Genomic DNA, 72089 nt, shown 5'->3' with positions numbered 1-72089 from the left:
CAGAGTAATGGTTAAGAACACACACCACCTGGATATAATTTTCAATTCTCCTTTTCTTCCTATATGAACTTGAACAAGTTGCATAACACTCATTTGTCTTAGTTTCTTCATTTGTAAAAAGGATAGCATAAAATCTACTTCACTGGACTTCACTGGATTATTGTAAAGACTATATAAATTAATGTATATAAAAAATTGAGAACAGAGACAGGCATATCATAAATTTTCAGTATTAAAATATGACATATTTCCTTATTGCAGCAAATATAAATGTTTTCCTAAGAAGTGGTCACTAAACATTTAATTATACTGTCTTTTTCAAAGTTATTTGTTTTATTTCTTGCTTATTTATCTACATTTTAGGGTTTCTTTCTGTCTATTGTAATGAATTTTTTGAAATTATAGGCAGCATTATTTAATTGTGTAGTATATAGAAAAACTACTGTGCAATGTAATGATTTGGATATTTTTTTCAAAGAGGTTTCAAACACAAGTAAAGAATTTTTTTGAAAAAGTATAACCGGTTTACAATGTGAATAAATGAATAGTGCACTGAAAATTATTTGTCTAAAAGGAACAAGATGGAATAACATTGTCTTTATATTTGATATTTGAAATATCAAAAATGAGTAGAATAAAAATTAGAAACTACATCCTAAAACACAAAACTGCATATGAACATATAAGCATTCAAAAAGCACTGAATAACATTGTCTTTATATTTGATATTTGAAATATCAAAAATGAGTAGAATAAAAATTAGAAACTACATCCTAAAACACAAAGCTGCATATGAACATATAAGCATTCAAAAAGCACTGTAGAAGTAGAAGATTGACTCTGCTTTTGAGTCTACATTTGCATTGGGTATAGATCACTCAAATGCACAGGCATCTTACATGAAGTTCCTCTAGTGGGAAAACAGAACACTGTCATGAGTAACAAGAAATCATTCATTAAACTAATCTCATTGAAATGTTCCTCTTTCTATTTGAAAAAAACTAAGAGATTTTAAACATATTGTCATTCTACTCACTCACAGAAATAATCATCATTTCATTCCAGTAAGAATACTGACATACAGAAGGAATATAGAACATAGAGTTAAATTATTAATATAAATTCAAAGGAATCACAGGATAATTGGCTTAGATAATTGGCTCAGGGTTATGGTTTCGATTTATATATCCAAGTATAAAAGTTTCAAGGAATATTTGATCTAGGCATTGTTAATTTTAAGTAATAAGGTGGTAATAGTTATCAACTAACAAAAACAACTTATAATTAGGACATTTTGATAGTTTGTCAACTTTCTGTCCCCTTAGAATAAACATCAAGCCACCAAATATTCTCTTTTGTTTACATCCAGTGTTTTAAAGCTTTGGGTTATTTTTAGTTATTATTGATATACAAAATGCACATATTTATGAGGTACATGTGATATATTAACACATTCATAGAGTTTGTAACAATCAAGTGAGAGTGTTTAGGGTGTCCGTCACCTAGAGTATTTATCATTTATATGTGTTGGGAACATTTCAAGTCCTCTGTTTTAGTTATTTTGGAATATATAGTACATTATTGTTTCATGCACTACTCTGCTATTGAACGTCAGAACTTATTCCTTTATCTAACTGTATATTTGCACCCATTAGCTGACTTGTCTTCATTCACCGCCACCTACACATCCGTTTCAGACTCTGATGTCTATCATCGTCCTTTCTCCCTCCATGAGATCAACTTTTCACATTCTTATAAGTGAGAACATGTAAAATTTGTCTTTCTGTCCCTGGCTTTTTTCTTTTTTTTTTAGATGGAGTCTTGCTATCTCCCAGGCTGAAGTGCAGTGGCGCGATCTTGGCTCACTGCAAGCTCCGCCTCCCGGGTTCGCGCCATTCTCCTTCCTCAGCCTCCCGAGGAGTAGCTGGGATTACAGGCGCCGCCCCCACCCCCCGACCCCCCAGGCACTCCTGGCTAATTTCTTGTTCTGTTTTGTTTTGTTTTGTTTTTTAGTAGAGACGAGGTTTCACCGTGTTAGCCAGGATGGTCTTGATCTCCTGACCTCATGATCCACCCGCCTTGGCCTCCCAAAGTGCTGAGATTACAGGCCTGAGCCATCGTGCCTGGCCCTGGCTTTTTTCACTTAGCATAATGACCTCCTGTTCCATCCATGTTGCTGCACATGACATTATTTTATTATTTTTTAAAGACTGAATAATATTTCATTGTGTTATGTACCCATATTTTCTTTATTCATTCGTCCACTGATGGCTACTGAGGTGGATTCCATATCTTTGCTATTGTGACTACTGCTATAATAAACATGGAAGTTCAGGTATCCCTTCAATAGGCCAATTTATTTTCTTTGGTTAAGAACCAAGTGGAGACATTGCTGGATTGTATGGTAGTTCTATTTTTAGTTTTGTGAGAAACCCCCACACTACTTTTACATAATGGTTGATGAATTTACATTCCCACCAACAGTGTATAAAAGTTTCCTGTTCTCTGCATCCTCATCAGCATCTAGTATATTTTATTTTATTAGTGATGGCATTCTAACTGTGCTAAAATGATATCTCATTGTATTTTTAATTTACATTTCTGTAATGATTAGTAATGTTGAGCATTTCTTCATACATCTGGTGACCATTTTGTATAAGTAGTTATTTATCAAATGACTCTTGTCCTTTGCCCATTTTTTAATGGAAATATTGGTTTGTTTACTGTTGAATTCATTTTCTTGTGTATTCTGGATACTAATCTTCTGTCAAATGAATAGTTTGCAAATATTTTCTCTCATTTAACAGGTAGTCTCTTCACTTTGTTTATGGTTTTCTTTGCTATGTCGAAACATTTTAGTTTAATATAGTTTGATTTGTCTGTTTCTGTTTTTGTTGTCTGTACTTTTGATATCTTGGCCATAAAAGTTTTGTCTAGACCAATGTACTGAAGTGTTTTCCTTATGTTTTCTTCTAGTAGTTTTAGTTTCAGATCTCACAGCTAAGTCTTTAATTCGCATCCAGTTGATCTGTGAACATGGTGAGAGATATGGGTCCAGTTTCATTCTTCATTAGATGTCTCTCCAATTTTCCGAGCACTATTTATTAAATAGGGTGTCCTTTCCCCAGTGGATGTTCTTGATGTTTTTGTTGACAATATATTGGCTGTAAATACACGGATATATTTTCAGGTTTTCTATTCTGTTCCACTGGTTTATGTGTCTGTTTTTGTACCAATTTATTGCTGTTTTTGTTACCATAGCCTTGAAATATATTTTGAGGTTAGGTAATGTGATGCCTCCTGCTTTGTTCTTTTGGCTCAGAATTACTTTGGCTATTCATGGTCTTCTGTGGTACAATATGGATTTTATTATTTTTTTTTTCTATTTCTGTGAAGAATGTCATTGGTATTTTGATAGATATTTTATTGAATTTGTAGATTGCTTTGGGTAGTATGGTCATTATAGCCATATTAACTTTTCTAATTCATGAGCATGGGATGTTACTCCATTTTCTTGTGTCCCTTTCAATTTCTTTTATCAGAGTTTTGTAAGTTTCTTTTTTGAAAATCTTTTACCTCCTTTTTAAGAGGTCTTTACCTTTTTTTAAAGGTCTTTTACTTCCTTAAATGTATTTCTAGGTTTTTTTTGTTGTTGTTGTTGTTTTTTGTTTTTTTTTTTTTTAGCTATTGTAAATATGGTTCCCTTTTTGCTTTCTTTCCCAGGTAGTTCATTATTGATGTATAGAAATGCTACTGAATTGCTTGTACGTTGATGTCTTTTATCCTACAACTTTACTGAATTTATTAATTAAATCTTAGGATTTTGGGGACTAATCTTTAAGTTTTTCTAGGTATATAATAATGTCATTAGCATAGAGGGGCCATTTGAATTCCTCTTTTGCAACTTGAATGTCTTTTATTTCTTTCTCTTCCTTGATTCCTCCGGCTAGAACTTCTAGGAAAATGTTGCATTACAGGATTAGTTGGCTATACTACTACTAATGTGTTCTGTATATATTTCTTCTATGTCTAATTTGTTGAGAGCTTTCATCAGGAAGGGATGTTGAATTTTACTAAATGCTTTTCATGTGTCCGTTGAAATGATAATAAGGTTTTTGTCCTTTATGCTGTATATGAGATTTATCATGTTTACTAATATGTGTGTGTGTGTGTGTGTGTGTGAAACCATCCTTGTAACCCTAGGATAATTCTCATTTGATTGTGGTAAACTATTTCTTTAACGTGCTGTTGAATTTGCTTTGCTAGAACTTCGTTGAAGATTTTTGTGCATATGTTCATCAGGGATATCGTTTTGTGGTCTTTGTTATTTTTGTTTCCTTATCTGGTTTTGGTATCAGTGTAATGCTGGACTCGTAGAATGAAAATTTGGGAGAATTCCCTTCCCCTGGACTTTTTGGAATAGTTTGCGGAGAACTGGTGTTAGCTCTTTGTAAGTTTAGTAGAATTTGGCAATAAAGCCATCTGGTCCTGGGCTTTTCATTGTTGGGAGACTGTTTTATCATTGAATCAATCTCAGTACTCATTATTGGTCTACTCAGATTTTCTATTTCTTTCTGATTCATTTTTGGAGAGTTTTATGTGTCCAGGAACTTATTCATTTTATCTAGATTTTCCCATTTGTTAGCATATTGTTGTTCATAATAATTATCCAGATATTTATCCATTCTTTTCCTGGATTTTCCAGTGAGGGATATAGTTATTCAGAATAGTCTCTGATTATCTTTTCTATTTCTGTAGTATCAATTGTAATGTCTCCCTTTTCATTTTGGATTTTGCTTATTTGGATCTTCTTTATGTTATTCTTGGTTAGTGTAGCTTGTGGTATTGACATTAGCAGTGACGGGTTAGCATTCTGACTCCCAAGTAGTCTGCATTGATTTTAGCAGTGGCTTAAATGGGCTGGGGCTGGGCAGGCCAGTACTCAGGCTCACAAAAGACACATGTCAAGAAGTGTCAGCTGTGATGGTAGTCAAAGGTTGGGTGGGCCTATCATCAGGCTTCCAACAAGAGTGCTTAGGTGCCAATGGTGGTGGACAGGGCAGGGTCATCCCTGGGCCCCTGAACAGCATTCTTGGGCACTTGGTGGAGAACAGGCATTGCTGATCCAGGGGGGTCTATTGTCAGGCACTCTGGTGGTACATGTTGATGCTGGCTGTTTCAGGCAAAAGTTGGGTGATTCCCACGCCCCTAATAGAGTGCTCAGGTGTTGGTAGTAGTTGCTGCACTGCAGCCTTGCTGCTGATCAGGGAGTGGTTGCTTTAAGTGGCAGAAACCATAAGCAAGCAGCTGGAGAGTGCACACTTTGTCCCCAGATAGCAGCTGCAAATGGGGGAGCCTGTCTTCAGGGCAGTTATAAATACATGGTGACCCACTGCTGAGGGCAGAAGGGATGCTGCCAATGGCTTGTGTTTTGGACCCAGCAGCCACAGCCAGTAGCAGTGGTGGCTTCAGGTCAAGGAATCTACTCTCAGGGATTGTGCAAATGCATTACAGCCTCTTTTCTGGGGGCAGGAAGGTCACTGCCAGTGGCTCATACTTTGGTCCTGGTGGCAGCAGCCATTAATGACAGTGGCTATGGACGGGGATTGTCAGTGGGTCTTCAGGGATGTAGAGGCAAGACACAGCTACTGTTGAGCCCAAGAACAGAATGCAGTCTGGTGGGAGACAGGCTCTCAAAATGATGCCTTGCTGTAGCTCCTTAAAACTTGTGGGACCCATCATGAGCTTCCTCTCTGGAGCAATGCCTCCATGTGGTATTCAGGCAGCTCCCTGTGTTAGTTTCAAGGCCCACAAGGGTCACGTGGCTCTCCTGTGGCTAGGATTGCAGGGTTCTTTGGTGGAAATGTGAACCACCGGGAGCCACTTCCTTACCCTTTCCTCGCATTGGGGAGCTCCAGACTCCCAGTCAATCCCTTCTCTCTCTTGCCTTGACTTAAGTGTTTTCTGTCACTTTCCTGTTAAATTTCCATGTTCTTAGATGATCTATTCAGAAAGTGATTGTCTACTTATTAGTTTGAGTGTTTTTAATGGAGGAGGGGAGCTTCGGATGCCTAAATGTAGCCATCTTTTATTATTTACCCAAAATAAATCAACTTTTTCAAATTAAAATATGTTTCTTTCTTCCATATTATTAAATAAGTTATTTTCAATGAAAACAAAACTCCTCAAAATGAGAATAAGTAACAGCACATTGAAAATATGATTCTGTATATTGCTACCCTAAAATTATATTGAAAGTTAAAATTAATTGCAATGAGGAAAATATATCTATACAAAAAGCAGTTATATATAAATATATACATATATAATTTCTGAAAACTAAATACTATATAATTATCACTTTTCTTATCAAAATAACTGATAACTTTTGGCATAGTAAAAGTTATATAAAGTTTTTAAGTGAATGTCAAATATAGTTTAAGAGAAGAGAGAACTAAGTTTATTTACTATAATAATTCTCTTAACTAGAAGAAAAAAAGTGCAATTATATTAAATAATGCATTATAAATTGAAACTCATCGTCTATAGCTAAGTTATAATGCAATAATACATTCATAGGTTATACATTATATATTCATTGTTACATGAAATACATACTTTCTAAAAAAATAATTGTACAATATGTTACAATTAATTGGGACATAAGAAACTTATAAAGTTAGAATATAGATTTTAATTAGAATAGTCCAAAGTAAAAGCCAGAATATATATTGATCCCTATGAGAAAATAGGATGTTGAGTATTGCTTTTCCCATTTAAATAGAATTACAGTCAAGGAAATACCAAAATTAAGTCACATTTATAAAGAGCTAGTCAGGGGATTTTCTTAGGACTAAGAGGTGGTCATGATGCATTTCCCAAATTTCCAGTCTCTATAAAAATAGCAGGAAGGAACAAAGGATAAAGGAGAGTGTAGAGGAGAGGTAGATGCAGATGCACCATCAGTATGTCAAGTTGTGAGGAGGGCAATATTGAAGTTTTCATATTTTTTCCCCATTATCCCATTTTATGTATGTATGAGAGGATACTTATACATTAGAAAGAAAAGGTGAGGGGGCTAACATTTTATTTGTCATTGGTATCTCTGCTTAAACAAAAGTTTTGCTAACCTTCCCCTGTACATCTGTAAGCAACGGAGAAGAGAGTTGGAGAGAGATCTCAAAGCAGAGAGAAAAGTGATAAGGAAGTGGCAGAAATTCCCACTGTTACTACAACAGAAAGCGCAAGTTTTCCATAGGGTGCATGGACTCCCGAGAAATTAGTAGAGCTTGTGCTGCTTTACCATTATTTCTCCAAGAAGGTTGTCTGTCATATAATGAACACCAACAGCACGGACTTGTGGAACACACCAGGTAGTAAGAAGCAAGGGAAATTTGTTGAAAAAGACGAGGTAGAACTGAGTCTCCAGAGCCAGGAATACCCAGGACCACCTAAGGAACTCACACATGAAACCTTTGAAAGAGGTGAAAGAGGTAACCCTGGGAATTGCTCCACAGAGGGGACATTAATGGCAATATGTGTCAACCAGAAAGAGAGTCAAAAACAGCTAAGTAGAAGGAAGCTAGTGAAGAGACGTCTCTTCTTCCCCAATTTTTCCCTTTCTCCATAATACTTGGGAAGAACGTAGCCTTAAAGAGATAAAATGGAAACCATGACTCAAAACTAACCATAAACTTCCCTTTTTATTTCTACAATTTAGAGTTTGAGATGAAACATGAACTGGGGTCTGGACATGAAGAAAGGGGAAAGATTAAATTAGTTTATCCTTAACATGATTGACCTTTACAAACCTTAAAGTCTTCACAAAATTGTGATATCTGCTCAAGATATCATTAAGAGATAAAACATAAAAATTTGACAGAGCATGATACATTTCATAATGAAATGTTTCATTGGTACTCTCTTATTTGAGATTTCTCAATACACTAGCTTCAATACTGTATTAGTCAGGGTTCTCTAGACGGAGAGAACTAATAGGATATACATATATATGTAAAGAGGAGTTTATTAAGTATTAACTTACATGATCACAGGGTCCCACAATAGGCTGTCTGCAAGCTGAGCAGCTAGGAGAGCCAGTCTGAGGCCCCAGACTGAAGAACTTGGAGTCTGATGTTTGAGGATAGCAAGCATCCAGTACAGGAGAAAGATGGAAGCTGGGAGGCTATGTCAGTATCTCCGTTTCATGTTTTTCTGCCTGCTTTATATTTGCTGGCCACGGATTAGATTGTGCCCACCAGACGAAGGGTGAATCTGCCTTTCCCAGCCCACTGACTCAAATGTTGATCTCTTTTGGCAACACACTCACAGACACACTCAGGATCAATACTTTGTATCCTTCAATTCAATCAAGTTGACAGCATTAATCATCACAAATATTTATAAAATTATTTTACAGCTGTGCTTTTCTAAAAGAGTTGTATTACTACTTGTATTAGGGTTATCTAGAGGGACAGAACTAATAGGATATATCTATCTATCTATCTATCTATCTATCTATCTATCTATCTATTAAGTATTAACTCACACCACCTGATCACAAGATCCCACAATAAGCTGTCTGCAAGCAGAGGAGCAAGGAAAGCCAGTCTGAGTCCCAAGACTGGAGAACTTGGGGTCCGATGTTTGAGGGCAGGAAGCATCCAGCACGGGAGAAAGATACAGGCTGGGAGGCCTGACCAGTCTAGTCTTTTGACATTTTTCTGCCTGCTTTATGTTCTCGCCACATTGGCAACTGATTAGATGGTGCCCACTGAGATTAAGGGTGGGTCTTCATTTCCCAACACACTGACTCCGTTGGCAACATATTCTCACAAATACCCTGGATGAATACTTTGTATCCTTCAATCCAATCAAATTGACAATCACTATTAACTATCACACTACTTTTAATATACTGAAGCAGCTTTAAAAGTATATATTTCTCTCACACACACATGCGCACACACGCGCACGTGCACACACACACACACTTGCACATTTAAAGAATGTAATATGAAAGAAAGCAAGCATATATGAAAATGAACCTAAGCTAATGGTTGTGCTGGCACCATAGATATTTCACAGTTGACAGTGTCTTGTCTAATATCATTTCTGTACATTATAGTAGAAATGAATAGGGAAACACAGTAAATAAGCCTTAATTCTGTCATTGTTTTGAACAGAAACCCATAGGAGAAGAAACAGAAACAATAGTTTCCAAAAAATTTCCTCCTCTTTACCTACTTAAGAAATATTTATTGACTGAGGAAAAGATGTGTCACGATGTTTTAAGTAGTGACTTTTAAGTAATATTTATATTGTCAATAATTTTATCTTCAAACCATCACCCTCACTCAAATATAAGATTTTATATCTCTAACCTTTATAACTTGCTATTTAAATGGATTACCTAGTACAAAAGCAATTACACTGTACTAGAAAACATTATTTAGTTTGATAAGTTAGTCTGTTTTCAGGAAACTCAGTGAACTCAAAGCTTATTGCTCAAAGATGACATTTTTATATTCTGATTTATGTGAAATATACTATTCAAGAAAAGCCATGGTTACCCTTCAAGTTTTATATATGTGTGTGTTATATAGTTTATTAATTTAAATTTTAGCCAAGATAGATTCTAAATATCATCCTAAAATTAATTTTATTCTAATGTAATTTATCAAAAATGATGTTCAGTGATGCTCAGTAATTAAACAAAAATTAGGAATGATGTTTGAGAAATTATAAAATGAGAAGGCCAGTCAAATATGAGATAATGTCATTTAAGTTCTGAATATGACACAATAATATTTGAAAATAATGTTATTAGAATATATTAATTATTCTATTAAATCAATTTGGGCAGTATCTTAACCTACTGCTCTTTGTCTGAGGGAAGGTGTATATACAAGGTGCCAAGTCTTTTGTTTTTAAAGCCTAGTCCCTTTGAATAGTCTAAAAAAGTAGGTTACTAAATATATTATAAGTAGTTGAGAGACATGTATGTAAGAGGAGATAAAAGAGAATCCTGGAAAGAGGGAAAAAGAGAGTACTTGAAACTTATATCCCCCAAAATATCCAAGAGTAATGGTAAAACTTCAAGTTCTTTTGTAGGATACGACAGTAGAATGTGTACCTGAGTATGAATGTGTATTGGTCTTACTCATTTTGATGGGATAAACCTTGGGCTCTTTCTATCTGAAGGGAAGCATCTTAAGTTTATTGGTCATAATAAATGTGGTATTAAATAATTTAATGCTATGAAGATAAATAATACAAATTATATATAAACATTAAGTATAAATTTTGACTAAATGTAAATAGTATTTACTTGTGCCAACATCAATTATTTATGTATTTTGACAAATAGCATTAAAGTATTTCTGTTTATTTCTGTATCTCAGTTTTCAAAAAGTATACCACCTGACAAATGTGTTAAACTGTATCATACCTCATAACACTCGACACATAGTCCCATATTGGGTAATTTCAGCTATCAAAAGAATTGTCAATATTTAGAAAGAAAGAATAAATTAATTTTAGCAGTTCTTTTTTTTGTTGTTGTTAATAAAAATATTTATTAAATCGCAGAATACTATTTAAAAAAATTATGTGAAACTATTTTTACTTTTTAACATGTTTTAATACTGAAATAAACAACAAGAAATATAGAGAAGATGAAATAGATTTAACTCATATATCAAATTAAGATTACACCTTAAAAAGGTACTATTGTACAAAAAACACAAAGATACCAAAACTACCACTAATGCTAATTACTTACACTGCAAAATCTAGTGGAGAATTTGAAGGGATCTGTATATGGTGATAAGTTGATATCCTTAATTTGATGAGCTTCTGTATATAATCATTTAATATTTAAAGATTAATTTTAGTTTTATAATACCTTATTTGCAAATGATAAGATCTGTACCTCATGGGTTGAGGGTATTTTAACTGAAAAACAAAAATTTCCAGAATTCTGTGTTAACAACACTAAAAATTTAGAAGAAATAAACATAATTCTCATCACATAACTCTTCAAAAGTTTTTCATTTTGCTGTTCATGTCTAGTTTTCTTTCTTTCACCTGTAGCTCAAAACAAATAAGTTTTTCTAAAGAAGGTAACAGAATAGTATACGAAGTTTCTATTGGAATTAACACTTATAGGCTATTCACTTATAGCCAATTTTCACATAATCCCATTTGTTTGGTTAACTATTTTCCAATACTTCAAGAAATTAAAGGCTGTAATTCACAAGTGGGCAGGCTGTTAAATAAAATCAAAATAAGAACTGTTATTTTTTGTTTTGTTTTTAATTAAGAAAGACTAACAGTGGCAGCTTAAGCAACTCAAAAGTATAAATACAGATCATATTAATATATAACTTTATAAAATAAGCCATGACATAAGAAAACAACAAAAGTGAAACAAAATTAGTGAATTAAATTCTAATGGAAATAATTTCATCATATATATTGCATATATATGTGTGTGAATATGTGTGTGTGTGTGTATATATGTATATGTGTGTGTGTGTGTGTGTGTGTGTATATTCCCCCGGTCTTGTAATAAATTCAGTTCAATTTCCACATCTCCATCCCATTACATACACACAGACAATGTAACATCACATCCTCATGATTTGACTGCTGCTTACTTCTCTTGAATATGTATATATGAAAGAATTATCAGAGTTGTAGAAAAAGAAGGAAAGTATATAATTGTGAAAAGTTATTTTCCTATTGAATATCATCTTTTTAATTATGTTTAAAGCAAATCAAAATGTTGAGGAGGCACTCATACTTTGAACAAAGGTAGAACTGCTTCAGGCCCAAATGGTGGAGACTACTTTTGCACACCTCAGACAGCCTGAGATGGATCCTCTGGGAACATCAGAATATAGAAACCATAGCCACGGACACTTGGCAAGCTTCTGTGGGAACATGAAAACAATGAGATTTCTCTAAGCCATTCATTAAAGTCAAAAAGAAAGAAGATAGAACTTCCAAAAGATGACTTTAGATTCATTTGTGGAACAAACACTCTCTGGGAGGTCATCAGAGGTAAGTAGAGGCCACTTTCAGAAGTGCTGAGGTTCTCTTGTAACTCATTTAGAGATTATTATTGCAATAGACATTTAAGATATATGCATTTGTATTAGTCTGTTCTCACACTAGTATGAAGAAATACCCAAGACTGGGTAATTTACAAAGGAAATAAATTTAATTGACTTACAGTTCCACATTGCTGGGGAGCCTCAGGATACTTATAATCATGGTGGGAGGCAAAGGAGAAGCAGGCACCTTTTTCAAAGGGCAGCAGTAGAGAGATGAGTGCAAGCAGGGGAAATGGCAGATGCTCACAAAACCATCAGATCTCATGAGAACTCACTCACTATCATGAGAGCAGCATGGGAGAAAACCACCCCCATGATCCAATCACTTCCCACAGGTCCCTCCCACAGCACATGCAGATTGTGAGGATTACAATTCAAGATGAGATTTGTGTGGGGACACAGCCAAACCCTTTCATTCTACCTCTGGCCCTTCCCACATCTCATGTTCTCACACTTCAAAATACAATCATGCCTTCATAACAGGCCCCGAAGTCTTAACTTATTAAAGCATTAACTCAAAAGGACATGACCAAAGCTTGATCAGAGATAGGCAAGTCCCTTCTGCCTAGGAGCTTGTAAAATCAAAAGACAGTTGATTACTTCCAAGACACAGTGGGAGAAATTGGCCAAAACAAAGAGGCTGCAGGCCCCATGCAAGTCTGAAATCTGGTGAGTCAGTCATTAAATGTTAAAGCTCCAAAATAATCCCTTTGACTCCATGTCTTACATCCAGGGCATGTTGATACAAGGGTGGGCTCCCATGACCTTGGGTAGCTCTGCCCCTGTGGCTTTGCTGTGTATAGTCCCTTGCCCCAGCTGCCTTCATGGCTGGTTATGAATGTCTGCAGATTTTCCAGATGCATGGTGCAAGCTATCAGTGCATCTACCATTCTGGGTTCTGGAGGACAGTGGACCTCTTCTCACAGCTCCACTAGGCAATACCCCTGTGAGGACTCTGTGTGGGAGCTCCAACCCCACATTTTCCCTCCACACTGTCCCAGCAGAGGTTCTCCATGAGGGCTCCGCCCCTGCAGCAAACTTCTGCCTGGACATTTTGGCCCTTCCATACATCCTCTAAAATCTAGGTGGAGGTTCCCATTCCTCAATTCTTGAGTTCTGTGTACCTGCAGGAACAACACCACATATAAGCTGTCAAGGATTGGGGCTTGTCCCCCCGAAGCAAAGGCCTGAGCTGTATGTTGGCTCCTTTTAGTCATGCTGGGAGGCAAGTCACCAAGTTCCCAGATTGCACAAATCAGCAAGGCCCTAGACCCAGTCCACAAAACTATTTTTCCCTTGTAGACTTCCAGACCTGTGATGGGAGGGGCTGCCGTGAAGATTTCTGTCATGCCATGAAGACATTTTTCCATTGTTTTTGGATTAACATTTGGCTCCTCACTACTGATGAAAATTTCTGCAACCAACTTGAATTTCTTCTTAGAAAATGAGTCTGTCTTTTCTATCACATTATCAGGTTGCCAATTTTCAAAATTTTTGCATTCTACTTCCCTTTTAAACCTAAGGTTCAATTTCAGATAATCTCTCTCAATCTCAAAGTTCCACAGGTCTCTAGGGCAAGGGAAAAATGCCACCAGTCTCTTTACTAAAGCATAGCAAGAGTGTCCTTTACTCCAGCTCTCAAGAAGTTCCTCATCTCTATCTGAGACCACCTCCACCTGAACTTCATTGGCCGTATCACTATTAGAATTTTGGTCAAAGCCATTTAACAAGTCTCTAGGAAGTTCCAATCTCCTTATATCATTCTGTGGTTTTTTTCTGAGTCTTCCAAATTGTTGCAACCTTTGCCCATAACCTAGTTCCAAAGTCGCTTCCACATTCTCAGATATCTTATAGCAATGCCACACTCCCAGTACCAATTTATTGTATTAATCCATTCTCACACTGCTATGAAGAAATATCTGAGGCTAGGTAATTTATGAAGGAAAGAGGTTTAATGATACAGTTACACATTGCTGGGAGGTCCCAGGTAAGTTACAGTCATGGTGGAAGGCAAAGTAGAAGAGGCACCTTCTTTACGGGGTGGCAGGAGAGACAATGAGTGCAGGCAGGAGAAATGCCAGACATTTATAAAACCGTAAGATCTTGTGAGAACTCACTCACTATCACAAGAACAGCATGAAGGAAATTGCCCCAGTGATCCAGTCACTTCCCACTGGGTCCCTCCCACAACACAGTGGGGATGATAGGGGATTACAATTCAAGATGAGATTTGGGTGGGGACACAGCCAAACCATATCAGTGTTTTTGTTCTTTAAGATAAAACTTTTTTTTTTTTCAAGTAATTCATTTATGTGGAACTGTACATACCTAGGTAAGGTTGGTAATTCCTTACTGTCTTTTATCATGATTGCCATACTTAGAGTTTATAAATTTCAACCCAGAGATAATTTAAGCAAAGGTCCACATTTTATGTTTTAAGATAAATTATTCTCTGAAATCCTGGATCAAGTCCTACCTGGTGATGCCAGCTGGCTCTCTTTTCACTTGAAATTCTAGTCTAACGCTTTAAGCAGTTAGGTCCTTGCTGATTCTCCCTGCATCCCAGGTGGCCCCTTTAGTCTTCCTAAATCAATAGTTCTTCTTAAGCAGAGAAAATAAAGCTCCAGGCCAAAATAAGATAGAAAGAACAAAAAAAGAAAAACATAAATAAAGTAACTGGCATATCTTTCTCTCATCGGATTTCTTTACTTCATTCACTGAAGGCCACAAACTCAGTTTCATAAAGTCAGAGAATCATGATAGGAAGGAGTAAAATCAATAAAATCTTCTTGTTGTTGCAGGTTAGGTATTATTCAACATTCTTCCAATAATTGCAGGTCTGTCTCATCAATATATTTTTGTGGTGCTTTTACTATGCTTTAGCTTTTTTTTTAGTACCTTTTTTTGATATGTCCATTATATTAAATGTCCTTCCCCTACAATCACTACTTTAAAAAGACTGAGATGTAGTAGGTAATTTAGGGACAATTTCTATTTTGCTTTACTTCATAACTCATTCCCATGATAATTATTACATTTTGATAATAAAAAGTGGGTTTTAAACTATTGTTTGCTGTAAATAATTATAATCTGTTTTCTAAACATGGCAATTTTTGGCAAAATACTTCACAGGAAAATGTGAATTAGAAGTATTATAGATTAATACTGATATAAAATTATTAATTCAATCCACAAAAGGAAGTCACATTAATTAAAAATTGAGCTATAATTTATCTATTTTGAATTTGCTTATATGGGTGGGTGTATGTGCATATCCTTGTTCATGAATATATGTGTGTGTTCGTGTATATATCCAATAGTATACATGTTATTACATATGTGTTTATGTACATATATATGTATACACTAAATTGGAAATGAATGTTGTACTTAATATTCAAAGCATGTTTTATTTCTCTGAATTCGTTGCTACTTATTGTATAAAAATTTCACCATAAAATGTCAATTAAACAAATACAAAGTCATGTTATTTGTAGTTTATACAAAGTTTTAAGAAAATGCTTTTAACCAGTAAAATTATAAAGGAATAAACTGAAGAGAAACACTTATTTATAAGCTTCATTTATAGCTTTAGTTTTTCACAATAAAATGCTATATTCTTATTATAAATGGTTTGCATGATATAGGAATATAAATTAATGTATAACTGACTTCTACTCCAAACTTTAATCCCCCCAAAATTTAATTTATAACATCTTATTATATACATTTACAGTTATAATTATCTGCTTATCTCTGGATAAATTGAATAACTATAGACATATTTTTATAATTATTTCTCTTTTGACTTAAACTTTATTATTATCTTCAACACAAATCTATTTAGGTATGCATCTAGTGATTTCATAGATTAGCAAAGCAAGTTGCTCATGGATAAAAATAAACATAAATATTTGATTTTTAAATAGTTTCTAAGATTATTATGGATCATATTAAACAGATAAGAGAAAAAGTCATAGCATAATCTAAAGGGGAACTTATTTTGTAACATTTTTCAACTTTATTTTGTGCTTGAGATTCTTCCTTCTAAGACTATGGTTTATCACTTGGAAAAACTATAATTCTATTTTCTAGAAATAAATTTCATTACTGAAATTACTCTTACATTTGAGTATTTATTATATAGTTTCAAAATGGTTTCAATATTGTATTTTATTAACTCTTCAAATATTAAAATATGGAAATATCAAAAGCAATGATTTTTAAAGACAGGCACATTATAGAAGCCACTTTGAAACTACACAACAAATTTTTTAAAAAGAAAAATCTTTAGTAAAAAAATAATAACCTGCTATAATATTTTATTTGTAATCATTCTATGTAAACCTTTTATGTCTTTATTTTTTGCTTATTATTTGAAACAACAATTTTCTTTATAGTAAGACAATATTGAAATTGTCCATTGTTACAGCTTGATCACAGACCATATTTTCTCATAAGTATCTTTTTTATTATCTTTAATTGTAAAATACACCAGAATTATAATTTAATTAAATCCTTAACTTAAGGTTTATTGAAATTCTTATTGTAATATATAAATGATTTATATGAACATAGAGTTTTTTTCCTTCATTTGTTTATACATTAGTTTCTAATTTAATTTAATTTTATTGAGATAATACTTTTGGAATTTGTTAATGCTATTTTCAGGCACAAACACATAATCTGGTTTTGTAAAATGTTTCACTTAAACATAACTGTATAATTTATTCTTTGCAAGGTGATATCAATCTATTTCAATATATAACAAATCTAAAATCTACTATATACTGAGACTACATGCAACCGTATTTATTTTTATCTCTTTTCTATTTCAAGAAAAAAATGGAATATCTACCTTACACATATAGTTTTTTACTCTGTGTGTGTGTGTGTGTGTGTGTGTGTGTGTGTGTTTATTCCTTATAAAAATTTCGAGACAAAGTATGATGATTCTAAATCCTAATGTTGGATAGTAGAGTAAGGTAACTATAGTTAACAACAATGTGTTGTACATTTCATAATAGCTAGTAGACATAACTTGATATATTCACGATGCGTAGAAATAAATACTTGAGGTGATACATACCATAAATACTCTGAATTAATCCTTACACATTTTATGCATGTAACAAACTATCACATGTACCACACATACATGTACAAATATTATTTATTAATGAAATAGCTTTCATGATTCAATACTATAAACAAATAATGTCCTATTTTGTCTCTGTAGAAGATGTTTCTATATTTTAATTAAATATCTTAGATATTAATTACAACTAATTTTTTAAAATGTGTCTAGTGGTGGTACATTTATCAATCTTTTTTTAAAAATTTCTGTTATTGTTCTTGCAGATATCAAATAGATTATTCTTTTGTTTTATTAACCAGGATGAGAACACACACACACATACACGCATGCACACACACACACACACACATATATCTATATATAGTAAGTAATAAAATTGGTATTTATTCTGCCCAAGTGGTTTTTAATTTTTAAAATTATTATTGTAGATGCTGTGGTTGGTGGTGGTGTTTTATGGTCCTTTGCTTAAAATTTCTTTTTTTATGATAATAATATAGAAAGTCATTTTTTCTTTTTCAAGGTTTATTTTGGTTTTATTCTGCATGTTTGCATGTTTTAAAGTCCAAATAATTTTGCTCTTATCCTACATAAATCAGTACACCTAATTCAGAAATAAAATGGTATTTATTTATTCCAAGTAATGGAAAGAGAAAAATTAATATACAAGCTAATCCTCATAACCTATTCCTTTCTACACGTGCTTTTTTCCCCTAAAATTTCAAATTTTTGTCTTCACAGGTTATTCTTATACTCTTACAAAACGTATTGCCTTTTTTCATAACACCATGTTTTAGTCTATGAATAAATTAATTTGATGCTTACTATTATTTTTTTTTGTTATCATCGGTTCCAACATCATGAAAATTATGTTATTTAATTAATTCAATGACTGTACTCTTTTACTACAAAATATCGCTGTACTGTGATTTTCATCTTGACACATTTTAAAGAGGTATCTACTAAGTTTTTGGATACTTCAAAGTATATTTCTATTGAAATTATGTGCAAAAGATATCATTGCTGGTATAAAATTCACAGTTCTATGTTTTCTCCTCATTATTTTAAACATAGTCTTCATTATATTCTGAAATTTTGTATTTTGAAGTCAGATTATTTCTTTGTTGTTCTATTTCTCCCTTTTATGTTGGAATTAATTTTGTTCTGAAATTCTCTGAATTATTTAGACTATTTCTTCTTTTTACCTGAGCTTTATATGTATTAATTAGTAAATATCACACACTTTTTATTTGCATATTAAGTATTTCCAATAGTTTATAAAAAGTTGTCTCGTGGTATAGCTTTGAATAATTTAAGTATTTTTCATTTAGCGCTTTAGTTTTATACTTCTTTGCATGTAATTTATAAGTAAGATATTCCTTTTTATTGTGGTTTATTGGTTGTATTTTGGTTGATTTTCTCAAAAGACATTTCTATAGCATCAAATTTGTACTTCCCTTTACCTAATGTCGATTTCTTGTTTGACTGTATTATTTATGCTATTACCTCTTTCCTTATCATTTTTTACTTAATGAAGTTCCTAGAAATATTTAAATGATTATATTAATCTATACTAAATAATCATTTAGCTTCATCAGTAATAACATTAAATCTATACGGTTTAATATTTTTTCCAGAATATTTTGTTAGAAAAATTATTAGACTTCTGGCTGGGCACGGTGGCTCACGCCTATAATCCCAGCACTTTGGGAGGCTGAGGCTGGTGGATCACGAGGTCAGGAGATGGAGACCATCCTGGCTAACACGGTGAAACTCCGTCTCTACTAAAAAAACAAACAAACAAACAAATTAACCAGGCGTGGTAGTGGGCGCCTATAGTCCCAGCTACTCAGGAGGCTGAGGCAGGGGAATGGCATGAACCCAGGAGGCGGAGCTTGCAATGAGCTGAGATAGCACCGTTGCACTCCAGCCTGGGCGACAAAGCATACTCCATTTCAAAAAAAAAAAAAAAAAAGAAAAGAAAAAGAAAAAGAAAGAAAGAAAAGAAAATGAAAAAGAAAGAAAGAAAAGAAAATGAAAAACTATTAGACTTCCTCCAAATTTCTTGATTCTATGAAGTCTCATTTTCTTCCCACATGGCTAAAATAATTCAAAATAATTCATTCATTTATTGTTTTACAAGGAATGCCAAAATGACAGTTGTTTTTTTTTTATTTTTATTTTTATTTATTTTTTTTTTTTAAGGTCAGTAATATTACCTATTTGGCAATGTCTCATAAGCACTATTCTTATTAACTGAGAAAAAAATTCAACTATTGCTTTATTAAAACAAAAATAAAAGCAAGTATTTGAGAGATGTAAACATAATGCTGCAGAAAAGTGGTGCCTAGCTATTACAGAGCAGCTACTATAATTTTGGTTATAGAACTAGTCAGCATATGTGGCAGATTAAACCTGCATTTACTAAAATCAAGTGTTCTTACCAAACTCTATTGAAACTTATAACTCACAACAGCAGGAATATATAAAATGCAAATATAAAAAATTACAATAAGTTTAGAACTCTTCATATAGATTCATGCAATACTTTTAATGTTAGTAGCCTGCATTCCTAATTTATTTCCACTGGTGTTACTGAATAAAATTATTTTAAGTATATTCAATTAAAATACTGTCATGAAAAGACATCTGTCTCTTTTTACGTATTGCAATGCATTTTATTTTAAATATATCAATAGAAGTGTAGTACTAATAATTACTATATCAACTTTTTCATAGATTGTATTTTTCATGAAAATTTGTCAGTAAATACTTAGAAGATAAAGTTGAGAGAATAAATGGAAAATATATTTTTACTTATTTTAGATAAGCTAAGAGAGATTAATTTTTTTCTGTTCATTTTTAATGGAGAAAGGAGAAAATTAAATAAATATAAAAAAAAAAATAACTTTCTCTTCCTATGGTAGTCACTTTGGAAAATGTGTAACCAGCACTTGAATCCAAATATCATCAAAGAAGTTGAAGCAAATTAAAATTGCTCTTTGAGAATAACTAAAAATAAATATTTACAATACCTAGTTCTGTGAAACAGAAAAGAAAGGTGAAAAGAGTTGTGGGTGATGTTGAGTAAATAACATCTTTGGGTAGACTTTGGCATTTGTTCCTTCATAATTTGGAAAGTCCATGTGTGAATTGGGGTGTGGTTCCCAGGCCAATGGAGTCATGTTCCCAGGGGGATTGTGGTTGTCTCTGCTGCACCACACAGGTCACCAGGGAAGTGGAGGGAAGCTGGGAGCCATAGGCTTCATCCTGCTCCTACGCAGCTCACAGCCCAAAAGGCTGGTCTCAATCCCACTGCACCGAGTTTATTTCCAGGCAGCCAGTCAGCAGGGCTGAGAAGTTTCCACAGGCTGCAAGCCTCCAAGTGGAGAAAGTAAGCAGGCTTACAGTTCCTTAGCTGTCTCATGGAAACTGCAGCAGCAATCCATCTCCTTCTATGGGTCTGTGGATTTTCTCAGCTTTCCTGGTATATTCCTGCAGTAGTTCTTGGAGCAAAAGTTCATGATGTGGGTCTCCACATGCTGCTCTGCCCACCTGAGTGGGAGCTGTAAGTTACTGCTGCCTCTTTTTTGCCATTTTCCTTGCTCTACACACATCCTAGTCCCTTTCATTTGTATGTTTTTAATGCCACCTAATTTCCTGATATATATATAAGTTCTTTTAAGAAATGTATTTTTTAAAAGAAATAATATTTATATAATTAAATTCACAGAAAAATAGAAATATATTCTTGCCTTTAAATCATGTTCTGAGTGATGTTAATGCAGTAACTTTTATGAATAGATTTTTTTAAGCTGCTAAAAAGTATAGAGGCAAGGGACAAGGCAAGGGGTCCGTATAGAAGGGCTCCACTGATTATCCACCCTGCAAGGATATCAATTTAACAACAATCTATGCAATAAAAACACTTGCATGAAACCCCAAAATTAGGTACCAGCTCAGTCATAGTGGGATAGAGCACCAAGTGAGCACTTCAGAACCTGAATTTCAGGCCTTAGCTCTTGGACAGCATTTCCGGAACTGCAATGGGCCAGGAAAAAACACACTGCCCTGACAGATGAGTCACAGGCTAGGCAGTATTCACCACAAGTTGACTGAAGAGCTCTTGGTCCTCAAGGGAACATCAATGGTAGTGTGGCAGTAATTCTCATGGTCCTGTGGTGATGGTGGCCATAAAATGAGGCTCTTCTGCCTGTAGAAAGAGGAAGAAAAAATGAAAAAGACTGCATTTCATGGTTTGAGTTCCAGCTTAACTACAATACAATAGAACAAAAGGTAGACAATTAAGGATTTTTTACACCAGTACCTGACTCCCAGATGTCACCTCTGGAAATGTCCAGGGCCTGAGGAAACTTGCCACCCTTATGGGAAGGACACAAGCTTAACTGGCTTCATGATCTGCTAATTGTAGAGCCCCAGGGCCTTAAGTGACCATAAGCAGGTAGTGGTTACAGAGGCCTTGGGCCAAACCCAGTGCTGTTCTGTCTTCAGTTCTGACCAAATGCAATCAGTGGTGGTTGCCAGAAGGGTATTTGTGTCACTCCACTATCAGCTCCCAGCAGCTCAAAACAGATACAGAGTCTACATTTGTTTGGGAGAAAGTAAGGGAAGAGAACAAAAGTCTCTCCCTGGTAATCCAGAAGATAACCAAACTCATACAGGTGGTACTTTTATGACTCTGCAAGAGTCACACTGTTACTGGTCTGGCATATATACAGCGTTACTGGGTTTGGAGATATCCTAATGCAGATACAGCTTAGATCACAACACTCAAGTCATTTCAAATACCTGAATTGTCTTCCCAAGAAGGACAGGTACAAACAAGCCTAGACAGTGACGATTGTAATATACACCTAACTCTTCAATGCTCAGACACAGATGAGCATCCATAAGCATTAAGATCATCCAAGAAAACAGATTTTAAAAAATAAACTAAATAAAGTACCAGGGACCAATCCAGGAGAAAAAGAGAAATACAACATTTCAGCAAGATAATTCAAAATAGCTATTTTGAAGAAACTCAAAGAAATTCAAGATAACACACAAAAAAAATCAGAATTCTATCATATAAATTTTTTTAAAAGATTGAAATAATTTTAAAAATCAAGTAGAGAAAAGAACTAGTGAACTTGAAGACAGGCTATTTGAAAATACACAGGTGCTGTACTAAAACCTATGGGATACAACAAAAACAATACTAAGAGGGAAGTTTATAGCTATGAGTCCTACATCAGAAAAGAGGAAAAACTTCAAATAAACAACCTAATAATGTATTTTAAAGAAGAAGAAAAGCAAGAGCAAGCCAAACCCAAAACTAGTAGAAGAAAATATATAATAAAAATCAGAGCAGAAAGAAATTTATTTGAAGTTAAGAAGACAATACAAAAGATCAATGAAACAAAAAGTTGTTTTTTGAACAGATAAAATTGATGAACCTCTCACCATATGAAGAAAAAAGAAGTGAGAAGATGCAAATAAATAAATAAAATCAGAAATGAAAAAGGAGGCATTACAACTAACGCTGCAGAAATTCAAAGTTTCTTTAGTAGATAGTATGAACAACAATTTGCCAATAAATTGGAAAATCTAGAATAAATGGACAAATTTCTAGACACATACAAGCTACAAATTTGACCCATGAAGAGATCCAAAACCTGAACAAATGAATAATAACAAGATTAAAGTTGTAAAAAAAAAAATCATGAAGCAAATAAAAACTTCAGACCTAATGACTTTATTTCTAATTTAGCCAAACACTTAGAGAAGAACTAGCACCAATCCTAGTCAAACTATTCTGAAAAAAATAAGAGGAGGGAATACTTCCAACCTTATTCTACAAGGCCAGTATTACCCTAATACCAAAACCCCAGACAAAGGTACATCAAAAAGAAAAACTACAGGCCAAGATCTCTGATAAATATTGATGCAATAATCCTCAACAAAATACAAGCAAGCTTCATACAACAACACATTAAAAAGATAATTCATTATGACCAAGTGGGATGCTAGGATGGTTCAACATAAGCAAATAAATCAGTGTGATACATCATACGATTTTGCTGTGCCCCCACCTAAATCTCATCTTGAATCACAGCTCCTACAATTCCCAAGTTTCATGGGAGGGACCCGGTGAGAGGTAACTGAATTATAGGGATGTGTTGTTTCTGTGCTGTTCTCATGATAGTGAATAAGTCTAATGATATATGATGGTTTTACAAAGGGGTATTTCCCTGCACAGGTTTGGTTATTCTCTCTTGTCTGCCACAATGAAAGATGTGTCTTTTGCTTTCTACCATTATTGTGAGGCCTCCCCCATCATGTGGAACTGTGAGTCCATTAAGCCTCTTTTTCATTGTAAATTACCCAGTCTTAGATATTTCTTTATCAGCGACAAGAAAACAAACTAAGACGGTAAATTCATACCAGGAGTGGGATGCTGATGAAAAATACCTGAAAATGTGAAAGCAACTTTGGAACTGGGTAACAGGCAGACCTTGGAACAGTTTGGAGGGCTCAGAAGAAGACAGAAAAATGTGGAAAAGTTTGAAACTTCCTAGAGACTTGTTGAATGGCTGTGAGCAAAATGCAGATAGTGATATGGACAATAAAATTCACACTGTAGTGGTCTCAGATGGAGATGAGGAACTCATTGGGAAGTGGAATAAAGGTAACTCTTGCTATGCTTTAGAAATGAGAATGGAGGCATTTTGCTCCTGACCCAGAGATTTGTGGAATTTTGAACTTGAGAGAGATGATTTAGAGTATCTGGTGGAAGAAATTTCTAAGCAGCAAAGCATTCAAGTTGTGACCTGGGTGTTGTTAAAAGTTTTCAATTTTAAAAGGGTAACAGAGCATAAAAGTTTAGAAAATTTGCAGACTGACAATGCGATAGAAAAGAAAAAAACTATTTTCTCTGGAGACTTTCAAGCCTGCTGCAGAAATTTGCATAAACAATGAGGAGTCAAATGTTAATCACCAAGACAATGGGGTAAATGTCTCTAGGGCATGTGAGAGACCTTTGCAGCAAATCGTCCACCACAGCCCTGGAGACCTAGGGAAAAAAAAATGGTTTTGCAGGCTGGGCCCAAGGCACCTCTGCTGAGTGCAGCCTAGGGACTCGGTGCCCTGTGTCTCAGCCACACTAGCCATGGATAAAAGGGGCCAATGCACAGCTTGGGTTATGGCTTCAGAAGGTGCAAGTCCTAAGCCTTGGCAGCTTCCACATGGTGTTGAGCCTGCAGGTGCACAGAAATCAAGAACTGAGGTTTGGGAACCTCTGCTTAGATTTCAGAGAATGCATGAAAATGCTTGGATGTGCAGGCAGAGGTGTGCTGCAGGGATAACCTCTGCTAGAGCACTGCAGAAGGGAAATGTGGGGTATAAGCCTCCCAACAGATTCATGGATAACCTCTGCTAGAGCACTGCAGAAGGGAAATGTGGGGTACAAGCCTCCAAACAGATTCCCCACTGGGGCACTGCTTAGTGGCTTAGTGGAGCTGTGAGAAGCTGGCCACATTCCTCCAGACCCCAGAATGGTAAACCCTCTGAAAATCTGTACTGTGCACCTAGAAAAGTCACAGACATTTAACGCCAGCCCATGAAAAGAGCCAGTAGGGGGACTATACCCTAAAAAACCGCAGGGGCAGAGCTGCCCAACACCATGGGAGATCACCTCTTGCATCAGTGTGACTTGGATGTGAGCCATGGAGTCAAAGGAGATTGTTTTGGAACTTTAAGATTTGACTACTCTGCTGGATTTTTGACTTGTATGGAGCCTGTAGCCCCACTCTTTTGGCCAATTTATTTCATTTGGAAGGGCTATATTTACCCAATTCTGGTACCTCCATGGTATCAAAGAAATATCTAATTTGCTTTTGATTGTGCAGCCTCATAGGCAGAAGAAACTTGCCTTGTCTCAGTCGAGACTTTGGACTGTGGACATTTGAACTAATGCTGAAATGAGTTAAGACTTTGGGGGACTGTTGGGAAGGCATAATTGGTGTTGAAATGTGAGGACATAAGATTTGGGAGGGGCCAGAGGTGGAATGATTTGGTTTGGTTGTGTCCCCACCCAAATCTCATCTTGAATTGTAGCTCCTATAATTCTGACATGTCATGGCAAGGACTTGGTGGGAGGTAATTGGATTATGGTAATGGGTCTTGTCCTTGCTGTTCTTGTAATAGTGAATAAGTCTCATGAGATCTGATGGTTGCATAAAAGGGAGTTTCCCTGCCCAAGTTTTGTTATTCTCTCTTGCCTGCCACCATGTAAGACATGTCTTTCACCTTTCACTATGATTGTGAGCCCTCCCCAGCCATGTGGAACTGTGAGCCCATTAAATCTCTTTTTCTTTATAAATTACTCAGACTTGGGTATGTCTTTATCAGCAGTGTGAAAGTGGACTAACACAATCATATCAGTGAAATGAAGGACAAAACTATATGATCATTTCAATTGACACTTAGAAAATATTTGATAAAATGTAACATCATTTCATAATAAAAATTCTCAAAAAACTGGGTTTAGAAAGAAAATACCTCAACATAATAACCACCATATACAACAAGTCATAGTGAGTATTATACTCAATGGGGAAAAACTGAAAGCCTTCCTTCTAAGATCAGGAACACAGCATGATGCTTACTGTCACAACTGTTATTCAACATAGTACTGGAAGTCCTAGTTAGAGCAATCAGACAAGAAAGACAAATAAAGGGCATCCCAAATGAAAAGAAGAGAGTCAAATTATTCTTGTTTGCAGATGCTATGAGGTTATATTTGGAAAATCCTAAAGACTCTACAAGAAAACTATTTGAACTTCTAAACAAATTTAGCAAAGTTGCAGGACACAAAATAAATATACAAAAATCAGTGGCATTTCTGTACACAAACAGTGACCAATCTGAGAAAAAAAAAATCAGAAAAGCAATTCCACTTATTATAGCTACAAATGAAATAAAATACCTAGGAATTAACTTAATCAAAGAAATGAAAGTTTTCTACAATAAACACTATAAAACATTCATGCAAGAAACTGAAGAAGCCTCCAAAGGAAAAAAACAAAAAGAAAGATACTCCACATTCATAAATTGGAAGAATCAATATTGTTAAAATATCCATCTACCCAAAGCAATATACAGACTTATTGGAATTCTTATAAAAACCCCAATGAATGACATTCCCCACATAAATAGAAAAAAAATCCTAAACTTTATATGGAACCACAAAGACCCAGAATATTCAAAGCTATCACAAGAAAAAAGAACAAAACTGGAAGAATAATATTACCTGACTTCAAATTATGCTACATAGCTATAGTAACAAAAATGGCATGGTAGTGGCATAAGGACAACATATAGATCAGTGGAACAGACTAGAGAATCCAGAAAAAAAATCTATAATCTACTGCTAACTCATTTTCAACAAGGGTGCTAAGAACATTGGGGAAAGGCAGTCTCTTCAATAAATGGTGCTGGGAAATATATATATCCATATGCAAAAAAAAAAAATGAAATTAGAACACTATCTCTCACCATATACAAAAATCGTATCAAAATTAATTAAATACCAGTCTCAGACCTCACACTATTAAGCTATAAACGAAAACATTAGGAAACTCTCCAGGACATTAGACTAGGCAAAGATTTCTTTCCTTTTTATTTATTCATTTATTTATTTTTTGAGACAGACTCTTGATCTGTCACCTGGGCTGGAGTGTAGTGGTATGATCCTGCCTCACTGCAACCTCCACCTCCCAGGTTCAAGTGATTCTCTTGTCTCAGCCTCCCAAGTAGCTGGGAATACAGGCACATGCCACCACACCTGACTAATTTTTGTATTTTTAGTAGAGACGGGGTTTCTACTAAAACCCACTTTGGCCAGGCTGATCTTGAACTCCTAACCTCAAGTGATCTACCTGTACCTGTCTCCCAAAGTGCTGGGATTACAAATGTGAACCACCACTCCCAGCTGTGAAAAGATTTCTTGAGTGATACCCCACAAGCACAGACAACCAAAGCACAAATAGACAAATGGCATCACATCAAGTTAAAAATCTTGTGCACAATAAAGGATACAACCAACAAAGTAAAGAGACAAGCCATGGAATGAGAGAAAATATTTGCAAATTATCTATCTGACAAGAGATTAATAATCAAAATACAGAAGAAGCACAAATACCTCTATAGAAAAAAAAATCAAATAATGCATTTAAAAATGGACAAAAGATATGAATAGACATTTTTCAAAAGAAGACATATGAATGGCAAACAGGTATATGAAAAGGTGCTTAAAATCACTGAGCATCAGGGAAATATAAATCACATCTATGAGATATCATCTCACCCCAGTTTAAATGGCCTATATGCAAAATACAGGCAGTAACGAATGCTAGTGAGATGTGGAGAAAAGAGAACCCTAGTACATTGTTTGTGAGAATGTAAATTAGTACAAACATTATGAAGAACAGTTTATTTGTTCCTCAAAAAAATAAAAAATAGAACTACCGTATGTTTCAGCAATCTCTTTGCTAGGTATACACCCAAAAGGAAGGAAATTAGTATATCAAAGACATATCTGCACTCCCTTGTTTATCGTGATACTACTTACTACAGTCAACATTTGGAAGTAACCCAAGTGTCCATCAACAGATGAATGGATAAAGAAAATGTAGTACATATATATAATGGAGTGCTATTCAGCTGTAAAAAAAGAATGGGATTGTGTCATTTGCAACAACATGGATGGAACTGGAGGTCATTATGTTAAGTGAAGTAAGGTGGACACAGAGAGACAAATTTCGCATGCTCTCACTTGTCTGTGAGAGCAAAAAGTTAAAATAATTGAACTCATAGAGAAATGGTTACCAAAAGCTGGGAAGGGTAGTAGGGGTGGAGGTGAGGCAATGGGGATAGTAAAGGGATACAAAAAATTAGTTAGAAAAGATGAATATTACCTGGTAGTTGTTAGTACAACAGAGTGTCTGTAATCAAAAAATACTTTAATTGTACATTTTAAAATAACTAACAGCATAATTGGACTATTTGTAACACAAAGGAGAAATGCTTGAGGTGATGTATACCCCATTACCTGATGTAATTATTACATATTGCATGCCTGTATCAAATTATCTCATGTAACCCATATATATATATACCTACTATGTACCTACAAAATTCTTTAAGTATAGAAGTTTAAATCATTAAGTCTTGTATGTTTCCTGTGATATTCACTGGGCTTCCACATACATTTCGTTTGACAGAATAGTGCATAAGAAAATATAAGAGTGTCACTTAGTTTATGTGTGACTTAAAAAATGAACAAACCAAAGGCAAGTGTCCCTCCAACTTGTGTCTGAAATATGAGTTTAAATTGACAGCCAAAATCTCCTGCCTTGGAGCTCGGGGACATAACTCCAGTAAGATGAAATACAGGTGCAATGTGATCTCAATCAAAACTTCAGGAGTGCTTACGGTATGGGGGAAATACCTTTAAATATGCATTTAGAATCAATAATGCAACCAAATCATGTGCATCATAATCTACTTTGGAGAGAATAAATACTTTTTGAAACGATCAAGATATGCCAAGTCACATTATTAAATTATTTTGTGAAAGCTAGTAAATAGAAATAAAACAAATTAAAAATAGTAACATTCTAATGATTGAAGCAATATTTGAATCTGCATATGCAAATCTACATGAGGCATGAACCAGTAAAAGTAAATATTCTTTTCTACTAAAAAAGGTTTAATTATTATGGAAAAATAAAAGTTAAACATATGTATACATGTGATATTTTTATGTAACCAGACAACCTATAATGATCAAATCAGAGCAGTTGGGGTACTTATTACCTCAAGCATTTATCATTTATTTATTTTAGAAGCATTCTTATTCCACTCTTTTATTTTGAAATAGATAATAAATTATTGTTAGCATTGTCACCTTACTGTGCTACTGAACACTAGGCTTTATTTCTTCCACCTAATTGTATTGTTCTACCCATTAGCCATCCCTTCTATATCTGCCCTCCCCACTTTTTCTGTAACAAATGTTATAGTATTTTTAATGTAGTAAATTACATTATCATTTTTAGTTGTGTTAGCCATTTGTCAAAATTATCTCTAGTTCTATAATTAAATTTATTTTTATTTATTTATAAATTAAAGTGATTACTTTGTCATACTCACTTTATTTTATAGCTGTCTCTCCATATATATGTGTGCGTGTGCGTGTGTATATATATACACACACACACATACATATATGTATTTTTTTTTCTGATCACAGTCACTTCACTGAATGCTGTGTAGCTGCCTGTGACTAAGTGAGCAGTATGACAGAGAGGGTTACTCAGGCCTTTGAAGAAGCTATTCTGAACACCTGCTTAGAGAACTAGCACATTCTCAGCTGGAAAGTTTGCTAGGGCCATAACAAAACAGTACATTGTGAAAGTAAGTCAGCGTACAGTTGGGTGAGAACGAAGCAATTATGCAACAAATCATGATACAGGCTAGTACTTCAAAATTAGTTGGGTGGTCTCATTCACAGTGCCACTGGAAATTGGCGTATAATTTGACATGCTTGGATAATAGAATGCGTTGAAACCGACAAGCAGTTCACTCACATATTGACCTAGTTCTCATTTGGAAATATAGATATCAAATCCTGCTTCCCAGGGAGGATTGATACCAGGGTGAAGACAGATCATAAGAGTACAATTAAACTATCTGATTACCTTTCTGAGGAGTCAAAAACCACAGGAGTTATTGTTGCATGGCGTTCGCAATGATAAATAGTAGTTCTTCAGATTTGTTGGAAGGTAGCTAATATGAGGATGTTAAAACACAATGGTAGTATGTTTCCCACTGGAAAAAGCCTGTGGTAAATACATAATATTGGTGATGCCAATTTAAATGTAATAAACATATTGCTCATCACTGGCTGATGCAGCTTGGAAACTTTTGGTTGCATGCGTATTTCAGAAAAATGTATCTGGGATTACGGTTCTCAGAGGGAAAACTTTACTTTCTGCCAAGATTGTGATTGAGCTGCATGATCCAGATACAGTGTACATACATGGGAACCTATTATAATTGTTTGACTATTGAGATCAGCTAGAGTTCTACTGGGATTCAAGAAATAGAAATCTCTGGTTTAGTACGGTGTGATACAACTGTACGAATGATAGAAAGCCTCCATGTGTATACAGTGCATTACAATTGTCCCCAGCCACATGTGGCTATTGAGCACTTGAAGTGTGGTGTTTTAATGAAACTAAATTTAACTTAATTGAAAGTGAATTTTAAATAAACACATATGGCTAATAGTTACCTCTTTGTACAGTGCCAGTTCTTTGCCATAAAGTCAAAACAACTGAAAATGAGCAACTCATCGTACACAGTTAAAAGGCAACAGTTTAGCTGATAGTGGTTTGGCTGTGTCCCCACGCAAATCTCATCTTGAATTGTAGCTCTTATAAATCCCAAGTGTCCTGGGAGGGACCAGTGGGAGGTAATTGAATCATGGGGTTGTTCTTTCCCATGCTGTTCTCAAGATAGTGAATAAGTCCCACGAGATCTGATGATTTTATAAAGGGGAGTTCCTCTGCACCTGCTCTGTTTGCCTGTTGCCATGTACGACGTCCCTTTGCTCTTCCTTCATCTTTCACCATGATTGTGAGGCCTCCTTAGCCATGTGGAACTGTGAGTCCATTAAAACTCTTTCCTTTATAAATTACTCAGTCTTGGGTATGCTGAGACTCAGTAATTTACAGCAGCATGAGAACGGACTAATACAGGTCGGAATTTTGTCTCTTATGTATCTAAGTCTCAATTCTGACCAGAAGTCCAAAGGTGGTATTCCAGTGTTATTTCAAGAGTTCATTAATTCAGTCACAAGGCTAAAACTTCTTATCTTTTGACTCCACCATCTTTATGGTATCCAAGTGTGTCTCATCATGGACACATGTTGTCAGAAGCTCCAAGAATCAACAACCTCATTTAAAACATCTTAGAGCGGGAAAGTAAGATAGAGTCCTTCTCTATCTCATTCTTCACATTAGGAAAGAAAACTTTTCCTAGAAGACATCCCACAGACTTTATTTGCATTTTATTTGTTTTTATAATTCATATATTTGCATTTTATTTGTTTTTATAATTCACATAAGTGGAACTAGCTGCAGAAGTTAATGGGAATGTGATTGCTTGACATTTTTGAATCATTGGAGATAGGCTCAGGCAACAAGAAGAAAGAGGAAAAAATAATATTGAGTAAGACTCCAACAGTTTCTTCCAGGCATATTAGTCTTGAAGAAAATCTCAGCTGGAAAGGGAAATTAAAAAAAGAAAAAAAAAAACAGAATATGTAATATATGCTTTAGCAGAAACATTAAAATGTAGTGGGGGCCTCAGAAGGTAGGCAATGGTGAAAGGTGTCTTTTCAGGATTTGAGAAAAGGATTTAAGAAAGGAAGAGATTATGGCTTATTTAAACATATGGTACGTTGTGAAGTATGAAAGAATAGGAAACTAGAAGGCTTACTAAGAATTAAGTTATCTAAATGAAGTATGTCATGATAAAAATGTACATATCAGATCAGATATACTGGGAAAGTGCTGAACAACTTTCAGTGGGGATTGGTATTATTAGATTAATTATTGATTGTCGTAATATTTAATGTGTACCAGGAAGACAGAATATGATAGAGATATCTCAGTCCCCAAATACCACCACACCCAAACTGGAACCCTGCCCTGCTTCCTAGTTTATTTTACTTTATGGCGATAATCACCTCCTAATATACATTGGGCCTTTGCAACACGGTTATGCCCCTCCTGCCAAAGCTTTCCCCACCTCCGCCTGCTTTTTTTTTTTTTTTGACAGAGTCTCTCTCTTGTCACCAGGCTGGAATGCAGTGGCACGATCTCCGCTCACTGTAACCTCCGCCTCCCAGATTCAAGCGATTCTCTTGCCTCAGCCTCCTGAGTGGGTGGGATCACAGGTGCACACAACCACACTCGGTTAATTTTTGTACTTTTAGTAGAGACAGGGTTTCACCATGTTGGCCAGGCTGGTCTTGAACTCCTGACCTCAGGTTATCTGCCCGCCTTGGTCTCCCAAAGTGCTGAAATTACAGACATGAGCCACTGCACCGGGTCCTCCCTGGCTTGTTATTTTACTATTCTCTCACTTTATTCTAGCCACACTAATCTCCTTTCTGATCTATGCACAGATCAGTGATCTCCTTTATTGAGGTATTTATAATTGCTGTTCAATCTATTTGAAATATTTTTTACTTGTTCATTCCATGACTTGATCTTTCTCTGATGTTTATCAAGTTTGACCCCAGAGAAACCATCTATGAACAACATATGTAATGTTACAACAAACACCCTCCCTGACGTAGCAAATTCTATACACATTTCTAGATTTTTTAAGCATAGAAATTTTTCTTATAGAACCTATATATTTTGGTTAATATTCCAGATATTGAACTATATAAAAATTATATAAGCACAAAGATATTATCTCTTTTGCTCACCTCTATCTATTCATGTTGCCACACATAGTTGAGGTCTTATAAATACTTACTAAAATATTATATTTACATTTCATAATAATTGTATGCCTGCAACCATCTCCTTCTTACTAATAATGTCCTACAGATAAGGCTGTTAGGTTGTTTATTCATTTATTTCAGACTTAGTATTTGCTTTTTAATACCCATGTAAATAATTGTTTGTTCTTTGAGTCATAGTGGCAGATCCTGCAAAAATGCATGACATTATATGAATTGAGTCCAGTTATGAGTTTCATTTAGTTCTGATAATACTGACTTAAAAATAAATGATTAAATTTTATTTATTTTTGAATTATTATTATTTAAATTGACAAATGTAAATTTTATATATATACATATATATTTATGGTATACAACATAATGTTTTGAAATATATACATGGTAAAATGCTTAAATTAAGCCAATTAATACATGCACTACCTCATATATCATTTTCTTATTGCAGGATATTAACCAATATTTTAAAAATGAATATATTTGAATTTAAGCCCCATACATTAATAGTAAAGGTGGCCTATTTTCTCTTATAAAAATAATCAGTTAATAATCAACTATTAGTTGTTTTTTCTAGAGAGGGCATATGCTCCTAATTAAAAATAGACCTCCTCCCAAACTCTCTTTATTCATTTAAATTTTTTGACTGGCTTTCTTCATATTTTAGTTTGCAATCTCTGTTGTAATTAATTGAAAACTTGAGAAGAATAAAAAATTATTTTCATTAAGTATTAAATCTCTTCAGAGGAACTGGTTTTAATTAGTTCTATTTTATAATGAAATATAACTATTTATTGATAGAATTGTGTTCCTATTATATTAGTGTGGGTATTTTCGTAGTATTTATAATTATTTTTTGTTTTGTAATTCAATTTATTGGCCAATTTATCACTTAACATCAGCTCTCCAGATTAATTAAATCTAAAACATCACGAAGAGTCTTGTCTTTAATTAGTGATTGGGCTTTAAAAAAACCTGAACAAGAAAACCGGGAGCAGAGCAATAGGATTGGGAGGCTGGGAAGCATGAACAGAGGTTGATCAACTTGAAATACTCTTTAGCACTGGAATTTTTGCAAACTACTTTACAGATAATATAATACTTTGACAATTTTTAAAAGTAAGTTGAGAATACATTAGAAGGAATTTGAAAGTGTGGCCCTGATCCATAGTGAGAAGGTAGTATCCAACAAAAATGAAGGAAGGCCAACCTTTCTCCTGGCCCCAATCCAGACTCAGCATCTTTATATTAGAAACTTTATAAATCTTGATTATACCTCCTAAAAACTGGAAAAACTCAAATGAGTGATTTAAATTATATTGTGCATTTGCACTTTTAGAAATCCATGTAATATTTGAAATTTGTTGATGTTATTGCTCTAGTACAGGAGATTAAAGGGTGATTTAGGAGAAGGGACTATATTTATAGAATTAAATGTCCCAGAGAAGGTGAAAGTAGATGATTCCAAAGCTCATGAATAAGAGATAGCCTCTGGCATGTGGCATGAGTTAAGGGACACAGGACGTACAGCAGAGCATGAATGAAATGCAGGTGGTTTGCTACATTTGGTGCTGGAAAGAGGTCATTACTATCTGATTAAGGTTTTACATGTTATCAGTATCTATGCACATACCTACTATAATATCTATATTTTAAGGAAACGAAAGACAATATCATTCACCATGAGTAAGAAGTGATAAAATGTATGTGAAGTCTGAGGAGAAAATAGATGGAGTACAAATAGTTATTGGAGAGTATGGGAGAGCATACACCCTAGTGCAGGGCAGTAGCGGTTGCTAGGCTGTGTTGAGTGACTGAGATCTTTCATAATAAATTAGGGATGATCACTTAACATAAATATGTGTTTTTCTTCAGGTACAATCAGTTGCTTAGGTGTTGGTGAAAATTCAACTAATATTAATATTAATAATTACTAATAATTATTCTATCAAGGGCTGTATTAAACACTTTAAATATATAAACTCTCTTACAACAAAAACGCACTAAGGTACAAAAATCAATCCAATATTACACATGATTTTTTGAGATTAACTTGCAAAAATATTTGTGTTTATCCAATGTGCAAGGTGGAGAGACAGAATGAGAAGATACTAAGAATGTAGGAACGGAGTGAGTCCTAAAGCAAGTGAATGACAGAAGATGATAAGCAGAGAGCGGGATGCCTCAAATCTAGATATTAGATATAGTGGTTACTGACAAGTCAAGGTCACGTTTTTTTTTTTCTCTTCAAATGGTTGACTTATGTTAAGTACCAAAATAGTATTAAGAAGTGAGGTAGGGAGAGCAACTGTGAGAGGAAGCACAGTAGGAAAAGAGAGGAAAATAGAGGAAAGGGTGATCATCAATGAACATGAAGGAATAACTAAGAAAACATCACTGAGTGTGGTACCTATAACACAATTCACCACTATTTCTTATTGCTTTCTAAAAGAGATTGAAAAATGCCTGGAAAACAAGAGTGAATATTGAGAATGGAAGCATAAATGTAAAATTTTTAAAAATAAAGTATATCTGCTTTTTCAATTTCAAGTCTTGATTGCATTTTACCTATATAATATCTCTGCAATGTTTTTGCACTGCCTTTAGGAACACTTCAATTTTATTCATTAGTATAGCTGCAAGTAGACATAAAATTCTCAGGTGGTATTTATTATATTGCCTATAAATATGCAATAGATTTCATTTGCTGGTGTTTTAAGGATAAATAATTAAAAGATCTAAAAATGTATCCCTACTTCCCTATTTTAAACAAAGAAAAACAAAATAATAGTTTAAATAGATTTTCACAATGTGATTAATATTATTCTTGTATTTATTTTCACATTTTTCTGTTCAAGTTTCCATTTTCATAAGTGAATATTACACTCTACAATCAATAAATACTTTTATAGAAACCCATATATCTGTAAGTTCCATAGCATGGAAACAAAAACAGAACAGTCCTTTAAATTAGATTAAGTGTAGCTGCAATAATTTTATATTTAACATTCAAATAGCCTTTTATATCAATAGCTACCGAGTTTCATATTGCTCAAAAAAGTAATTACTTTCTGTAAACTCTTGTCCAAGCTATCATGTAAAATATTTGTCTGATCATCATGGCAGAAAATGTCTTCAAAGAAAATATGTATGTTTCACACAACGGGCATTTTATCTACTGTCATAGAAACCCTTTCCTTTTATTTCCTTCAGAAGTTTTGAAGAAAGAATCTTTAAAAGAAACCTCTTTATATAATTGTGAATAATCATTTTCTACATAGGTTATCTTGTATAGAATAGAAATAGTTTTGTCAGTCTTTTGTGATCCCCAACCTTTTCACAAGTGAGGTTTCATATTGAGCTCTACTGAATATTCTTCGTTTGTAATAGTTTAAAAAGGTGATTTTTAAACAGAGTATAACACAATTAATAGATTTGTATACACTTCTTTTCTTTTATTTTCCTTCCAGGATCACTGTTGAAATGCTTGCACTCACTTCACTTCATCTCTAGTTTTTGCATGCTCCAATATTCTTCTTATTTTATCACTGATATATAAGTTTAAATCTATTTTGTATTTCATATCCTGGAATAAAAGATGTTTCCTTTTTGATTCATTCCACCTTAAGCTGCTCTAGTCCTCTGGGAATATTAACTCAACTAAAAACATAGTGACAAGCCAGCAACCAAAAATCACTTGAAATTTACCAGAATAACTCAAACCCAACATGATTCATTCACTTCAAGTTCAAATGGTGTTTGTTTGCATTATTTATTGAATGTATACAAGTAATATTTCAGTTATTTTTTCCAAATGCCATTTCAGCATCTACTAACATACAGGCATACCTTGGAGACATTACGGGTTTAGTTCAATACCACTGTAATAAAGTGAGTTTTAGAATAGAGAGTCACACACATTTTTAGGTTTCTCAGTACACAAAAAGTTATGTTTACACAATTAATCAGTCTATTAAGTGTACAATATCATTATGTTTCAAAAAAAGATACATTATTTTAATAACATTTTATTAGTAAAAATGCTAGTGATCATTTGAGCCTTCAGTGAATTGTAATTTGTGTGCTTGTGGAGGGTCTTGTCTCAGTGTTGATGGCTGTTGACTGATCAGGGTGGTAGTGGCTTAAGGTTGGGGTGGCTATGACAATAGGGCAATAATAAAGTTTGCCACATTTATATACTTTGCCTTTCATGAAAAATTTCTTTGCAGTGTGCAGAGGTGTTTGATCACATTTTTTCCACAGTAGAACTTCTTTCAAAATTGAAGTCAAACTTCTCAAACTCTGCTCCTGCTTATCAACTAAGTTTAAGAAATATTCTATACGTGTTGTTGTCATTTCAGTAATTTTCATGGCATGTCAACAGGAGCATATTTCATCTCAAGAAATGACTTTTTTGCTTATCCATAAGAAACAATTCCTCATCTATTCAAGCTTTATTATGAGATTGCAGCAATTCAGTCACATCCTCAGACTCCATTTGTAATTCTAGTTCTCTGATTATGGCCACCATATTTGCAGTTACATTGGCCATTGAAGTCTTTGTTTGTTTATTTTTTCCTATGAAGCTTTTAAATTCCTCAAAGTCATGCATGAGGGTTGGAATCAACTTCTTCCAAACTCCTGTTAATGGTATGTTTACCTCCTCCCATGAATTACAAATGTTCTTAATGACATCTAGAATGATGAAAATTTTCTGGAATGTTTTCACTTTACTCTTCACAGATCCACCAGAGAAATTCTTGTCTATGGTAACTATAGTTTTACTAATGATTTTTTAAAAACATTATGACTTGAAAGTCAAAATGAATTCTTGTTCCCCAGGCCTTCAGAATGAATGTTATGTTAAAAGGCAGGAAAGCACATCAGTCTTCTTGTACATTCCATTAGAGCTCTTGGGTGAATATGTGTTGTCAACAAGCAGTAATATTTTGTTACTGTTAAAAGAAAAGCAGGAATCTTCTTTTTCTGAGCTTTTCCTGATACTTTTTCAGGGTCAACAGTGGGCTTAAAATAGTCAATAAACCACACTGTAAAGAAATGTGTTCTCATACAGGCTTTGTTGTTCCATTTATAGAGCACAGGCTGAGTGTATTTAATTCTTAACAGCACTGGAATTTTCATAATGATAAATGAGCATTGGCTTCAACTGGAGGACATCAGATGCATTTACCACTAACAAGAAAGTCAGCCTGTCCATTGAAGCTTTGAAGGTAATAATTGACTTCTCCTCTCTATCTATGAAAGCCCTGGATCACATTTTCTTTAAATATAAGGCTGTTTCTTCCACATAAAAATTGTACTGTTTAATATGGTCACCTTCATCAGTCATCTTAGCTAGGTCCACTGGATAACTTGCTGCTGCTTCTACATCAGCACTCGATGTTTTATTTTGCACTTTTATGTTATGAAAATGTCTTCTTTACCTAAACTTCATGAACCAACCTCTGTTAGCTTCAAACTTTTCTTCTTCATCTTGTTCACCTCTCTTAGGCTTCAAAGAATTGAAGAGAATTTGGGCCTTGCTCCGGATTAGGCTTTGGATTAAGGGCATATTGTGGCTGACTTTATATTCCTTCAGACCACTAAGGCTTCCTCCATATCTACAATAAGGCTATTTCACATTCTTAACATCCATGTGTTTACTGGAATAGTGCTTTTAATTTCTTTCATGAACTTTTCATTTGTATTGGCAACTTGGCTAAGTGTTTGATAAAAGAAGCCTAGCTTTTGGTCTGCCTCAGCTTTTGACATGCCTACCTTACTAAGCTTAATCATTTCTAGCTTTTGATTCAAAGTGTAAGATTTCGACTCTTTCTTTAACATTTGGAGGCCACTGTAGGTTTATTAATTGGCCTACTTTTGTGTTTCATCAAAGAGGGAGGCCAGAGTAGAGGGAAAGAGACATGGGAATAGCCAGTCAGTGGAGCAGAGCACACATATTTATGAAGTTCACTATACAAATATGAATTTATAAGTGACATATACATTTGATTCATTATCAAATTATTTAAAACTGCCCAAAATGCTGACAAAAAAATTATTCTAAAACTGAACACATTATGAAGAGTAATTACATATTAACATTACATATAACATTTTATTCTATTTATGAAATAGTAATAATTCATGAAGTTTGATTCAGATGCAAAAGAATAACAATATACATATATAGTGCAGAAAACTTCTATTCTGGTATAGTCACCAAATTAGAAATAATCAACTTACCCTCAATGAAATTCTAGCCACATTTTTTAAAAGACATTTTAAAATCTAAATGATAAATTTAGATGAAAATAAACAATATCATATTTTTAATATGCAATTCAAAATAATTGCATATGACACTATTTTAAACTGCATACCTAAAGGTTTGAAAATCATCAAAGTAGTTAAATCAGATACAACATACTTTACAGATTTCCTTCAAAATAAGTCATCTTATATACATTAATAGTAGTTCTTGAGACATTATTTCATAGTTAATGAGCAAGGATATCAAAATGTTTAAAACGAAAGTTAATTATTGGTTATCAAGTCTTAATGTAGAAGCGAAAGACCGGGACAAGGCTGATTTTGGAGTTTATAGACAGTAAGAAAGTGCCCTTATTGTGAATTCTTAGCACTTGTCAATGTTTCTTCTGTCATAGTCCCCTCACTCTTATATGCATTCCTACCATAGAACCATGTTATTCTTTCATATCCATCATCTTCATACATAATTATTTTGTTATTTATTCTGCTTGGTATTATCTATTATCCTCAGAAGACCACAAGTACCATAACCAATGCTACCTACTTATAATGTTATAACTCTAGCCCTTATTTCACTACAAAATCTAGAATATAGTAATTACTGAACCCATATTTGTTCAGTTAATAAAATAATTATAGAACTTGTATTTGTTTCAAAGTAGTATATAATGTGTGAATGCAGTGGCAATGGAAAGTATTTATTATGATTTACTTAATAAGTAAATTAATCGAGAAGAAAAAGATGTCTACTGATCACCGACATTACACACCAAAATTAGTTAATAGACATGTGATATCACAAAAAAAAATAGAAAGAAATGGAAAAATATAATTTTACCAAAAAAAGGACAAGCACTATTTTCTAGAAAATAAAATATACAAAAAAAGAGTACTAAATGAAATGAGAGTTTAAAAAGTGAGGAGAGCAGCAACACAGGTTGTAAGCCGGAAGAGATGAGATCTAGAGAGTTGCTGTGAGCCATTGCGATTGGTTAGAGACAGATAGAGAAACAATTTTAATTGAGTTTAACTATGTTTTCTGTGATATAATTCTTTTTCCACAATTTATAAGACTGTCATAGAGATGTACATTTTATGTGAGATCCAGTTTGTTGTTGGACACATATGTGCATGTGTGTGTTCTACAGACATCATATTGACATGAACCTTTAAGTGATAACATAGCATCTCAAGTATATTTAGGTTACAATACACAAAGCCAAAAGATTCTGGGTGGTGGAGTGCTGTTGGGTTGTGTAAATAAGCAAGAGGTACAGAAGCTAGAAAGAAACAGACAGTTGATAACTAGCAGGTTAAATACAGACCAAGTAAAACATTACAAAGATGACAGTCCACTTGCAGGGCTGCCCACACTATGGCTTCATCTTTCCCTCCATTTCTCCACTCCATTGTCTTTCTCATCTTGTAATGCAAATTTAACAAAAACAAATTTCCAACTTGATCTGAGAATAGCAGATTCTAACATGAGTAAAAGGGCCTAAGGGAATGCCATCTACCTCACTAGAACATTGTTTATATAATTGAAATAAGCAAATGCAAGATTCTTCTCTCAGACGATATATACATTATTCTGAAACATTCAAGTTGGAGTATGCAATGTTCAATTTATAACATTTAAAAATACCAAAATAAAATAATAGTGGGAATGTTTGGTTCATATATCTCAGGCTTCATAAATTTAATAGCCCAAAGGAAGTAAGCATACAGATACAGTGAAACAAATGTAAGTTAAGAAGTGGTATTGGGCACAGTGATTTTTGCAATTATTCTGGAGGCCATATTAATAAAGCAAATCAATTTATCACAGGTTTTTCTTTCTTTTTTCCATTTCCTTTATTTTATTTTATTTTATTTTATAGTGTGTAAGAATGGAATGGTTTGGGCTATAATAGTGCTGTAGGATTAAAACAACATGTTCTTAGTGTTAGATATTAGAAGCATTAGTTGTTTTATTATTTATTACATTTTAAATGTTCCTTTCATGTGATCTAAAATATTGAATAAATTCCCCAAGGATATACTCAGATAAAAAATATCATAAAATAATGCCTGTACTTTTATAAATTGCATAAAATACAAGGATCTTTATAATTTTGAAACAATGTTTATGATTAAATTATTGGTTAGGTAAAACAAAGTACATTAATTTCATATAATTTTATAACATTAAACTTTGTGTATATATATTAGGCACATATGTACATATATGTTGGCATCACAATATATAATTTTTGTTAAAGTGAAAATATACACACAATAAAACTGTGTGTGTGTGTGTGTGAGACAACACTATTTCTACAAATGTCCTGGAGAAGTGCTGACTGTGTGCTAGTTAACAAAAGGCAAGTACATTAAAAGACCAATCCTTAATCAGAATAGTAACTTTAGAACTGTATAAAATTTCAGAGAGAACTTGATTCCTTCTTCCATTTCCAAATAAGTGGCAACTGGGCAAGGTTGTTCAAAAGCAGTGCCATCAAGGTGCATAGAAGCCACTAGTTTCATCTCCATCCATTCATATTCATTACAAATAGTCCCATGAAGGTCGCTAGGCTGCTCTAGGGCCATAGTTAGAAATACAGGATAATCAACAAGATCAATAATACAGTATAAAATAGTGCCTCTGATTTTTTTTAAATTTAAGAATAAATAAACTAATTTCTTTTTAAATTCCTCATATTAATGTTTTAAATTAATATAAAACTTATGGGTAGACAATGTGTAATTATGAAGAACATTCCTTCCTCCTAGAGTCCTCTAGGTATATCAGAATAACCAATGGATGGCTGAGGGTGTCTGAAATAAGAATTATTTACATTTGAACAATTATTTTCACTTAGTATTTATTTTGATTTTTCACGTTATTTTTATAATTAATTATATGTAGTATATGTGTACATTTTAATAAAATGATAAATGACTTAAATAATACATTTTTAAAAATATTAGAAAAAATCATGAGGAAATAAATTGAGGAAACTATTAGCAACATATAGAAAAAAAGATATTTTTATGATAATATAAATAATAACTATGTACACAAGCTCGCCAGTTCACATATAAACACTAAATTCCCCATGGAAAGTTTAAATAAAAGCTTACTCGTTCAAAATAAAAGAAATTCACATTTAAATAAGGAGGCATTATATTGCTCAAATTTCCAAGGTATTGTTTAAAATGTCAAAACTCCATTGTATCAGATGGAGGAAGCTCCCTGCAGCAGTCCATTCTCATACTGCTATAAAGAACTACCTAAGGCTGGGTAATTTATGAAGAAAAGAGGTTTGATTGACTCACAGTTCGGAAGAATGTCTGTGGAAGCAATAGGAAATGTACAGTCATGACAGAAGGGGAAAGGGGAAGCAAGCACCTTCACATGGCAGTAAGAGAGAGAGAGAGAGCGCGAAAGGGGTAGTTGCTATACACTTTAAAACAACCAGTTCTCATGATAACTCAACATCATGAGAACAGCAAGGGGGAAATCCACCTCCATGATTTAATCAATTCCCACCAGGCCCCTCTCTCAGCAGTGCGGAGTGCAATTCAACATGAGATTTGGGTGGGAACACGGAGCCAAACCATATTACTCCCATACAGTCAGAGACAATTCTAAGTCATTACAGCACTTATCAAAGGTTACCTCCCATAATTAATTCAGAATCTTTAGTAGTATGCTTTAAACCATGATTTTTATTTTTATAATTTCATGTATTGCATAATTCTATATGTTTAACATTATATATGGCTAAAGGTTACCTAAAATTGTAAGAAATTTTAAACAGTGCCATGTACAACGGTAGGAATTGATTAAAATAATAGCTACTATTATGAGAAGAGCTAGTATGTATTGAGTACTTTGTATTTTATAGAATTGCCATAAGTATTTTATAAATATTGTTTCATTAATAAGCATAACAATGTACATCGGTAGTTATAACTATTTTTAATTTACGGAAAACAAAACAGGTGTACAGAAGTAAATTACATATCCAAAATGTAGGTGCTGAAGTTAAAAGGTTATTATAAGTTTGTAAGACCCCACAACTTATGCTTTTAACTATCCTATTATAGTTCAATTCTTAAATAAGAAAATAAAATTCAGTACAATCCTAACAACTATTTTATCAAAGTACTTAGAATAATGTGCCAAACATGTCAAATAAAATTACACAATTTAAAATGTAATATGTGAGTATAATCTGATTTATGTGTCCGTATTCAGAAATATCTAAAAATATATTTTTATTCTGATGCCCAGCATGTATTGCCTTAAATAGTATTATCTTAAAATTCATAAGAATAAATATTATTTAAATGTAAAAGTATAATTAAACGTAAATAAAGCAATGTATACAATGAATAAAAGATCAAATGCCAATGAGTATCTGAATCAAGGCAAGGCAATTAGCAAATTATTTCAACAGTGAATATTTATTCTGCTAATAGGGTTAAACATTTGTTTAAAGATGATGACCTAGTTTCATTAACATTATCACTGCATGTAAACAGTGTGATTATTTTCACAAATATTGCAGAATTACACGCATTTTAAACTTCACAGCAGGACTCTGTAACCATGGCAGAAGGTCTTTCTAAAGCCAACAGTATTTCTATCCCAATAGAACCACAAACAGACAAATGAGTATGTTATGAATAATCATGGCTTTCATAAAACAGCAGTAATGTTAATTTAGTATAGTTTAAGAATTATATCTCTGGAGGCAATTTCTGAGGGAAAAAAATAAACAAGCTTTGCCTGGAAGCCATTGCATAATACAAAAAGCTGAATTAAAATTTTAGTATCATTATAAAAAATGTCTTATCTGCCAATTTTTTAACCTAGGCATACATTTCTGAAAGTTTAGCATGAAACATTTATTAAAGTATAAACTACATATTCTTCTTGACTTTAGTAAAAATAGATTAGCATACAGATTTCCACAGAAATTTTACTTTGTGGAATACATATATATATATGTAATATAATATAATATAATATAATATAATATATAGGAGGTAAACAAAAATTGCGGTGGTTAGAATTTTGAAAAATAAACAGCAAAGTAATTTTGAGAACAAAATATTTTTTTTCGATCTTGCATTTTTTTTTTTAATTCATGTGATGTTAAAGAAAGGTCACTCTTGTAGAAAACAGAAATTTACTTAAAATGTACTTATATAAAAATTGAAATTGTTGAAGCAACGATTCTTAAAGCTAGATGAATAACAACACTGAATTAGAAGATAAAATAACATTATAAATATGTGGGTGACTCTGTCCGTATACGTATATAAATATATGTATATAAGATATATAATATGTAATATAATGTATATTATATATTATACACACATTATATTTTATATATGCATTTTATTTTATCTATTATATATTTATATATTATGTTATATATATTTTTTATTACATAATATATTATATATTAATAAAATACATAATATATATTACATATGTGTATATATACATAAATATATGTGTATATATGTACATATAAATATGTATGTATTGGATGATGAAAGATAGTACCCCCAATGAGAAAATTAATATTTTTTTCTTGATCGTATAATTTTTTTCTTTACTTATTTTTATCATTTCTTTGAATAAATAAGAAAATGTACTATGTAGAAAATACAGTATTTTACCATCAACAGCTGTGAAGGATCTTTAACCTTCTCTACTTGCAACCTAATAAATGGGCTTGCCACTATTTTATTGATAATTGCAAAAGATAGGAGAGTGCTGGCTCAGAAAACAAAATGAACATTCTCATTCACAAAAGAGCTGTAACTAGAGTTTCTGAAGCCCACATGTTCATAAAGACTCATGAAGATAAGGTGATACCTATACACTCAGTTGGTGGCATTACATGAGAGAAACCTGATTTTAGAAAACTTTTTTTTTTTTTTGAGACAGTGTCTTCCACTGTCACCCAGGCTAGAATGCAGTGGTATGGTCTTTGCTCACTGCAGCCTCGACCTCCCAGATTCAAACAATCCTCTCACCTCAGCATCCTGAGTAGCTAGGACTACAGGTGCATGCCATCACCTGGTTAATTTGTATTTTTCTTAGAGACAAGGTTTTGCCATGTTGCCCAAGCTGACCTTGAACTCCTTGACTTGTGTGATTGGCCCACCTCTGACTCACAAGTGCTGGAAATACAGGTGGGCCACTCCTTCTGGCCCAAAGAACCTATTTTATTTATTTATTTATTTATTTATTTATTTATTTATTTATTTATTTATTTTCCGTCTGGAGGAAAACACTAGCTCTTTCTTTCAAGCTGTTTGCTATACAAATACACTCATAAAGATAGTCCATAGTAAAGGTAGTCAGTACTTTTTATCACAATAAGTGCTGAAACAATGTGAACCCATGAACAATTGTCCCACAATTCCCATACATTGAAAAAAAAGATTCACTATATAGATTTTACATTAAACCATGAAATATATTAATATTTTTGAAAAGTCAATACAATCTCATCAAAATATCTATATTTCTTCTGAGATCATGTTATTCAAAAACTAAATATTACATTTATAGCTTTTTCAAATACATTTTGTATTTTACATTGACTTTCATCAATAGAATATAATAATTTAATAATACACATGATGGAAAATTGGAAGAATAATATGGTAGGCAGAGCATAAGACTAAGTGTCAGAATTCATAAACTATTCCCCATCTGTAGCATTAACTAAAAATGTGTCCTTTGATAAGTTACAGAATAAAGCTGTGTTTTTTTCTTGTAAATTTGTTTGAGTTCTTTGTAGGTTCTGGATAGTAGCCCTTTGTCAGATGAGTAGATTGCAAAAATTTTCTCCCATTCTGTAGGTTGCCTGTTCACTCTGATGGTAGTTTCTTTTGCTGTGCAGAAGCTCTTTAGTTTAATGAGATCCCATTTGTCAATTTTGGCTTTTGCTGCTGTTGCTTTTGGTGTTTTAGACATGAAGTCTTTGCCCATGCCTATGTCCTGAATGGTACTACCTAGGTTTTCCTCTAGGGTTTTTATGGTATTAGGTCTAACATTTAAGTCTCTAATCCATCTTGAATTAATTTTCATATAAGGAGTAAGGAAAGGATCCAGTTTCAGCTTTCTACTTATGGCTAGCCAATTTTCCCAGCACCATTAATTAAATAGGGAATCCTTTCCCCATTTCTTGTTTCTCTCAGGTTTGTCAAAGATCAGATGGCTGTAGATGTGTGGTATTATTTCTGAGGACTCTGTTCTGTTCCATTGGTCTATATCTCTGTTTTGGTACCAGTACCAAGCTGTTTTGGTTACTGTAGCCTTGTAGTATAGTTTGAAGTCAGGTAGCATGATGCCTCCAGCTTTGTTCTCTTGACTTAGGATTGTCTTGGAGATACGGGCTCTTTTTTGGTTCCATATGAACTTTAAAGCAGTATTTTCCAATTCTGTGAAGAAACTCATTGGTAGCTTGATGGGGATGGCATTGAATCTATAAATCACCTTGGGCAGTATGGCCATTTTCACGATATTGATTCTTCCTATCCATGAGCATGGTATGTTCTTCCATTTGTTTGTGTCCTCTTTGATTTCACTGGGCAGTGGTTTGTAGTTCTCCTTGAAAAGGTCCTTTACATCCCTTGTAAGTTGGATTCCTAGGTATTTTATTCTCTTTGAAGCAATTGTGAATGGAATTTCATTCATGATTTGGCTCTCTGTTTCTCTGTTACTGGTGTATAAAAATGCTTGTGATTTTTGCACATTAATTTTGTGTCCTGAGACTTTGCTGAAGTTGCTTATCAGCTTAAGGAGATTTTGGGCTGAGACAATGGGGTTTTCTAAATATACAATCATGTCATCTGCAAAGAGGGACAATTTGACCCCATCAAAAAGTGGGCAAAGGATATGAACTGACATTTCTCAAAAGAAGACATTCATACAGCCAACAGACACATGAAAAAATGCTCATCATCACTGGCCATCAGAGAAATGCAAATAAAAACCACAATGAGATACCATCTCACACCAGTTAGAATGGCAATCATTAAAAAGTCAGGAAACAACAGGTGCTGGAGAGGATGTGGAGAAATAGGAACACTTTTACACTGTTGGTGGCATTGTAAACTAGTTCAACCATTATGGAAAACAGTATGGCGATTCCTCAAGGATCTAGAACTAGATGTACCATATGACCCAGCCATCCCATTACTGGGTATATACCCAAAGGATTATAAATCATCCTGCTATAAAGACACATGCACTCGTATGTTTATTTTGGCACTATTCACAATAGCAAAGACTTGGAATCAACCCAAATGTCCATCAGTGACAGAGTGGATTAAGAAAATGTGGCACATATACACCATGGAATACTATGCAGCCATAAAAAAGGAGGAGTTTGTGTCCTTTGCAGGGACATGGATGCAGCTGGAAACCATCATTCTTAGCAAACTATCACAAGAACAGAAAACCAAACACCGCATGTTCTCACTCATAGGTGGGAACTGAACAATGAGATCACTTGGACTCGGGAAGGGGAACATCACACACCAGGGCCTATCATGGGGAGGGGGAAGGGGGGAGGGATTGCATTGGGAGTTATACCTGATGTAAATGACGAGTTGATGGGTGCTGACGAGTTGATGGGTGCAGCACAGCAACATGGCACAAGTATACATATGTAACAAACCTGCACGTTATGCACATGTACCCTAGAACTTAAAGTATAATAATAATAATAAATAAATAAATAAATAAAAGAATAAAGCTGTGTTTTATTTTTCTATAAAATATGAAAAATGGACTAGATGATCTCCAAGGATCTTTTAACATAAAAGAGTTAATAAAAAATATAAAGTGTGCTGGACATTTACAAAGGGTTGTCTGTTTTTTTTCCCCCAGTATAATTTGTTTCATTTCAACTCAGTGAAAATTTATAGCATATAAGAAGGCTTGTATGGACACACAGTGGAGCAAGATTTGAACACTTCCTCTCGGTGAATGTAATGTATGAAGAAACAACTGTCATATCGTTTTGCAGGCAGTGCATTACATAAAGCTAGAGCATGATGTGAATGGGATTCCCTAGACTTGTGTGTTACACAACCTGAAAAACTATGTAAACAAATCTGTGTCAGTTTTCTCTGATGTATGATAAATTTGCATAAACTTTTCAGCTTAAAGGAACACATATTTATTGTCTCAATGTATCCCTGGTCCAGGAGCCAAAGATTCACCTAACTGGATCCTCTGTTTCAGATCTAATTACGAGGCTGAAATCAAGGTAGGACTTGGACCACGGTTTCATCAGAAGCTCAAATAGGGAAAGATCTGCTTTCAACCTCCATGAGCCTGTTGGTAGAATTTACCTCTTTGGGGTTGTAGAACTGAGGTCCCATTTTCTTACTGGCTGTTGGACTCACTCCTAATTACCAGGAGCTGCCCTCAGTTTCTTGCCGTTTGAGCTTTTCTTAATAAGCCCTTTTACAACAGGCAGCTTACTTCAAGCCAGCAGGGGTGAAGTCTTCCACCTTCAATTGGTTAAGACGAAGTCTTGCAAAACATAACTTAATCACAGGAGGAAGTGATATCCCTTCACTTTAGACAAATTGTGTAACCTAATCACTTTTACTTCAACCATGTTCAGTTGGTTAGAAAGAAGTCACAGGTCCCACCCACAATTAAAGGGAGCAACATAATTTCATGAAAACCACTAAGCATAATTGTTGATAATAGTTGAAATTTTCACACATATACACACACACAAATGTATATATTTATAAAATATAAGGAGATATGGTATAAAAACTGCTCTAAGAGGAGCATACGCAAGGTGAGGTTAGTAATATATTATTTGAGACTGTGAAAACAAAATGAGATAGCACATGAAACTAGGTTTTAAAATTGACTTGATTATTAAATGTATAGGCAAAAGGTCACTAGATATGACAAGCATCATTATGCTTTCTTTGAGAGGACCACATTCCAAGTTTAAGATAATAGCTCATGCAGCAATTATGGTATTTTCTATCAATTTTTGTTATTAAAAAGGTTGATGTTCATAGAAATTTCTGTACATCAATGTATATAGCAGCTTTACTCATTATCATCACAAACTGGAAACAAACAAGATACCCTTCAACCAGTAAATGGATAAACGTGTATCTATTCAATGAAATATTATTCAGAGATATAAAAGGACTGAGTTATTGATTCACAGAACCATATGGATGAATTTAAATACAATTTGCTATGGGAAAGAAGCTAGACACAAAAAGCTACATATTGTATATTTGATTCACATAATATTCAACATAAGGCAAAATTGTAAGGATAAAAAGAATCTATTCATCCCAAGTCTTATCTCCTTCTCATCAGAATCAGGAAAACGTACTTTCAGAGTCTCATATGAGAAGAATGGCCCCATAGAGACAATCTAGGATAATTGTTTCATCTTAAGGTCCTTAACTGTAATCTCATCTGCAAAATCCATTTTGCAGTGTAAAGTAACATTCACAGGTTCTGGGAATTAGGTTATGGGCATATTTAGCAAGCCGTTATCCTGCCCACCATAAACATAAAATATAAAATAAATAGAATCCATACTGATATGTGATTCCATATTGATGCAAATAAATGAACATTTATAGATAAATAGGAAAAAACAAAATATGTTTTTCTAATAGATGAATTTCAAATATATGTAGATTCCCTTTCCTCTAGAAGGTGGAGCCTTTCAATGGGTTGGACTTAGTGCCTCATTTCTGGAGAATAAAAGATACATAGGGAAATATATCAATTTTCTATAGAAGCCTGTCAGACATTACTTTAACCAAATGATCAAAGTTAAAGTCATCAGTAATGTCATATTTATATCATGTACCTCTTGATATCGTATGTTATGAGGGCTTCTCATTCTGCGGTAATCGTCTCTGATACAGGTAACTCTAGTCTAATCAGGAGAAAAATATCAGAAAAATCCAAATTAAGAGCATTTTACAGAATATCTGACAAGTACTTGTCAAAACCTATGTTCATGAAAAATAAGAAAAAACTAAGAAGCTGTCACAGAACAATGAAGACTAACAGACATCATAACTGAATGCAAGGTGGTGTCCTGAACTGGAGGGTGATTGCTATTGATTCACATGCTATCTGCTAAAATAATAATAGCCAACATTAATCATGTGCCACCCATGCTTAAATACTTTACATGTTCTAGTTCATTTAATATTCACAACAATCCAATACATCCCACTTACACATGAGGAAACTAGACAAAATTTATGATACTAATAAACAGCAAAGTTGGAATTTTTACTAGGGCTATTTGATAGGAGAGTAGGTGCTCTTTATCATGCATCTTTACTGCCTCACCCAGAAATGAAGGACCTTTGTCCAGATGCTGGACAGTGAGTGTAGCTCACTCCCAATGCCACCAGGTTTCCCATGTCTTCTGCTAAAGACACTTCCAGCTACAGTTTTTAACCTGTAATTATTTTTCTTACAACTTTGTTGATAACTCACATATCATGACAGTCTCCATTTTTTAAGTTTATGATTATGTAGTTTTTAGCATATTAACAGAGCTGCACAAGCATCACCACTATCCAATTTTAAAATGTTTTCATTGCTCCTAGAAAAGACTCCACTGCATTCATAATCTTTCTGTATTCCTCTGAGCACCTGGCACCCACTAAAATAGGATTCTCCTATACTGGACATTTTATGTAAATAGAATCAAAATATGTGGTTCTTTTGTGACTGGCCTTTTCACTTAGTACAAGATTTTCAAGATCGTTTTATGTAGTATTAGTATTTCTTGTTGATGTTTCATTTTATTCTTAACACTTAAAAATTATGCATACTTATTGACTACAAGATGATTTTTGATACATGACCACATCAGAATAATAAGCAAATCCATCACCTCAAACATTCATCATTATTTGTGGCAGGAACATTTAAAATCTTCTCTTCTAGACATCTGAATGTATATACAATTAAATATTGTTCATTCATTTATCAGTTGATAGACATTTGAATTGTTTGTACTTTTTGACTTTCATGAATAAAGCTGCTATGTGTATTCATGACAAGTTTTACATGAAAGTATGTTTTAATTTGTCTTGATATATAATTAGAAATGAAGTCATTGAATCATATGAAGCATTCTCTATTTTCAACAATTTCATGAGCTGACATTGCTTTTCCAAAGTGGCTAAACAATTTTATAATTTTACCATCAGTATATGAGGGTTTTAATTTATCCAGATTATTTATTTAGAAGTATGTATGCTGTTTGATTTTCCATTTCTATGTATCCATATATTTCTTAAACACCTTTCTGTTATTAATGTCGAACTTCATATCATTTTGATCAGAATACACTTCATATGATTTCAATCCTTTTATGTTTATTGTAGCTTCTATGTGGTTTAACCAGTGTCTTACGTCAACCTTTCTGAATTGTACCTGTTAACAACACCTTAATTGAATGTACATGTACTAGGTCACTTAATATTCTGGTCCCATAAAGAGAAGACAGAAAATGGCACAGTACTTCAATCCCTGTCCTTCAGCATCCTCTGCTTCTGTCTCTTATGGGTAAAAGGCAGTTGATTAAACATTAGTGATAGCAATATTTTATAAGTACACATTTTTCATGCTTTGAATTATTTTAGAATGTGATAGTAATGTTTCTTTTTGTTATTAACTTTTGAATTAATATTATAAAATTTGAAATCCTGTGATATATTCATGTTACTGTCACCATCAAATTTTTCAAAAGGTGTTAGCTCTTTTCACTTCGCTTTAGAATAGCTTGTATATTAAATTCTTTAAAAACTTTGGAAAATAATGTAACATAATAACAATAAAGCTTTGGAGATGCTCCTACGACTACTAAAAAGGTACAAGAGAAGTATTGTGAGAAAGAGAAAAAAGAATAAAACAAATTGAGAGAATAGAGTCAGAAACTACTTTATCATATACTTTTAAACTTAAGAGGACTTATGTTGCCTAAAAATACAGAGAAGTTAAGGAAGTACAGAACCAATAATAAGTTATTATGTGAAAGCATCTGACAAACCATGGACTTGGAGATATATTTTTTCCAAATTAAAATTATATTTAATATTTAAAAATTTGTTCAACTTTAATTTGAAAGAGAGCTAGCTAATGAGAAAATGAGAGAGCTAGTTAAGAAAAAGTGCTTTTGACCTAAGGAAGTTTCATATATAAATATAGAAATAAAACATTTTTAACAATTCAGCATTAGTTTATGAGTGTCCACCATTTATTATCATTGATCTTGAGAATAAAAAAATTGACAACATGCACCTTGCCCTAGAATGACTTACAGTACAATATCAATGTATCGATACACTATAATTATTTTCTAAAGTATGTGTGCTATTATAGATATTTTGAAAGATTTTTGTGTGTTCAGTGAAGATATAATTTATCAATCATACCCAGATATAACAACAAGTATAAACTAAGAAAGGCCAAGTAAATCTGGGAATATTAAGCGACCTCGTTTTGGAGACTGCCAAAATAATCATAATCATGAGACTTAGACAAAGTTAAGCAAAAACAAACACATTAAGAAATATAAGTGTCTAAATGACCACACTACCACTGTTCAGAAGAAATTTGTTGATTACAACAGGGATAATGGCGCATTATCTGCTTATACTACTGAATATTTTGCAGAATACTTTTTATTTCTTAAAAAAAGTACTTAACACGTATCTAGTGAGATTTTTCCTTTGTTTTCCATGAAACTTTTAAAATTACTATTTAAGTTGGTGAATTAGGGATATCAGACAGCCCACATTTCTTTGGATCACATTGCTTTAAAAAAATAGATCAAAAGAATATATTACAGGCCTCTTTACCACTTATAATTATGTAGAATTTATGCAGATTGACTGAGGTATATCCCACAGAATTTATTTAAACTATATTGTAAAACTAAAATATTTATTAAAACTAGATTGTAAAAATAAAATTAAAATTAAGTATTTATTAAATCTAGATTGTAAAAATAAAATAGTTGGGTATTACTAATGATATTTATCTTGGTAGGAATTTGAAGAAACACTATCAAAGTCAATTTTTTTTTAATATGGTCAAAAATAAATGGATCTCCAGCATGTCGTTACAATGGAATGATAAAATATAATGATTTATGTATTATTTATTTGTTTATTATTTTCTACTTTTAACTATACTGCTTATTTTTATGATGTTTAGCATATATATAAAATATAGGCATTATGGATAATAATGTATAATTTACCTATGAAAACAGATCTTCCATGTTTCTCATGAGAAACTAGTGGAATCCCGTGGGAAGGAGTTTAAAAGCTCTTGGGAAATCCCGTTAGATTTGAGCTCCCAGTGGTTTAATACTCTTACACTAACTCATACATGGCCTTTAACATGTATCTCGTTTTAGGAAACTTATTCTTACACACTTGAATGGCAGTGTCTCCTTTCGCTTGCACTCTGCCACAGGTGAAATAGTTTACATACTCCACATCTCAAAAACATGCTTCACCTCCCTGTTCCCGGAATTTAGGCTACTTGGTTGCCTTAAAACCTCATCTTACTGATGAGTTCCAGTAAAGCTATGATTTTGTACTTTCTTTTTTTAAAGAAAAATGACTCTGAATGAATTTTTTAAATTATACTTTAAGTTCTGGGATACACGTGCAGAACATGCAGGTTTGTTACACGGGTGTACGTGTGCCATGGTGGATTGCTGCACCCATCAACCTGTCATCTACATTAGGTATTTCTGCTAATACTATCACTTTCCTGGCCCCCCATCCCCCGACAGTCCCCAGTGTGTGATGTTTCCTTCCCTGTGTCCAAGTGTTTTCATTGTTCAGTTCCCACCTATGAGTGAGAACATGCGGTGTTTGGTTTCCTCTTCCTGTGTTAGTTTGCTGAGAATGATGGTTTCCAGCTTCATCTATGTCCCTGCAAAGGACGTGAACTCATTCTTTTTTACAGTTGCATAGAATTCCATGGTGTATATGTGCCATATTTTTTTTATCCAATCTATTGTTAATGAGCATTTGGGTAGTTCCAAGTCTTTGCTATTGTGAATGGTGCTGCAATAAACATACGTGTGCATGTGCCTTTATAGTACAGTGATTTATAATCCTTTGGGTATACACCTAGTAATGGGATTACTGGGTCAAATGGTATTTCTGGTTCTAGATCCTTGAGGAATGGCCACACTGTCTTCCACAATGGTTGAACTAATTTACACTCCTACCAACAGTGTAAAAGCATTCCCATTTCTCCACATTCTCTCCAGCATCTGTTGTTTCCTGACTTTTTAATGATCACCATTCTAACCGGCGTGAGATAGTATCTCATTGTGCTTTTGATTTTCGTTTCTCTAATGACCAGTGATGATGAGCTTTTTTTCACATGTTTTTTGGCTGCATAAATGTCTTCTGTTGAGAAGTGTCTGTTCATATACTTTGCCCACTTTTTGATAGGGTTGTTTGCTTTTTTCTTGTAAATTTAAGTTTTTTGTAGATTCTGGATATTTGCCCTTTGCCAGATGCATAGATTGCAACACTTTTCTCCCATTCTATAGGTTGCCTGCTCACTCTGATGATAGTTTCTTTTGCTGTGCAGAAGCTCTTTAGTTTAGTTAGATCTCATTTGTCCATTTTGGCTTTTGTTATTATTGCTTTTGGTGTTTTAGTCATGAAGTCTTTACCCATGCCAATGTCCTGAATGGTATTGCCTAGGTTTTCTTCTAGGGATTTTATGGCTTTAGGTCTTATGTTTAAGTCTTTAGTCCATCTTGAGTTAATTTTTGTATAAGGTGTAAGGAAGGGGTCCAGTTTCAGTTTTCTGCATATGGCTAGCCAGTTTTCTCAACGCCACTTATTAAATAGGGAATCTTTTTCCCATTGCTTGTTGTTGTCAGGTTTGTCAAAGAGGAGACAGTTGTAGATGTGCGGCATTACTTCTGAGGCCTCTATTCTGTTCCATTGGTCTATGTATCTGTTTTAGTACCAGTACCATGCTATTTTTGTTACTGTAGCCTGGTAGTATAGTTTGAAGTCAGGTAGCTTGATGCCTCCAGCTTTGTTCTTTTTGCTTAAAATTGTCTTGGCTATGCAGGCTCATTTTTGGTTGCATATGAAATTTAAAGTAGTTTATTCTAATTCTGTGAAGATAGTCAATGGTAGTTTGATGGGGATAGCATTGAATCTACAAATTATTTTGGGCAGTATGGCCATTTTCACGATACTGATTCCTCCTATTCATGAGCATGTAATGTTTTTCCATTTATTTGTGTCATCTCTTATTTCCTTGAGCAGTGGTTTGTGGTTCTCCTTGAAGAATTCCATCACATCCCTTGTAAGTTGTATTCCTACGTATTTTATTCTCTTTATAGCATTTTTGAATGGGAGTTCACTCATGATTTGACTCTCTGTTTGTCTATTATTGGTGTATATGAATACTTGTGATTTTTGCACATTGATTTTGTATCATGAGACTTTGCTGAAGTTGCTTATCAGCTTAAGGACATTTTGGGCTGAGACGATGGGGTTTTCTAAATATACAATCATGTCATCTGCAAACAGAGACAATTTGACTTCCTCTCTTCCTATTTGAATATACTTTATTTCTTTCTCTTGCCTTATTGCCCTGGCAGAACTTCCAAAACTATGTTGAATAGGAATGGTGAAAGAGGGCATCCTTATCTTGTGCTGGTTTTCAAAGGGAATGCTTCCAGCTTTTGCCCATTCAATATGATATTGGCTGTGGGTTTTTCATAAATAGCTCTTATTATTTTGAGATACATTCCATCAATATCTAGTTTATTGAGTTTTTAGCATGAAGGGGTGTTTAATTTTATGGAAGGCCTTTTCTGCATCTATTGAGGTAATCATATGGTTTTTGTCTTTGGTTCTGTTTATGTGATGGATTATGTTCATTGATTTGCATATGTTGAACCAGTCTTGCATCCCAGGGATGAAGCCAACTTGATCATGGTGGATAAGCTCTTTGATGTGCTGCTGGATTTGGTTTGCCAGTATTTTATTGAGGATTTTTGCATAGATGTTCATCAGGGATATTGACCTAAAATTTTCTTTTTTTGTCGTGTCTCTGCCAGGTTTTGGTATCAGGATGATGCTGGCCTCATAAAATAAATTATGGAGGAGTCCCTCTTTTTCTATTATTTGGAATAATTTTAGTAGGAATGGTACCAGCTCCTCTTTGTACCTCTGGTAAAATTCGGCTGTGAATCCTTCTGGTCCTGGGCTTTTTTTGGTTGGTAGGCTGTTAATTAATGCCTCAATTTCAGAACTTGTTATTGGTCTATTCAGGGTTTCAACTTTTTCCTGATTTAGTCTTGGGAGAGTGTATGTGTCCAGGAATTTATCCATTTCTTCTAGATTTTCTAGTTTATTTGTGTAGAGGTGTTTATAGTATTCTGGATGGTAGTTTGTATTTATGTGTGATCAGTGGTGATATCCCATTGATCATTTTTATTGTGCTTTTTGATTTCTCTCTCTCTTTTTTTGTTTATTAGTCTGGCTAGTGGTCTATTTTTTTAATCTTTTCAAAAAACCAGTTCCTGGATTCATTGATTTTTTTGAAGTGTTTTCTGTGTCTCCATCTCCATCAGTTCTGCTCTTATATTTCTTGTTATTTCTTGTCTGTTATTTCTTGTCTTCTGCTAGCTTTTGAATTTGTTTGCTCTTGCTTCTCTGGTTCTTCTAATTGTGATATTAGGTTGTTGATTTTAGCTCTTTCCTGTTTTCTCCTGTGGGCATTTAGTGCTATGGATTTCCCTCTAAACACTGCTTTAGCTGTGTCCCAGAGATTCTAGTACGTTGTGCCTTTGTTCTCATTGGTTTCAAAGAACTTATTTATTTCTGCCTTAATTTCATTATTTATCCAGTAGTCATTCAGGAAAAGGTTTTTCAGTTTCCGTGTAGTTGTGCGGTTTTGAGTGAGTTTGTTAATCCTGTGTTCTAATTTGATTGCACTGTGGTCTGAGAGAATGTTTTTTATGATTTCCATTCTTTTGCATTTGCTGATTTTTTTTCCTTGTTAGTTGGGAGAGGTACTCTTTCCAACTTTCTACATCCTAGGCAGAAGTGAAACATTGTGATTCTTCAGAATATTACAGTTGAGAACCTCTGCTATAAACAACTAGAAAGAAAACTTTGGAATTTGCAGTTTAAAATGGACCTTAAGTGTTATAGCAGAGCCTTTATTCATGAGGTGTAGCTACGAGCTACTTACTTCTGAAAAATGTCAGAAATTGTCAAAATAATTATAGACTTTCTATAAAATAGCCTGTTTACCTGATGCATACCCCTGCTCAAACCCCATGCAGAGTATACTCTCAAACTGAGGATAATCCGCAAACTACACATAACATGGTCTATGAAGTCCTCAGTGTCTGACCCTTTGTTCTTTCTTAAGTCATCTATCACTTTTCTTTTCTGACTGAGACATACTTTTCTACTTGTTCTTCAACCACATCTCAAGGAAATTGTATTATTAGTTTCCTGGATCATGAGCACTGCCCATGCTCCCATGCTTCAGAGATGACTATACCATAAATAAGTTAAATTATCAAAAACAAAACAAAAAAAGCACATTTTCATTCTCTATATGATTATATTCATACACTGCTTTCATTTTTATTCATAGTTCCTATATGTAAAATATTATTTATTTTCATGGGTTATGTAAAATTTATTTTATTTTGTTATTGATACATAATAGGTATGTGTATTTTTGAAGTACATGTGATAATTTAATACATTTATATGGTTTGTAAAGATCAAATTAGTGTAATTGGTATCCATCATCTTAAATATTTGTTTTTTCTTTATGAGAAACTTTCAAATTATTCTGTTCCACCTATTTTGAACTATGTGAGAGATTATTGTAAATTACAGTCCTAGCATAGAAAAGGAATTGTCAGTCACATAGTAGTCACTTAATATATTCGTTGAATGTAAAAATATGAATATATAAATGAAGAATAAATGAAGGATCAGAGACACTATCACAAGTTCAACAATAAACTGAAATTTTCTATTCTTGCTCTATATTGTATGATACATCAGTAGATATTCTGGTGACACCTTTGGAAAATTCTCTAAATGGTACAGGATATCTCTCTGATATTGTATTAGTCAGGGTCCTCCAGTGGCACAGAACTAATAGGATATATCTATACATGGAAGAGAGTTTGCTAGGGAGAATTGGCTCACATGATTACAAGGCAAAGTCGCACAATAGGCTGTCTGCAAGCTGGCAAAGACAGAAGCAGGTAGTGGCTCAGTCCTAGTCAGAAAGGTTCAAAACCAGGGAACACTACAGTGCAGGTTTCAGTCTGTGGCCAAAGGCCCGAGAGCTCCACCTCTCCAGAGTACGCTAGTGGTGCAAATCCCAGAGTACAAAGGCTGAAGAACCCAGAGTCTGATGTCCAAGGGCAGGAGCAGTGGAAGAAAGCATCCAGCTCAGGAAAAAGAAGGAAAAAAGGAACACTTGCCAAGCAAAGTTATTCCACCTTCCTCTGCCTGCTTTGTTCTAGTCACGCTGGGAGCAGATTGGATAGTGCCCACTCACATTGAGGGTGGGTCTTCTTCTTCCAGTCCACTGACTCAAGTGTCAGTCTCCTCTGACAACACCCTCGCAGACACACCCAGAAACAATACTTTACCAGCCATCTAGTCATCCTTCAATCCAATCAAGTTGATACCTAATATTAGTAATCACAGGTATTGTCAACTATTTTTTTTTTTACAGGTAATGAATGAAAGAAAACAGGATACTACTGTAAAGACATATGCACACATGTGTTTTTTGCAGCACTGTTCACAATAGCAAAAACTTGTAACCAACCCAAATGCCCATCAATGACATACTGGATAAAAAAAAAAAAATGTGGCACACATACGCCATGGAATACTGTGCATTCATAAAAAAGAATGAGTTCATGTCCTCTGCAGGGACATAGATGAAGCTGGAAACCATCATTCTCAGCAAACTAACACAGGAGGAGAAAACCAAACACCACATATTCTCACTTACTGGGGGCCAGGGGAGGGAGAGCATTAGGACAAATACCTAATGCATGCAGGGCATAAAACCTAAATGACAGGTTGATGGGTGCAGCAAACCACCATGGCACATGTATACTTATGTAACAAACCTGTACATTCTGCACATGTATCCCAGAGCTTAAAGTACACTTAAAAAAAAATTAAAAAAAGGAAGAAAACAGGATATAAAAACGACCTCTCAGAAAAGTACACCAAGATTGCATGATTTTACTAACAGGTATTTGTAACAAGTAAGGTGAGGATAGTCTGTCTAAAGTTCTTCCTTACAAAGTTATGTTTGCTTGAGGATTGCACTAGATTAGGTATTCACCCACTCACCAACCTACTCATCCATCATCCATTACTTATCTCTTCAGCTTTCTGTTAACCGATACATCCTAAATGTTCCCCTCAGCTTTACTCAACTTAAGAAAATTTTATTCGTTACTATAATCCTCTGACCTCTCTTTTCTTAGATCATTTACTTTAGAAAACTTATAAAATTGTCTATCTTCCCCTTTGAGATATAATCTTCTCCTGGCCCCTTGCCAGTTTTGCAACTCAGAAAATACTTTCTCCAGGACCTGTGAGCCATTCTTTTGAGATGTAATCACCATGAAAATCAGGAGCCATATCTGCCAGTCTCTGAGAGAGTAGGAACCTAACACAGATTAGTGCTAATTAGCAAATACAGATGGTCTAATCACGTTGACTTACCCCTCCATAGCATTTTCCAGTACATTTCCAATACCTCACACAGCACCTATAAACAACTCCCCTGCTTTTTGTTTCTGGGAAGTTGACTTCCATCTCTCTCCACTATTATAATAGTGTTAAAGTCTTTATCTATCTAACTTGTCTGGTGTATTTTTTTTCTTTGACACTCTCCAACTGTCTCCTGATAAAGACTGCCTGGGGTTAAACCAGATGCTAAAATTTATCTGATGTTGTAAAATATTTTAACTTCTTTTGGCTAAATTTACTCACCTTTAAAAGGAAAGAAAAATAATTCATCTGCTTCAGAGATGTGTTAAAAGTTAATGTAATAATGTAACGCCCTTAAAGCAAAAATTAGAATGAAATAAATCTTCACTATTATTTCTGAAACTTTCCATCCAAGTCTCAATTAAGGAAAAACAAAAAGTTCTATTCAGATGTTAGCACTAACCTTAATTTTTCTCAACTTAAATAATAAAAAAGTATAATGATTTCCTAACTGCATTATTAGCCTCAAACCCCCAAAGGTTAGTCATCTTATCATACTTATAGAGATTCAGACAATCCTAATTTACTCCCATCTTCTTTACAAGTATTCTGAGTCCCAGACAACTGGATTTTAGATGTATTGAGACATAATTCCGTGCAGATTATATTTAGCATATCTAGTATACGGGAAATACAGAGAAAAATACAATTTTAACCATCTCTAGACTTCTTAGTTCCTTAGGGCTCTTTTTCTTTGTGTTTAAAATAGAAATTCTGGAGTTAGAGATTCTCTATCTTTTTCAAATCTGAAACCATGTCTTTTTCAAAATCTGGGAATGTAGACAAATCCTGAAAGGATACAATAAGAGATGAATAAGGGTAAGAAAATCCCTGTGTCTTCCTGGGAAATAGCAAATGCTTTCAAATGATACAGCACAAAGAGATCAAAATGGAGTCTGTTTCTGAAGCCAAGTTATTCTATAATTATGAATTATACAGATACTAACAATAATGTGTTTCTTGTGTTTATAGTATACATGGAATTATACTTCTGTTACATTTCAGGATCATGGTATGGATATCAAGAGAGAAATAGCACTTTTTATAATCTTTTCCTCATGATTTCTTTTTTAGTAAAAGTAATGATGGGACTTACTAGTGAGTATACATTTATTTTTTATATATTTATTTATTTGTGCTTAGATGTGCAAACATTTAATTACATATTTAAATAATGCAAATAAATAATCATGGCATATATGATTACTTTATCCTGAAGCAGATCTGACATCCACCCTCAATATTTCTCTGTTGAATTAAACTTTTGGTTTAAATTAAAGAAGTTTCCATTTTTTTTTTCCTGAAAATCCAACTTAATTTGAGAATTATTCTTGCTTGGTTAGACATTCACACAATAGATAGATTTGGGGGAAGAAAATAATAAGTATATTAAAAGTTATTTCTTTGAATTTACTAAATATCCTATCAGACAATTTCAATCATTCATGAGCAAAACAATTTATAGGTAACCATTTTCTCTCTAATAACAGGTAACAGATGTATTTCTTCAACTTTTATGAGATATTTAACACAGAAGGTTTGACTTAGTCTATTTAATGGTGGGAACAGAAAAGTTTCCATTTCTATCATGGAAATTATAGACAATGTTTTTTTTCTAGCAATATAAAAATTACAAAGAGAGTCCCAGGTCAGTTGATCATATCTAAAGCTTTCCAACATTTGTAGAAGTTATTTTTAAAAGGTGTGTCCGAAATCTGCAAGTGAGGCTGACATTTTCAGGTCTTTGTTTGTTTTGCCGTTTGAATCCTCAAGGATATGGAGTAACCTGCTGGGCAATTGGTTAGTCAAGTGTTATTGTTGGCTTCTGTTTCGTTGTTTCATTGGGGGATTTTTGCTCTAATCAAAATAAATAGGCTGTTTCATACCAAAAGTGATCGTATTGACAGATCCTAAAAATGTTAAATGAGCAACCTATCCCAGAAATGTTTTCTAATTTAAAATCATTACAGTGCTGGAAACTTGACATGAAGTTATTTGTAATAATTTCTTATTTGGTTAGTGTAAGCTAATCCAAGTATTATTTGATTTCTGCTTTATTTATAATTATTCACACAGTAGTTACATTTATGCTTACAACTTTGACAAAAACTGTAGCACAAATGAAAATTACTTTCTGTTTTATTATTTTATTTGACAATTGCTAAATTGGTACTTAGGTATTTTAGTATTTAACAGGTAAGAGTTTTTAAATAATTTATATAATTTATCACATTTATTATATATTATTTTTCAAGGCTTGTAAGTATTCTAGCGCCTGGTTTCTTATATAAGTCAAACTCAACCCCCACCCAAGTAAAACTAAGTAAAGGCTTTTACGTTTGAGCCTGAAAGTCGGAGGTTACAGTGAGCTGAGATTGTGCCACTACACTCCAGCCTGGGTGACAGAGGGTGACCCTGTCTCAAAAAAAAGGAAAAAAAATATTTTTATATATTGTTTTACATTTTGACTGTTTACAATTTTGCTGTAAGTATTCTTATTTTAATTTTTCATATGGTATTTGGAGGGCAAGTGTAGCTGTAAGTATATACATTATATAAAATATGTGCTATATTTTATTTTCTAGGAAACATGGACTATTTTTGTGGTCATTGGAAAAATAGTCCAGTAAGAGACTAGGAGTGCTGAGTCCAGGAAGAAAGCATCTGGGTTTGAATCATAACATTATCTCTAACTGTGATTTTTAACATATTGTAAAACATTTTGTGCTTCAGTTCCCTCATCTGCAAAGTGTGGACAATGATAAAATCTATTTCATGAGATTGATGCAAGATAAGGATTTAATAAATAAAAGTAAGCATATAAAGAATAGTGCCTGCCTACATAAAAAACACTATAATAGGCATGACTTTTTATTACCGTATGTTGTTCAGTTGGACTTTTTGTTATAGAGTTAGCTTTATTCACCTTCAATTGAAAGATAAGCACACACACACAAAATGAAAGACACAGAAAGAGAAAAGAAGAAGGAATTGTGAAGGAACTGGTTTAAAAGCATATAGACGTATAAAGTCACAACAAATAAATTATAATCAATTTAAAGTCATTTTCTTTGAATTGTTTTAGCAACTAAGATATAGACTGAAACTTCATATGAAAAATAAAGGTTCATATTATGGTTTTCTTAATTAAGCAGTCTTAATTTTTAAAATCTAATTTTAAATGCCTTGTAGATTAACTTGTTTTGCAGTTGCCTCTTAGTAACTAACAAAATACTCCATTTTCCTATCAATGATGTGAATCTATATTGCTACATTCATGCCTGAAGCTGAAGCCAAAAAGTCCTTCTCTGATTTATTCTTAGAGCTTCCATCTCTCTGCTATACCCATTTATTCTTGTATGTTGTCTATTTTTTGCATAGGATCCCTTTGCATATTAATTGTAGTTATTTCAAATTTCTGATACAATTCCCAAAATATCTGCCATACCTCAATTTGTTTCTGAGACTCAGTTTATCACTTCAGACTGTTTGTTTTTTACCTTTTAACCCGATTTATGCATTTTATTGAAAGCTGAACATGTTGTATTGGATAAAAAGAAAGAACTAATGCAGATAGGACTTTAGTGTGAGGTTTGTATTTCTCTGGCCAGGAGTTAGGCTGTGTTTACTGTTTGTTGTAGTTGTAGTGTCAGAGGCTGAAGTTTTCGTAGAGTTCTTGTTTTTGTTCCCCTCTTATTTGTAGATATTCCTAGAGAGTCTTTAAGTAGAGTCTGAGGCTTAGAGTTGCTTTAGCTGCAATATCAATATCTTGTCATTATACAGCAGCCCTACTGATGTGCAAAGTTTTAAGGTGAAAGAAAATGATTTATTGTCTTATGATTAGCTATTTGTCATTTAGTGAGCCTCAGTAATGTGTATATATATGTGTGTGTGTGTGTGTGTATGTGTATGTGTGTGTGTGTGTATATATATATATTTCCCTCATGGCAAAGAATAGTAGGGGTTGGAGTTAGGTATTTCCTCCTATGTGGTTTATCCTTTAGTAAAACTTCAGTCAGTTAGGTTCTGGTAAAATACTTTTCCTTGAGGGCAGGCCTTGCTAAGGAGAAGAGATCGCTCTGGGCATATTTAGAAATTGTTACTTTTCCCCTTCCCTGCCCAAAGTATGAAATGATTTTTTTTTTTTTTTAATTTGTACAGTGAGAAACTGATATGGCTCCTGGAGGCAAACTCAAGAAAGTGTGAGGTGACCCCTAAAACTGGGTCCCTTCAGAGTTTTTGACACTCAAGCTTGTCTACACTGAGCCTCAAGCTATTCATCAATTGCAGTCTAAAATATTCTTATTGACACTAGCTTTAGCTGCAGGGATCTCTGTAGCCAGCTGTCTGTCTCTTCAGTTTGGGACAGCAGTTTTGCCTGTAACCTCAACTCTCTAATGGATCCAAAGAAGAGTTTGTGACTGTCAGTTTGCTTAGCTTTTCTCTTGCTTGCAAATGGGAGAGAGGACTTCAAGTTTTATTTCACGTTGGATCGTAGAATGGAAGTCTCCCCAATTATTAAATCTGAATAATGATATTTCCTGAATGACATAATATTTAATTATATCATGAAATAATATTTCCTATAAGATGATAAATAGAATTTTATTTACTATCATTTTACTGATAAAATATTATCAATGTTACAAATTAAATTTTCTGTAAGATAAAATTTTATTTATGTAATAAATTGTCAAACCTTATGAAAAATTTTGAGTTTCTCTAATCACATACTCATTTTATAGGTCAGAAAATGTAAACATAGTTCAATCACTACATTCCTGGTGAAACTACACTTGAAACTTAGTTATCTTGCATCCTTACCCAGAATTATTATTTTTTCCTAATACACAAATAAAATAAAAGGAATAGAGGTGAAAGCATAAGAAGTGTCTGAAAACCCCATGTCTCTTCTTATAGCTCTGCTATCTGAACAAGAGAGTGTTAGAAGACACACAGAGTGACTCTGAATTCAGAGAAACTATCCAGGGAAAAGGTAAAATTAATTGGTTGTGGTCAGTGAAATCAGAAAAACGGTAGGAGTGCAAAGCTTTCAATGGGGTCAATTTATTCACTTTGTCTATATACAGGATGGACAGAAAAAGGAAAGAGATGAAAAATGTCAAGAACTCAGTATACATACATGTCACTTAATGAACTGACTCATATTTGAGGACTCTGAAAAATTAAAGGGTAGGATAAACCTGATGAATAGGAAAGAAGTATTGCTTTGTGTAAAAGGTAACAATAGCTTATTAAAGTTAAGAAAAGATAGAAAAATGTGCGCTTTGAGTTTGAATAACCTGGTTCTGACATTCTTAAGAGGAAAGGTTGCTTCATGTGACTTTACATTTTTATTATGCATTTTATCTTAGGGAGTACAGCACATCTAATTAATGTACCATGATAAATGGAGTTTCTATATCATTAGAACCCACTTATAAAGAATGAAAGGGGACCTTCATGTGCAAACACAGAAAAGTTAATCCCTAGCTATCAAAGGTTCAACTCCTACAAAGTCATTTCACTTTGCTCATACATTTAATAGGAATCATTTATATAATATTCAGGCAATGGGAGAGAAACTGCAAAAAAAGTTTTAATTGAGTTATTCAACTATCAATTCTGGCTTGTCAGATTGTAAGAAGAGAAATTGAGATAGAAATCCTGAGAGAGGATTTCTTACTTTAAAAAAAGCCTGGAAAAACCCAAGTGGATATTTCCACTGTTCTGTGATGGAGAGGAAACTTGACAATTATAATTTTTAGAAGAAGGAAACATGCAATGGTGTTCTATTATGATTCTGAGAACCGGCTTCTTCGGCCACTAATCTATGGAACTTTTAAAAAAATGCTTACCTTAACAATGACCTTTTAAAAATATATTTGGTGGCTGGGCATGGTGGCTAACGCCTGTAATCCCAACACTTTGGGAGGCCAAGGTGGGTGGATCTCCTGAGGTCAAGAGTTCGAGACCAGCCTGGCCAACATGGCAAAACCCTGTCTCTACTAAAAATACAAAAATCAGCCAGGGGTGGTTGCGGGCACCTGTAATCCCAGCTACTCTGGAGCTGAGGCAGGAAGAATTGCTTGAACAGAGATCACGCCACTGCACTCCAGCCTGGGTGACAGAGTGAGACTCCATTTCAACAACAACAAATAAAAGACAAAAAAAAATCTATAATTATGTAAATTACATATAATTATATAATAAGCTACTATATATATAAAATATAGATATCTGGTATAAACTAAAATAAAGACAAACTGAGATGTACATTTGTGAGTTCTACCTTAAAAGTATTCTTTATTAGTCACTATATGATAGATATTTTCAAAAATTTGTGATAAACTTTATGATGTTTTATTTTCATCAAGAGAAGTCAATTAAAATGGCTAATTGAATTCTCCATGGATAAGAGAAATAAAAAGTCTTCTGCTTCTATGCCTGCGCAAGTTTACAAGCTAGAACTTTATTACCTAAAAAGACGCTTCACATAAAATATTCCAGCCGTATTAACTAATATTCTAGTCTGTATGCTGCACGTCTCATATCTTTCTCCATTATTGCTTCTTATTCTGGAAAAAATTTCTTTTTTTTTTTTTTTTTTAACATTTTCACTGCATTTAAAGGTCAAAAATAGAAAAGAATTTCCTATTGCGTTTGCAGTAAAGATGATGAAATAGAGAGTTCTCTATCATACAAAGTGGAATAAAGAGCAAATGTAAAACGTCACATGAGATTTTTATATATTTTGTAGAATGAATTTTTAACAGATATTTACAAGATAAATCCATAAAATAGAAGAAAATGGTAAGTTATAAAAATATTATTTCAGGATAGAAAAAGTGAGGTATTTTATCCTTGTATTTATAGATTTTTAGAGATTTACATCATATGTTAAAACTAGGATATCGCTGATGAAGATTGAGTAGATATTATTGCGAAGGATTTTCTGCTCTCAGTCATTACTTTAAGTCACTATTTCTCCTAGTGGAAAATGCTGAAGAACAAAGGATCGTAATATTGGGAGTCAAGATATTTCTGTAACTTAGCTTCTAAAATAAAATTATATGACCCTGTAGATTAAAAATGTGTGTTACTAAATGAAATTTCTTCTCCTGCTTCACCAACTTTTTAAAAATAACATATACCTTGCACACATACATACAAATTAAATATTCTATTTTTTCTAATATCTTCATATACTCTATAAAAATCTTTGTGCAACTCATCACTAAAATCATATATATGTGAGTCATTATGTTTCTGATTCTGTCCTGGGCCACATATTCCCCCAAAGTGACTGCAGAAGTCTGTTAATCTCATCTTAATCTCGTAGGTCCATGTGCTGTGATTTATACTAAATAGTGCTCTGAAACAACTTCTTACTGCCCAATTTACTAAAAACAGTATTAGTTTCTTAAATCATTCTTTAACTAATTAAACATTAATTTGGGGTGATGACTTTGTGCCAGATAACATCTCAGACATCCAGGATATAAGAGACAAACTCCGTTTATTGGTAAATGTTGAACTGAAACCTCACTTTCCATCCTGGAATTACTGTGCTTTTTACTTTAAAGGGTAGAAGCTTTGGAATCTGTGAAAAGATCAGGAGAAAATAGTGACTTGAAAGACAACTGGTTCTACATATATTTATTGAACATTTGAGATTTGCCTTACTACCCTGTAAGTTTCTTGAAAACAGGACCATGCTTTATTATTTTAGTGCCATGCGTAGAACAACCTGCATATGATAAATGGTTGCTGAAAAAAAATGCATTAAAGAGAGAATGAATGGATGCAACTGTCATAGCATTCTCTTAAGCAAAACCTGAGAAGAAATTAATAAGAGGGAATTCTAAATAGGTAAAATAGAAATTTAGTTGCATTCAAATTTACGGTATTAAAGATAAATACCATAAAGGCCTATATCCACTGAAACTTGTATGCATTGTCTAATATACATAATTAAAAATTTATATAACTAATTCTAATATCTAATAACTATATTAATTAAGATTACATGTCAGATTATTAGATATCTGATAGCTAAGATATTAGATTTCAAGATATACAAAAGATATTCACTAAATGTAAGTTTCATAAACAGGATAAATTTCTCTATTGGGCCTTATTGTAACTTCTAGCTTTCAGAGATACATGTGGAACAGGTAGAGCCTAATAAATATTTGTTGAGCGAATGGATAGATGAATGAATAATATACTACAATAAGTATTCATTGTCTTTCTGACCTTAGGGGAATCAATAGCTCTCAATAAATGTATAAAATTCCTGTAGCGACTTATTCTGAAGAGTAATGTCTACAGACGTTTATATAAAAGTCAATATCTGTCATTTAGAGCATTTGTGATATTTAATTTGGGTTCATATTTAAATCTTGTTTATTATGTATTCAGATGTCATACTTTATATGTCATGTATTTCCAAATTGGTAATTATACTTCACTTGTTGTATTTTAGTTATAGTTACACAAGTGGATAATTGCTGATTTAATTGAGAAGAATCTTAAAATTAATTCTGTAATGAATAGTTTATATTTTAAAAACTTAATCCTCTAATATAACTCTGTAAGTGCTGAAAGTCATTGACACATTTTTAAATGTTGAGCAGACTGAATTTTATATTTAAGTGTATAGATTAATTCATAATTAATACATTTACTTTGAAATTGTAAGTGAGGGATCACTACAGTTTCAAAATTCAAATTGGAGTTATAAATGTGAAGCAGAAGCAGCAGAAGGAGGAAGAGGAGAAAGAGGAAGAAGAACGAGTAAGAGGAAGAAGAGAAGAAGTGAAAGAGAATGAAGAAAAACAATAGCAACAACAACAAATAGATAGCCTAAAGCTTGAATATATGAGAACTGGTAACAGTGTATTGCATTTGCTGATGACATTAACATTTTCCAGATATAATTTCTACTTGTTTATTTTTATTAGGTGGCACTTATTAAAGGCAAGCTTTGTTTCAAAACTTGCCTTATAAATACACATTTTCTAAATGCATGATGTACTTTATTCACCTGGCAAAGTGGAGTTTTCATGGAAAATGAGGAGAATTAAAATAAATGCCACAATGCAATATACACTAACAGTATAATTGATAATATTTTATAAAGGAAATTTTGCCATATTTTATGTTAGAGCCTTTCCTGTTTCTTAAAAGATAGAGACGAAATGACTATTTGGGGGCTTTAAGATAATGTTTACTGTGCATCCATGATGGGTTCAAATGCTACAAAGCTAAAAACAATAAACAATCATTAAATGTTTTATAAGGGTCATGAACTGGCCTAGCTGCTGACTTGACTCTCTCCTTGAGTTTTGATCTACCTGAAGCTGGTACCATTCCATTTTGGTTCTAAGCTTTAAATATCAAGGATTAATCATATTGAATATATTGCACATCTATATACAGTCTATCTTCTTGGTTGCTTATACTGGAGTCTATTTTTATGTGAGTACATAAATAGTAAACCTATTTATTCACAAAATTATATTCCATGGTACATTTAAAATTAATGAATGAACACTTGAAAATTGGTAATTTAGAAAAGCAATATAAATTATGATAGCATTACATTTTGGCATTTTAAATATCTGTGTCATAAGGTTCTTACATTTAGTGGTATTTTATTTTGAATCATCATGAGACTTGGCATTTGGATTGCCATCTATTCAAAATATCTTCTCAATTTTTTAATCATTATTATTTTGCCCTTGGAAACATGAATTTGGTGAAAAAAATCATTGCTTAGAATCCCTGATGAATACATTAGAGAACAAAAGTGAAATATGATAACATATAATGGTAGCATTCAGTAGTTTTCCTAGATTACATTATATTACAGGAAAAAATAGTAGAGTTCCCATATACATACCCAGTTCCCCCTAATATTAACATCTTAAATTAATATAGTATATATGTCACAATGTACCAATATTAATATATTATTGTTTTTATTATAAGCTGTAGTTAACTGAAATTAAAGTGTTATTCAGATTTTCTCAGTTTATACCTAATGCCATTAGGTATAATGGCATAGTGTTTCACTATCCCATCCAGGATAAACATCACATTTATTTGTCATGTTTCCATAAGCTCCTTCTGACATTGATAATTTCCCAGACTTCCTTTGTTGTTGAAAACTTTGAGAATTGTAAAAAATAATCATCAGATATTTTGTAGGAAGCCATTATATTGAAATTTGCATAATGTATTTCTCAATCTCTGATTGAAGTTAATGGGTTTCTTGGAGGAAGTCACAGAAGTAACGTGTAACTTTTATCAGATCATATCAAAGGCACATATTATCAAATGATTTTTACTGTTTACGTTGACTTTGATCATCTGGTTGAGATAATGTTTATTTTTCAGGTTTCTAAATTATAATGTTGCTCTTACACTTCCACTCCCACTCGCCTTCACACCGCACTTTGGAAACATCATTATGCAAAGTCTACACTTCAGAAGTGGAGAGTTATGCACCCTGCCCTTAAGGGTAGAATTATCTAAATTATTTTAAATTTTTAAGCATGGGAGACTTTTATCTTATCTGTATTTATCTTTAATCAATTTAATTATACCAATGTGGAATCACAGATATTTATTATTTTGTTTATAATCTAATACAAATTTATTTATGCTGCTTAGATTGTTCAAGCTTTAGCCATTGGAAGCCCTATCAATTGACTCTTATGTCTTCTTCACATATGCAGATCATTTTTAAAAGTATTTCCATACTTTCTGGTACTCCAGGCTTATTTTGTATATTTCCTGCCTAAATCTTAGAAGGAGCCATTTCTCCAGTAATCTCTATGTTTTTTGTTTGTTTGTTTGTTTTAATTTCAAAATGGTATTAGAAAGAAAGATCTAGGTATTAGGTATGCCTACTAACTGGGTTATCAGGGTGGTCATGCAGCTAAGTGTTCTCACCTGACCACAATAATAAATACATGCATATTCCCCAATGTGTATACAAATACTTATAAGTATTTTATATGTAACTATCTGTATCTATATTAAGATCAAAGAGTTAATTATATAACTACAACAAGATATTTCTAATTTTTTCTCTCATTTCATTTAACAATGTTGTATTTATTTAATGTATCCATATGCTATAATCACTCAATATATTTTTTCTATTATTACCTTAAAAAGTACCATTTAGATTCAGTAAGAAGAAGAAAAGTCAAAGATTTTGTTTGTTTGTTTTACTTTGATGTATTTCTACTCTGACACTCTTCTCTACTTTTTGTAGACACAAGTTTCTGACTTCCGTTATTTTCTTTCTCCCTAAAGAACTTCTTTTAGTATCTCCTGCAGGGCAGGTCTGATGGTGGTGAATTCACTCATATGAATTTGTCTAGAAACATATTTATTTCTCCTTCAATTTAGAAGGATAATTGCACCGGAAATAAACCTTGATGATTATTTTTTCTTTTGACAATTTACATATTTTTCCCATGATCTTCTTGGTTGCATGGTTACTGATAAGAGGACATACTGTAATGTATGTCCTTGTTTCTCCATGAATAAGCTGTTTTCTTTTTTCCTGTGACCACTTTCAGGACTTTCTTCTTAATTTTAGTTTTCTTCAGTTTGAGTATAATATGCCTAGATGTAGTGTTTATAGAATTTATGGTCACTGGTGTTCACTAAACTTATGAAATTTTTTTATAAAAGTAATTTCCAACATGTAGTAACTAAGGCTAGGGAATTTTCCATGATCAATCAGAATGAAGTAGATGCCTGTTAAGTAGGAAAAAAGAAACAATAATGATCAAATCAGAAATCAGTGAAAGAAGAAATACAAAAACAATAGAGAAAAAAATAAAACTTAAAGATAATTATTTGAAAAGGTGAAAGAAAGTGATAAATTATTAGAAAGACTGATCAGGGAAAAAAGACAAGGTATAAATTACTTGTGTTATAAATTATGGCAGAGACATCACTAAAGATCCTATGAATGATCAAATGGTAATAAGGGAATACCATGGATAGTTTTATGCCTCTGAAATACTAAATTCACTGAAGGGACATAGATTTTATGAACAACCCTCTATCTACTGAGAAATTAAATTAT

The sequence above is a fragment of the Macaca mulatta genome, chromosome 17 (assembly GCF_049350105.2).
Source record: "Macaca mulatta isolate MMU2019108-1 chromosome 17, T2T-MMU8v2.0, whole genome shotgun sequence".
Lineage (NCBI taxonomy): Eukaryota > Metazoa > Chordata > Mammalia > Primates > Cercopithecidae > Macaca > Macaca mulatta.
The sequence above is the reverse complement of the archived record's forward strand: the minus strand, read 5'-3'. Positions refer to the sequence as shown.